We start from the raw sequence: 72,089 nt of genomic DNA on the forward strand, positions 1-72,089 counted from the left end.
AATAACTGCTGGAAAATGAATACACTCACAAACAACACTTACTAAGAAAACGCACATTTCCTATGCAAAATAGTGAAATTAGAAGAAAAAAATCCCATAAATATTGATGATCTCATTCTCTAGTTCTCTGGTAATTAGTATTTGGCTTTTATTGCTACAAAAGTTGTTCTACAAAAATTATAACATCTTATCCTTAAAAAATCAGGAAACAAAACCTTTTATGAATTATGTATTTCCTTTTAGAAATGTTACATAATAAGGCATAGTGTTAGTGTATTATTACATTTGGTTCCTGCTGCTGGCCTAATATTGAAATGGGATAGAGTAGGTGAAATATGGAAGATAATAAAAGGAATTAAGCATGAATGACTGGACAAGTCGAACTGAAAGAAAAGTCTAATAACCTTAAACAGATACATATGCTCAGGAGACCCCTGAGACTCAGAATCTCAGTCCTGGGTTCACTTTCTGTCTCCATATTTGATATTAGCCATTCTATTCTAAGTCTCAATTTCCCTAGATATAAATGAATTACAATGGCAGAATATGTCGACTGTTGATTAGTGAACCTGTGTGTGTGTGTGTGTGTGTGTGTGTGTTTTAGTGAACAAATGTTCTTAAAATTTTTTAGATCCCAGAGGAAAACAGGCTTAAGAAGTCCAAAGCATTATTATTTCCCTTTTACAAGAAGTTCCTGTTAGGCCCAATCCAGAGGAAATTCAGGGATATCAAGAGAAAAGATGTGATAAGAATGACCAGTTCTATTGTTCTTAGTGAATAAGGCACCTACTTCTACTTAATGCTAAAATTAGAAATCTCCTTTGTAGTTTGGAGGTCTAATAGACCTCTGGGTTTGGTGGGTGGGTCTCTATTTTTAATCTCTAAAGCGAAAGGCAAGTGGATCATTATTCCTTTGGAGACCATACCGCTGTGCTGCTGAGGGTGTAGTCACACGCCACATGGGGCTCTCGAGCACTTGTAATGACGCTAGTCTAGATGGAGATGTGCTGTTAAGTGTAAAATACACGCTGAATTTTGAAAATTTAGTATGCAAAAGAGTGTAAGGTATCTCATTAATAACTTTAAAGACATTGGTCAGTTGTTGAAATGAGGCTACTACTAGTTTAAAATGACATCTTTGGCCTATGCTGTATTTCTACTGGACAGCATTGCTATCGAGTGCTATTTCTGAAGTATTATGAAAGCTGTTAAGAATTTAGGGGATGTGACATAATTTTCTACCATTTTGAGTGATTGTGAAAACCTACACTGTTTAGCTGAAACCTGTTGCTAGATACACGGGGGTTGTGCATGAAAGTACTTCTTTCCAATTTGATCATAGAGAAACCTCAGGTTCTAGGACTCCCTTTTCCAAGAGTGAAAGAGGAAACTGAAATAATTGTTCTTGTAATTCAGGAAAAAAGAGTTTTGTCTGAAAAATTCAGAAAAAGCAAATATCAAAATCCTTTAAATACATGTTTTACTTATTTTTTACTCTAAAATAAAGTAGCTCACAAAAGAATATATAAAAATATATGTGTACAGTTAAAAAAAATATAAAATGGATTCCTTTGTATCTAGCACCCAGGCTAAGAAATAGAACCTTCCCATATCCCAGAAATCCCCTTTGTATTCTTCTCCTTCTCCTCTGGGAGTGTCTGCAGTTCTGAACTTTGTTAATCCATTCCTTGCTTTTCCTGGTGGTCATCACTGCCTATTTATATGTTCCTTAAACATTGTACTGTTTAGTTTTTTGTTTTTTAAAGGTTTTATTTATTTGACAGATCACAAGTAGGCAGAGAGGCAGGCAGAGAGAGAGGAGGAAGCAGGCTCCCCGTTGAGCAGAGAGCCCGATGCAGGGCTCGATCCCAGGACCTGGAGATCATGACCCGAGCCGAAGGCAGAGGCTTTAACCCACTGAGCCACCCAGGCGCCCCTGTACTGTTTAGTTTTAAAACTTTATATGAGTGAAAACATACATATGTATTCTTATATGCATACACCGTACATATTCTTTTTTTTTTTTTTAAGATTTTTATTTATTTATTTGAGAGAGAGAGAGCAAGTGAGAGCTTGAGAGGGAGAAGCAGACTCCCCATGGAGCCGGGAGCCAGATGTGGGACTTGATCCCTGGACGCTGGGATCATGACCTGAGCCCAAGGTAGTCGCCCAACCAAGTGAGCCACCCAGGTGCCCCCGTACATATTCTTCGGTGACTTGTTTCCTTTAACATTTTATTGATTTTTGAGCTCCATTCATGTGGGCTTGCAGCTGTAGTAAACTAATTTTTATTGCTGTGTGGTGTTCGATTATGAAAGTGTATCACAACTTACTGGACTAGTCTGTCGAATGCATCAAGGTTGTTTTCTGGTTTTCACCACAGGAAACAATGCTGTTTTCCATGTCCTTCTGCATGTCTCCTGGGCACATCCACAGATTTCTCTAGGATACATCACTTGAGAGTGGGAACATGAGATCACAGAGAACATACGCATGCTTAATTTTACTAGGTAATGCCAAGTTGTTTTCTGGAAGTGTACCAATTTCCTCTCTCACCAGCAGAACATTCTCGTGCCTCTTCAGTCTTGTGAAAGGCCCTATCACACTTCGTAAGCCTGGCAGCTTTGGAATGGTCTCTCATGGTTTGAAATTCCATGATTTGCCAGGAAGCTGAACATCTTTTCTTGTGTTTATGGGCTATTTCTGCTCCATTTTTCTATTTGGATAGTGATCATTCCTGCTGATTTGCAGAAGTTTTCATATATATTTGTATTCTGATGCTTGATGTGCTACAATTATCTTCTCTCAGTTTGGGCTTGTCTTTTCACCTCTTAAAATGTTTTTCAAAAGACAGAAGACATTAATTTCAATATAATAAATATTTTCCTTTGTAATTTGAATTTCTTGTGTCTGGTTTAAAGACCTCTCCCTAGGGGCATCTGGGTTTCTCAGTCATTAAGCAGCTGCCCTCTGCTCGGGTCATGATCCCAGGGTCCTGGGCTCGAGCCCCGCAACAGGCTCCCTGCTCAGCAGGAAGCCTGCTTCTCCTTCTCCCACTCCCCCTGCTTGTGTTCCCTGTCTTGTTGTCTCTTTCTTTGTCCAAAAAAAAAAAATCTTCCCTAATTTGAGACCATAAAGATGCTTGACTTATGGTCTTCTAGAAATATTATAGAGTTACCTTTCACATGTAAGTTTTTAGTTGACCTGGAACTAATGTTTGTTTATTGTATGAAGTAAGAGTTTAATTTTTTCACATTGAAAACAAATTGCTGGGGCGCCTGGGTGGCTCAGTGGGTTAAGCCTCTGCCTTTGGCCCAGGTCATGGTCTCAGGGTCCTGGGATTGAGCCCCGCATCGGGCTCTCTGCTCAGTGGGGAGCCTGCTCCCCCCCCCCAACTTTTGATCTCTCTCTGTCAAATAAATAAAAACATTTTTTAAAACAGAAAAAATAAAAAAAAGAAAGCAAATCGCTCCACCACTATATATTGAAAACAATCCATCATTTCCCCATTGATCTGCCTTAGCACCTCTGTCATGTGTTAAATGGCAATTTATGTGTGGTTTTTTTCTGGACTCTATGCTGTTCCATTGGTCCAAGTTTCTATACCCCCTCCCTGCTTAAAAATCATGTGTCATATTGTATAGCTCTTCACTCATTAAAGTCTTCTCTAATATCTGTCAATAAAGATTTATACTTTTTCCTTTAAAGATCTTGCATATCCTTTGTTAGATTTATTCCTAAACAAATCATATTTTTGATGCTGTAAGAAATGACATCTTTAAAATTTTTTTTCTGCTTATTACTGGTATATAGAAATACGATAGATTTTGCATAATGATTTTATATTTAGCATGTTTACTGAACTTTTTATTTTTATAGTTTATATTTGTAGGCAATTATATCATTTTAAAATAATGAGAGGTTTTTGTTTTTCCTTTCTAAATTCTTTTTTTTTTTAAAGATTTTATTTTGTTTATTTGACAGATCACAAGTAGGCAGAGAGGCAGGCAGAGAGAGAGGGGGAAGCAGGCTCCCTGCTGAGCAGAGAGCCCGATGTAGGGCTCGATTCCAGGATCCTGGGATCATGACCTGAGCTGAAGGCAGAGGTTTTAACCTACTGAGCCACGCAGGCGCCCCTCTTTCTAAATTCTTATACCTTATTTCTTTTTCTTACTTTATTGGTCTGGTCTGGATCTCCAGTTTAATTTTGTGTAGAAGTGGGGATAGTGGGTAAACTTACATTGTTCCTGATCTTTAAATGGAATGCTTTGAGAATTTCAAAATTGAATATGTTTTTTGCTATAACTTTTGGGGTAGATATCCTGCAACAGATTAAAGAAGTTCATTTTAATCCATAATTTACTAAGAAATTTTACTATTAAAGAATAATGAATTTATCATGTGCATTTGTTGATATAGTCGCAATTTTCTCCTTCAGTACATGAATGTAGCCAATAACATTATTAATTTTTCCTTCTTTAACTTATTTTTATTCCTGAATAAGCCCATTTGTTCGTGTGTGTGTGTGTGTGTGTGTGTGTGTGTGTGTATTTTTAATACTTGGAGATATTTGATTTGCTAGTGTTTTGTCTGGGACTTTTGCATTTATATTCCCAAGTAAAATTGGTCTATAAATTCCTCTTTTTGAATATCATTGTTGGATTTTGTATCAAGGTTATACTAGCATCAAAAAATGAGTGGAGTAATGTCTTTTTCCCCCTCCATAATCTGAAATAGTTTGTGTAAAATGAATTTTTTTTTTGAATGATTAGTACCAGCAATGATTAGATTAGACCAGTCTCCTGAGTCATAAGATTTTAAACTGATAACCTAAATCTCTTTAATAGTTAAAGGACCAGGGAGGTCTGGGTGGCTCAGTTGGTCAGCTCAGGTAATGATCCCAGGGTCCTGGAATTGAGTCCCACATTGGGCTCCTTGCTCAGCAGGGAACCTGCTCCTCCCTCTGCCTGCCACTCCCCCTGCTTGAGTTTTCTCTCTCTCTAACAAATAAATAAATACAATCTTTAGAAAAAATATAAAAAAAAATAGTCACAGAACCATTCAGGTTTTTGCTTTCTTCTCGAGTCAGTTTTGATAAGTTATATTTTATGAGTCATTTGGTACATTTTCAAGTTTATTGGAATAATGCTTATATATCTCCTACTTATTTAATGTCTGTTGCATCCTAATATATGTCCCCCTTTTATTTAATCTGTTTATATAATATTTTCATGTTATATGTACTATTTAAATTTAATTTTAATTTTGGGGTCTGCTCTCTTGTTTCTTAATATTATCACAGGTTTTTAAATTTTACTATCTTTTTCAGAGAACCAACTTTTGATTATTAAATCTTTTGTTTTCTACTTAATTATTTTCTCCTAACTTTATTATTTCCTTTCTTATCTTTGTTTTTTTTTTTTCCTATCCTTTTGTTAACTTTTTAAGATAGACATAGGTTTCATTTTTTTTTTAAGATTTAAAAAAAATTTAATCTTTATAGCCAACATAGAAGGTTTCATTTCTTTTTTAAGATTTAAAAAAAATTTAATCTTTATAGCCAACATAGAGCTTGAACTTAAAACCCTGAGATCAAGAGTCACATGCTCTACTGAGCCAGTCAGGTACCTGGTTTTCATTATTTTTTTAGCTTTTCTTATTTTCTATTTTAAAATTAAAGCTGCATATTTTCCTGTAAGTTCTTTAGCCCTCATAATGTAATATTTTATACGTTACATATGTTTTGATGTGTACTATTTTGTTCTGAATGTTTTCTGATGTCCATTATAATTTCTTCTTTGATCCTTGAGTAATTTAAAAGGGTATTTCTTAATTTCCAAACATATAGGAATTTTTTTTATTTATGTGTTTTTGGTTGCAAATCCATTGTTATTGGAGAACTTCGTCTGTATAATACTTTTTGGGGTAGGGCTACCCCAAATTTCAAATTTCTTTGAAAACACCATTTGATTAAAAATTTTTTTTTAAGATTTTATTTATTTATTTATTTGACAGGCAGAGATCACAAATAGGCAGAGAGGCAGGCAGAGAGAGAGAGAGGGAAGCAGGCTCCCCACTGAGCAGAGAACCCGTTGCGGGACTTGATCCTAGGACCCCGAGATCATGACCTGAGCCAAAGGCAGCAGCTTATCCCACTGAGCCACCCAGGCGTCCCTGATTAAAATATTTTAAGCATGTTTGGAAAGAATATACATTTTAAGCCATTAAGTGCAGTAAGCAATATATGTTCATTAGTTTAAATTTACCCAGTGTGTTGTTTAAGTTTTCCATAAAACTATGATTTTTATGTTATCCTAACAGTCAATTGCTGGGAAAATGTGTTGAAATCTTTCAGTATGATGGAGATTTGTCAATTTTCCTTGCTTTGTGTATTTCAGGGCTTTAACTAGGTATTGGTAACTTCAAGTTGATATCTTCCAAATGAATTGAATTTCTAATCATTATGTAATGATTGTTTTTGTGTCTAATAAAGTTCATCTATAAATGTATATATCTATTGGAACTGGTTACACCAGGCGTCTTCCTTCCTTCCTTCCTTCCTTCCTTCCTTCCTTCCTTCCTTTCTTTCTCTTTCTTTTAAAGATTTTATTTATTTGAGAGAGAGAGCATGAGCATGAGTGGGAGGTGGGGAGGACAGAGGAAGAGGGAGAGAGACAAGCAGACTCCCCACTGGGTTCCGAGCCCAGTGCAACCTGAGTCAAAGGCAGATGCTTAACCCACTGAGCTACCCAGGTGCCCCTCCATGGTATGTACATTGTATATCTTTCTCTATCTTTTTACTTATACATTCTCAGTCTGTGTTTTTAAGCTTTAGACATATCTCTTATAAATAACATAAAAAAATTAAAAACCTCCTCAGTTTAGCATGTTTGTCTTTTAACTGAAGCAGTTAATCTGCTTATATTTGTTGTAACTGCAGACATACTTAGGTTTATTTTTATTGTCCTCTCTGTTTTCCATTTGTCCCACCTTTCTTATACTAATATTCTATATCTGATAATTTAAGTATTTGAAGTATTTTGGGTCTGATTGCATTAACTTTTGTTTCTGCTGGCTCTTACTCATAGCTTTGATTCCTTCGTTAGTAATCTTGACTCTTACATTGTTTAATTTTCCTTGGAAAAGTATCCATTGATATTCTTTGTATCCTAGAGTGAAAGAGACTATTTCCTACAAAGGATTTGCATTTGCTTTTGTTAGACACTTGGGGCATTACCAGTCCAGGACCACTTTAAATAAATTTGACTTTAGGTTTTATTTAGGCTGCTTCAAAAGTGGAAATTTGTTGTGCTAACTTGTGGAAGGGTAGTTTCTGGTTATAAATACTCAAGGTATAATTTTCTCCCACTCTACTCACTGCCAAGTTTTGAGACTGCTAGTTTTCTATGCAATCTTTTGGTGGTGGTCGTTTGGCGGGGGGGGGGGGGGGGATGTTGGAAATGGGTAGTTTATTTTAGTCCCCTCTTTCACTGAGCTTCTGTGTTTGGCCCCCAGTTTTATGAGGGTTCTAATACAAGACACCAATGTGGGTGGTCCTGGGGTTTTGTTTTGTGTTCCCCAGAGCCAAAAAATTTGTGTTCAAGTTCCCTGGGTTCAGCAAATGCTCTAAGGGTAGAGCAGCTGCATTTCTAGGTATTCCTTATTCCTTTGTTTTCATTTGGATGCATTCAAGATGTTCCTATGTTATATCCAGCATTTTTAGTCATTTCCAGGGAAAAATATATCATACATCACCTGATATATTTCTAGAATTCAATTATCCAAATAAATCCTCACTTTTGGTAAAGGTTTGCTTATCAAGTATAGATTTATGGAGGGTCTTGTTGGTAGGTAGAATTTATGTAATCATTGACTCCCTTCATTCCTTGAACTTCCAGGTATAGCTGGCAAGGGAAGGAAAGGCAAGGGTAATTTTAAAAAGATGATATCTAATTCCATAGAGTTTGAGAGCAAAATGTGGAAAAGAAACTATGTATCAACCCTCTACTTAATGAATATTGAATCATTATGCTAGTCTTTCACCTATGTTACCTCACTACAATACTCTTGTAAAGCAGACCTAATTATGGATTATTTTATAGATGATATAGGAGCTAATATTAATGTTTACTGCATGTTAGGTCATTGCCAAGTAATTTACATGCATTTTTTTTTTCAATTAACACCATTTTATAGATGAGGAGACAGAGGTTTAGATAGTTACTTTCTCCATGTCACTCAGCCATGAACCAAATCCCTGGAGAGTGCTTTTAGATAATGGTATGTCTTCTTCAAAATCTTGCCAGTTTTGCCTCCTCCTGTCTTCAACAGAATAGTTCTAAAGTATTAGGAACAACTAATGCCTATTATGTACCCGATACTCTCCTAACAGCTGTATGTGTGTTACTCATTTAATCCTAACAACAAACCTATAAGGAAGGTCTTATTATCATCATCATCTTCAGTCTAAAAATAAGGAAATTGGAGTTTAGAAAGTTTGAGTAACTTGCTCAAGGTCATTCAACTCATAAGTGAGGAAGCAGGATTTGAGCGTGGATGATTTGCCCCTATTGTCTGTGCTTGACTACCATGCTATGCTGTGTCTCAAAACAGGAATCAAGACTTTGAGAATGGAAAGGAGAGTCTGCTTTGGAATAGAACAAGTAACCTAAACAAATTCATCAGAATCATGGGGTGATTAAATAAGTGAGAGGATAAAGAGAAGGACAGTGTTATGTTTTAGAACTCTTGAACTTAAAGTGAGCCATGGAATGGAAAGGCCCTCTGCCCTTGTCAAGGTTGATAACCAGTGAGAAGACTATTGTTTTGGAGAGAACCAGTACACAGAAGTGAAGAGATCAGCAGAGAAAAACAGTTCTCCTGAGACCTACTGTCAATTTCTTCTTGTACTTGCATTTAGCCAGGTGAAAATTATCCAGTGAAACAGTGGAGAGTTACTGGAACTCTTGAGTATGTTACTAATTTTAGAAGTAGCACTCATAAGCTACTCTTTCATTTCTTGAGAGTAATGGCCCAAAGGATTACCAATAGGTTAAAATATTTTGCAATCCATTTATGACACTGTTAAATATAAGTGGCTCTGTTTGCCAGGCTTAAATACTCATTTACTCTGTGAGAGTGGGCAAATGGGAATTTGAGGGTTCAAGCTTTAAATTATTTTGGTGAAATTTTATACCAAATGAAGAAATATAGTGACTTGCTCTAAATAAAAAATTTATTTATCCCCAAATAATAAACCTCAAAGTTGAACCACAGAGTCCTTCCCTAGAGGAAATTGAAAGAGTATTTTTTCTTCCAAAGTTGGCACTTTCATTTAGCCTTCCGGTAGGTGTGATTAATATATAGGGGGATCTCAGCTTCAGCTTGAGCTGGGGTTTGACTATGTGTGGGTATGCATGGGATGGAACCTTAAGGATATATGAAAGGGGGGCTGGGGAGATTCCAAGGGGAGAACTCATTTTACTTGTTTTCTTGTTTGTTTATCAGAGAGAGAGAGGAGGAGCAGGCAGAGTGAGAAGCAGGCTCTCTGCTGAGCAAAGAGGCTGATGCAGGACTTGATCCCAGTACCCTGAGATCATGCCTGAGCTGAAGGCAGATGTTTAAGCGACTGAGCCACCCAGGTGTCCCAGGGGAGAATTCATTTTAAAGAAGGAAGGTGTCAAGGTGCACGCCTGACCCAGTGTTAGAGATCTGGTTACTGTGGGGAGCAGGTTGCCTTATAAAAGTCAAACCACAAACAAAACCTAAAATTCTTTTTTTCCCCCAATTTCTCTTTATTTATTTAGGTTAATAAGTTTTTATTTTGATTTCAGTATAGTTAACCTACAGTGTTATAATAGCTTCAGGTGGACAACTGAGTGAAAAGCCCCAAATCCTGATGGTTCAGTCACACAAACCTCACTATGTTGGAACCTTTGAACATGTTGTAACGTCAGCTCTCGTCAGCATCAGGCAGAAGTTGGGTGTCATCCCCATCCCACGGCACATCTCTCTGTGGCCGACGGCAGCACTGGTCTGGCAGAGCGCGAAAGCCCGGCGACATGGAAGTGCCCAGCGATGTCAGAGAAGCCACAGCAGATGCTTGGATTCTTCATGAGCACATCTGAATTCTAGAAGCACCTGACTTCAGAGAGCACTCGTGCTCTGGAAGCATTGAGAAATTTTGTAAGTTGTTGAGGTCCTGCCAGGTGGATGCAAGGACCAACAGAATTTGCGTTCTAATTATTAGTGTGATTCTGTTTATATTCACAGGTTGAGGAGGCCTGGGGAAACTCAGGTTGGGGTCCTATTTCACAAGAAAATTTTCAGCACAACTAGAAGCCACCACAGATATAATCATGCTGCTGAGCATACAGACATCCTAGGATCTGGTATCCTTAAAGAACTTTCTAAAATGGGCAAAGGTGATCAAAAAGTACAGACTTTCAGTTAAAAGATAGATAAGTTCTGGGATGTAATGTTTAGCATGGGGACTCTAGCTAACAATAGGTATCGTATATTTGAAAACTGCTGTTTACTTAGAAGAAGAAGACACTTGGCTGCTCAGTTGTAGCATACAGCTCTTGATCTTGGGGTTATGAGTTTGAGCCCAATGTTGGGCATAGAGATCTCTTAAAAAAAAAAAAAAAAGGAAAGTTGCTAAGAGAGTAGATCTTAAAAGTTCTCATAATAAAAAAATATTTGTAACTGTGTGGTGATAGATGTTAACTAAATTTATTGGGATAATTATTTTGCTATATATATAAAATCATATGTTGCATACCTAAAATTAACACGTTATATGTCATATAACATGTTATATGTCAATTATATCTCAGTAAAACTGGAAAAAAAAGCTTTCTAAGCATGCATTATTGACATCACTGTTTTGATGTTTAGTATTGCTATATATATTTTTGGGGTTTGAACTTGAAAATTAAATCAGACTATATGAGTAAATTAAAGACTTATGTTAATGATCCTTTAGCATTTGGATTGTATTACTTTTCATCTCATATTGGGCAGAGAAGGCTTTGAGGAAGAATGGTTAATGGTCAACAGTCAGGAAAAGAATTAGTAGTTTTAAAATTTGCACCAGTGAAATAGTTATTTTCTAATACCTATTTACTTAATAGTGCATTTCACAGAGCAATTGGCTAATAAGTATTTGTTAAATAAATCTTAACAAATTTATTTTCCAATAAGGCCAATGGGCCTCAGGAAGCTTAATTTACCAGTTTTGGTTCAACTAACAATGCCAAGGCTTAAAAATAAATTAAGAAGTCTAAGTGTGAGATCAGAATAAAACCATGAGTGTGTCAGAGCCTGCAAAAACATACCATGCAAATTTTTTTTGTTAACTTCTGTCCATATTCTTACTGTGCATCCATTGCTACTAAGAAACAAATGTATAGATGGTGTAAACTTTTCTTAGTTATTTTTTATTAGTGAAATTAGAGTATTCTGATTTCTATTTAATTTTATTTGATTTTATTTGAGCTTTACATAATTACCCAGGGAAATTCTCTTTAGAGTGGATAGGAAGCTCTGGGTGGTCTAGAGGTGTCTATTTCTCCTCGGGGAGGTTAAGGTCAGGGAGGAAGTGCACAGTCAATTTTAATGAAGACTGTGGGCAGGATTGGGTTAATGCTGGTCCCATCAGGCACTGTAAATTTTTATTTCATTACCATTTGGTTTAATGCCTGAAATAATAGAAATAGACATTTTATGGCAAAATGGAATTTACTTGTTGACTATTTTGGTGGAAACTAGAGCATAGACTGCTAATTTAGGAGTCTCTCTTCATTATTATAAATCATTATAGTAACTTTATAGTCCTATTAGCATTTATGAAGTAGTTACAGCGTGAGGATCTATAGGATGAAGATTTGAGAACTTGTTTAAGTAAAGGATGGGTCTGAACTCAGTGCCTTTCAAAAATGTCACAGCAATACTGTGTAATTTTCCTCTTTTTATTGTTTTGCTTGTTTTGGACAAATAATTGAAATTTTGAAATGTTCTTGTATTACGACACTGATAGTGTTGATGGAAAGCTATCTTGGCAGTTTGGGAGAAAGATTTGGTAGAGAGAAGGTACTGTTTCACTTTTCCGCTTTATTCCATACAGATTCTTTGGGAAAAGCCGAAGAAAATTACCTACTTGAGTTTGTTTTTTTTTTAAATGTCTAAAGTGTCTATAATCCTCTTTCTTTGAAAAGTCAATGAAATGTGCATGCAATGCTAAACTGTATTTTATCAAGCCTTTATATCCTGAATTAGAAAGTACTGCTGGATCTTTTTTGGTTACTCTGTTCCTGCATTTCATAGTCTTAAGCACTTGCTCCTTTATTTAAACAAATAAACCCAGCTAAACAAACAAAAATTTCCCCTAATTTTCAAAGTGATAAATGCTTATTAGCATAACAGTGAAACACATCGTCCATAGTGGCATTTCCAGCGATAACTATGGCTTTTGCTTTCTTTCTTTCTAGATGAGTGTGGATTTATAATTTTTGGGTTTCTTTTTGAATATTGGCATTATAAGAGGTCCGGGAGCCGGCGCTGTCTCCCCACGGGTTCAGTGTTATTATATTAAAAGTGAGTCTTACCTTCCATTGGCTTATTTACTTCTAAGTCCTGCTCAGAGAAGTGGAGTCTAATTATTTTTAGCTGGTCTCCTTCTTATGCTTAGAAGATAAACCTGAACTGATAATAGGAATCGAAACAGTCCTTTTAGCCAAGTCATGCTGATACATAAAAGTTTTCTCTAATTTATTTACTGAAAGCAGAGCATTATAAACTAAAATGTGTTCATTATGACTAATGGTCTTTTCCTAAGGCAAGATAATCACAACAGTATTCTTAAGGAAATTCTCTATATAATTGGGGTCAAGCTCATATATAGTTTTGTGTCAGTGTGTTCACTCAACATTGCATTACCAGCATTTTTCATGTCACGAAGTGTTTTGCAAAAACATTATTTTTAATGGCTTCGTGAAATCTCATTGAATTGGGGATGCCACCATTTACTTTACTACTTTCCTATTTTTGGCTATTTTGGTTGTTTCCTTGTTTAGAAACTTTTTTGCTTTTATAATACTGTGGTGAAAATACTTGTATATAAATCTTTGACCTTACTGAAGACTATTTCCTTGAGAATTTATGCTTTAAGGATCTACTAATTTATTAATTGATCTCCATAACTTCAGAGTCCATGTTCTGCCTATTGCTACAAGATGTATTTTCCTGAAACATCAATCACATCATCCATGCCATGCTCATCAGCCCTCAATGACTTCTTACTGCTTCCAGAAAAAAAAAAAAAAAAACAGTAGATTCTTTAGCTTGGGGGCTGGAGTACTAGACAGTCTTATTCCTTCCAATTTATATAATCTGTGTACCCTAAGTAACTAGGCTCTTTGGGATGGCTCTGCTCTCACCCAACAGCCACCCTTGAGGACTTCCAATAATAATTTTTTAAATGATTTATTTATTTGACAGAGAGATCAAAAGTAGAGAGGAAGGCAGGGGGTGGGGAGCAGGCTCCCCGCTGAGCAGAGAGCCCGATGTGGGGCTCCATCCCAGGACCCTGAGATCATGACCTGAGCCAAAGGCAGAGGCTTAACCCACTGAGCCACACAGGCGCCCCCCAGTAATTATTTTTAACTCTCTCTCTCTCTCCCCCTCCCTGTCCCAAACCAAACATAAACTCCAGCTCCAACACTTGAATGATGTATGGGTTACAATGCCTGTCATAAAATATTTTAGTTCATCCTGAAACATCTCAGTTCTTTCCTCAAAGTTTCTTTTCTTCCGGTTAATCTCCTGCTTTCATCTCTAGCTTTTCTGAATATTTTAGGACTTGTGTGTGTGTGTGTGTGTAAAGGTGTTGTGAAGGGGCTGAAAGGATACATGCCAAACTTTGCCTGTGAGAAAGGGCTCTGGATAGAATTTGTAGAAAGGATTAAGGGAAATTTTCACTTTTTATTCTATTTTCTTATTCTTTTTTTATTCTTATTTTTTATTCTATTTTTATTTCTATTTTTATTCTATTTTCTGTTTTTATTCTATATACTTCTGTATTGTTTTGAACATTTTTACAAGTATTCATTGATTTTTAACTTAAAAACAACTAAATTGTATTTGTTAAAAAAAAAACACAGAAAACAAAAAACTGGGCTGCCTGGTGGCTCAGTGGGTTAAAGCCTCTGCCTTTTGCTCAGGTCAGATCCCAGGGTGCTGGGATTGAGCCCCGCATTGGGCTCTCTGCTCAGCAGAGAGCCTGCCCCCCCTCCCCCACCGCCTGCCTCTCTGCCTACTTGTGATCTCTGTCTGTCAAATAAATAAATAAATAAATAAATAAATCTTAAAAAAAAACCTCACAGGGTTGTAAGATATAATGGATGTAAGGTTTATGAAATTACTTTTTTTTTAAGATTTAAAAAAAAATATTTGAGACAGATAGAAAGACAGCATGAGCAGGGGAGAGAGGCAGAGGGAGAAGCAGGCTCCCCGCTGAGCAGGGAGCCCAATGTGGGTTCAATCCCAGGACCCAAAGATCATGACCTGAGCCAAAGGCAGACGCTTACCCATCTGAGCCACCAGGTGCCCTTGAAATTGCTTTCTAAAATTTCAAAGCTCAGGGTAAATGCTAATATGGTTCCATCCATGGATTTGTTCTGATCATCTAGAAAGCACTCTGTGCTGCATCCAACTCCTATCCATCTTTCAAAGCCCAGTTCAGTTTCTGTAGCTCAATAGAATCTGCCTTGATTACTGAAACCCGCATTGTTTGTACTAACCTAAAGTCATATGAAGTTGTTTTACTTGACCTTCAGTTTGGGGGCATATGATGATGGATAAAGGAAGGTACATTTAGCAACAATCCAAACCATGAAAAATGGTTCAGAATAACTCTCTATTCATGTTACTCTCTTCTACTGTTTTTTTTTTCAATGTTTCATATATAAAGATTATTTATTTTTGCTTTTTTGTGTTTAGTGAAGGGCAGTGATTGTATGTATACTGCTCTCTATGTGATATTGTAAATATCACAAATCCTTTTGGGATTTCTTCATCCAGAATATGAAAGGATTAAAGATTTGGTGTCTTCAATGGAATACTATGCAGCCATCAAAAGACATGAAATCTTGCCATTTGCAACGACGTGGATGGAACTAGAGGGTATCATGCTTAGCGAAATAAGTCAATCGGAGAAATATAACTATCATATGATCTCTTTGATATGAGGAAGTGGAGATGCAAGGTGGGGGGGTTTGGGGGGAGGTAGGAAAAGAAAAAATGAAAAGATGGGATTGGGAGGGAGACAAACCATAAAAGACTCAATCTCAAGAAACAGACTGAGGGTTGCGGGGGGGAAGGGGGATGGGAGAGGGTGGTGGGGAAATGGACATTGGGGAGGGTATGTGCTATGATGAGTGCTGTGAAATGTGTAAACCAGACGATTCACAGACCTGTACCCCTGGGGATAAAAATACATTATATGTTTATTAAAATAAAAAAAATTAAATTAAAAAAAAAAAAAAAAAAAAAAAAGATTTGGTGTCTTCTAATGTACTTCTGCCTCCAAAAGTTTGTGATTCTATTGGATGATATGATTTTACCTGATAACTGGCTTAATTTGAAAATGGCCAATTTCTCTTGAAAAAAGTCACTTCAAGTCTTTTTATCTAAAGAGATTAAATAGGACAATTCAATGTAAATAATCTATTTGCTGTAGAGGAAAGAACATTGACTTTGAAATCCAAAGCACCTGGATTAGAGAATTCTACCTCACCATTACTAAATTTACTTGACCTCTTTAGTCTCAGTTTCCTTCTATATAAAAGTAAGGATAATAATCTTTGTCTCCCTGGATTAGCCACGTGGATATACCAAAGACAATTCCTGATACATAGTATGGTCTCAGTAAACATTTTTTTCCTTTCTTTCTTCATTAGTAACTTTGATTTGTGAGAGGTGCACTTTAAAAGCAGCAAATACTTGTTTATATATTTATATATCTACAGAGGGAATTCAGAGAGAATAAAGTATGTGCTTCAAAATTGAGATGTGTAAGAGCACTTGGCTGGCTCAATCAGAGAAAAGCATGCAACTTTTGCTCTCGGTGTTGTGAATTCAAGCCCTATCATGGGTGTAGAGATCACTAAAAAAACAAAACAAAACAAAAAACTTAAGAAAATCCCTGAGATGTGGTAAGTATGAATATATGAATATGTGCAAAGAGTTTATGTAATCCTTTCTCTAACTGTGTGCTGGAATGTAAAGTCCCAATAGGTCTGTATATATTTTTTTCTTTTTTTTTTTAAGATTTTATTTATTTATTTGACAGAGAGAGATCACAAGTAGGCAGAGAGGCAGGCAGAGAAAGAGAGAGAGGGAAGCAGGCTCCCTGCTGAGCAGAGAGCCCAATGCGGGACTTGATCCCAGGACCCTGGGATCATGACATGAGCCAAAGGCAGAGGCTTTAACCCACTGAGGCACCCAGGCATCCCTGTTATTTTCTTTCTTATAGAACTTTAGTAAAGAAGGGTTATGGAAGTCAAAGTCCTTTTTGATGTTGGAAAATGAATCTGTTAAAGTAGTCAGCAGCTAGGGGCACCTGAGTCACAGTCTCAGGGTCCTGGGATTGAGCCCCACATCGGGCTCTCTGCTGCTCAGTGGGGGGCCTGCTTTCCTTTCTCCCTCTGTCTGTCTCTCTGCCTGCTTGTGATCTCTCTCTCTCTCTGTGTCAAAGAAATAAGTAAAATCTTTAAAAAAAAAAAGGTAGTCAGCAGCTAAAAACCTTGCATCAAATACTCTAGTGCCTCAGAGAGTTTTCAGACTGACATCTGCTGGGCACAGTAAACAGAGTGCCTAGGACCGAAATAGTTCTGAGGACCCATGATGTCTTTTAATTTCTTTTAAAATCAGAAGAATAAAATGAGCCTTTAGGTCAAAGAAAATATTTTAATATATTTTTATATTAACATTTATATTAATTATATTAACATTTTATATTAACATAAAAATATATTTAATATATATTTATGCCTATCAGCTAAAAAATGTAGTATATATGTATGTATTTACCTAGCTATCTATCTACTTATTTATTTATTTATAATGAAGAAAGGAAACCACAAAAATCATAACATCATCCTGGATGCTCTAATGAAGTTTTAGACTTCCTCCCAGGAAACACATCTTCTGAACATGTTGGGTTGAGAAGTGTTTGTCTATACCATTGTCACCCAGGAGAGGAGGTTCATTGGTGTGCTCAGAGACCCACTTCACTGCGGAGGTCTTTCTGTTTTATTCCCAGCTTCATAAAAAGGTAGGGATAAACCAAACATGAAATTAACACAGTAAAAACAGGTACTTATAACAAGTCTCAGATTCTCCTTACATAAGGTTAGAATCTTGAGAGCAGAGACTTTCCTCTTATCCCAGACTTTTGTAAATTTAACATATCAACTCTATGAATATTAATACATTTGCAAGGTCTTGGGAACAAAATTTAACAACAACCACACACATGTACACAAAGATTGGCTACCTCATTACCATATGAACTGCTTAACATAGGATATGTAGAGGGGCGCCTGGGTGGCTCAGTCAGTTAAGTGTCTGACTCTCGGTTTTGGCTCAGTAAGAGCCCTGTACCGGGCTCTGAGCTGTGTGGAGACTATTTAAGATTCTCTCTCTCAGACCCCTGGGTGGCTCAGTCAGTGAAGCATCTGCCTCTGGCTCAGGTCATGAACCGGTGTCCTGGGGTTGAGTTCTAAGTCAGTCTCCTTGCTCAGTGGGGAGTCTGCTTCTCCCTGTGCCCCTCCTCTTGCTTGTGTGTTCTCTCTCTCAAACACACACACACAAAATAAAAAAATCTTAAAAAAAAAAATTCTCTCTTTTCCTCTCCCTCTCTCTCCCACCTCTCCCTCAGAAAAATAGGTTATGTAGAGTAGGACTGACTTTCTGAGATACAGGAAAGCAGATACTGTGAGAAGAAGCTGTGTGGCGTAGTATCTCCTGCAGAAGACTCATGTGAAGTAGGACATTTGGTCAGTCAACTGACCTCAACTCTTTGATCAGTCAGACTTTGGTCAGTCAGACCTCAACTCTGCCTCTTAAGAAATCTTGTGGCAATAGTCAATGGCGTTATAATAGTATTATTATAGGGTGACAGATGGTAGCTACACTTGTGAGCAGAGCATCACATATACAGTTGTTGAATCTCTATGTTACAGCATCACATATACAGTTGTTGAATCTCTATGTTACAGCTGGAACTAATGTTGTAATATTGCGTGTTGTGTCATTAAAGGGTGGGACACGGTGGAGACCAGGCACTGTAATTCTAAGCCAACTGTTCCTGATAGCGTGGCCCTGGGAGCCTATCTTAATTTGAAAGGCAGTCTTATGTAAAGGGGACTGTAAGCTGTTAGGAGAGGAAAAGTAAAAATTGTCTTCTCTACCTTTGGGTTTACAAGCTTCACTTTTCAGTTTAGACTGGTCATTTTAGGTTAATAATAATTCATGCTAATAATAAATAATGTATCAGGAACACTGACTATGTGCCAGACACATGGATTGACTGTTTAATCCTCACGGTCATCCCGTGGAGTAGTTACTATTACCATTCCCATTTTACAGATGAAGAAAAGGAGCTTAAGGAGGTTGAGTGACTTATTTGAGCTCTCACAGCCAACTGAGGGCTCTGACTGGACACTGGAGACTGCCTTCTAACTTCTGCCACTACCACCATGGAGCCCATCTTTGCAGACCATATAATCAAGACGCAAGAGTGTTAGGGAGTTACAGGTGGAATGGTGTTCCTGTCCAAATTCACATGTCGAAGTGGTGTGGCTAGTACTTCAGAATGTGACTTTACTTGGGAATAGTATCTTTTAAAAGTATGTTTTAAAAGACTTTATGTATTTATTTGAGAGCGAGAGAGCGATCGAGCATGCACAAGCAGGGGGAGTGGCAGGCAGAGGAGAGGGAGAAGCAGGCCCCCCCATGGAGCAGAGAGTCCAATTCCATGTGGGGCTTGATCCCAGGACCCTGGGATTATGACCTGAGCTGAAGGCAGACACTTAACTGACTAAGCCACCCAGGTGCCCCTAGAAATAGCATCTTTTAGAGATAATCAAGTTACAATGAAACCATTGGGTGGACCCTAATCCAGTTTGACTGTTTCCTTATCAAGAGAGGAAATTCGGGTGCAGAGACTTGCATAGAGGCAAGATGCTGTGAAGGGATGGAGACATCGGATGAAAACAGCCATCTGTTCCCCCGAGGAAGAGATGCCCCAAACGGATCTTTCCTACACAGCCCTGAGAAGGAAACAACCCTGCTATCCCCTTGATTTTGAACTTCCAGTCTCCAGAAAATGATGAAACTAATTTCTGTTGTATAAGCTGCTCAGAATTTGTGTGGTGCTTTATTCTGGTGACCCTGGCAAACTGGTACAGGGGTTAAGGCACTTTTGGGTGGACTAGTCCTACAAGATAAGGTCCTCAGTACTATTTTGGAGGGCCTGAGCAGACTCCTTATTTTCCTTGTAGGCAGAGAGTACTCAAATGTAAGTAACAGAGCTTGGTTTTCAAGAGTTTTGGACAAACTGAAAATAAAGGTAGTCTAAGGATTTGGGGTTCATGGTGTAAGCACCTTGAACTGCTAATTCATGCCAAGGACTTGGTACATAGTAGAATTAAATTGTCTTCTGTGCCTTTCAAATAAATGACTTCTCTAACATAAGGCATTATTATCCAAAATGAATTTTCAACTCAATCCAAATACTTAATGATGGTGGTGACGATGGTAGAATCATTTGTCCTTAAGGACAGTTGGACACCCTTGGGGCAGAAAGAAATTACACTGAGCTGAAGTGTTTTAATCACAATTAAAGATGTATCCAATGATACTTGATTCAGATTGCATTAGATGGAGAGTTATTTTGGCCTAAATAATTTAGTGGGAAATTTGGTAGGATAATAAAAAAAAAAAGCTTTTTTAATTTTTTCAGCAGACATATAAAAAATTTCTTTATAAGATAGACTTTGTGTATTACAACTCGCTTGCTCATGTTATTTGCATATAAATAATTTATTTGCATACTAACAAAGGGAGTAATTTATTCTTCCTCTATTTCTCACTCCTTCTCCCGCAGCAGTGGATGTCATGCTCACACTACTCTGTTGAGAAAGTCAGGGTCATCTGTGTAACCACCTTCCTAACAAGGTGGCTGCCTAGACAGCTCACGTGATCTCTTAGTGTTTCCTTAGAAGTCTTTACTTGGTATTTATTTGATTCTGCTAATCTAGAGGGGCTTCAGCAAGCAAAAATTATCCAGATCAGCTGTTTTTTTCTTTGATGAAAGCTTATTGTTCGGAAATACCTTAAATGAAATTCATAGGTAAAAACAATTTCTGCAAAAAATTATATGCTATTATTACATATGTCTTCTTCAAAGGAAACCAGTGATTGGGAAGTATTTTTGTCCTTGGTTGTGACTTGAAAACACAGGTAGGATGTATCTGATTGTATTTTTGATAATTATATTTGACCAGGAAGTAGTATACAAGACATTTTGTTGCATGTGGTAAGTGTATCAGACAACTCTTCTGTGCCACCTCGGATTCTCTGGCCTTTTCCTGTCTTTCTAGAGCTCTGGAAGTCTTCCACTGAGGTTGCTGGGTGGTAACTGACTTAGTATGGCTCCAGGATCTGATAGACGTGAGGGGGCAGATAGATAATTTGTCTCTCTTTTCCCCCGTTGAGGGACTGTTCTGAGAGACAGCTTTCTGATTAGGTTATCCCAAGAGACTTCTTTTTGTGAAGGGACTAATTTTGTAACATAGCATCTTGTATGTGCTCCCCAGTCTTACCTGACTCTGTTCTCTTCTCCTTCATCACAGTGCCCTGGGATTACATATCCTAATGAAGCTTAGAATGTAAACCTCAACCCAGCCTCAATTTTCAAGGGAATTTGTTCCAGGACTATAAAAGTTCTATAAATGTTTAGTATGTTGGAATGAATAAAAGAGTCTGGGCTAAACAGGGGTTTTTGTTCAATCATTTTTATCTTTCTCTGCTTCGGAAAAACTTGATCTGTACCTCCTGCCCCAGTCATCTTGTGGCTGCTCCTAGAGTGGTAGGGGTGGTATGTGGGAAGAAAGTAACCAACAAATCAGATTATATCTCACTGATAGTAAGGGGTCTACTAGATGAATCGAAGAGAAGATACATTTCTAGAAGGCTACTCACTCTGTGACCTCAGCCACAGCAACTTCTTACTAGACACATCTCCAAAGGCAAGGGAAACAAAAGCAAAAATGAACTATTGGGATTTCACCAAGATAAAAGATTTCTGCATGGCAAAGGAAACAGTCAACAAAACTAAAAGCAACCTATAGAATGGGAGAAGATATTTGCAAATGACATACCAGATAAAGGGCTAGTATCCAAGATCTATAAAGAACTTATGAAACTCAACACCCAAAAAACAAAGAATCTAGTCAAGAAATGGGCAGAAGACATGAACAGACACAGTTCTCCAAAGAAGACATCCAAATGGCCAATAGGCACATGAAAAATTGCTCCACATCACCTGGAGTCAGGGAAATACAAATCAAAACCCCAGTGAGGTATCACCTCACACCAGTCAGAATGGCTAAAATTAACAAGACAGGAAACAACAAATGTTGGAGAGGATGCAGAGAAAGGGGGACCCTCTTACACTGTTGGTGGGAATGCAAGCTGGTGCAGCCACACTGGAAAACAGTACGGAGGTTCCTCAAAAAGTTAAAAATAGAGCTACCCTATGACAATTGCACTGCTAGGGATTTACCTGAAAGATACAAATGTAGTGAGATCTGAAGGGCCACCTGCACCCCAATGTTCATAGCAGTAATGTCCACAATAGCCAAACTGCAAAAAGAGCTGAGATGTTCATTGACAGATGAATGGATAAAGAAGATGTAGCATATATATACGATGGAGTATTACTCAGCCATCAGAAAAGATGAATATGTACCATATACATCGACGTGGCTGGAACTGGAGGGTATTATGCTGAGTAAAATAAGTCAATCAAAGAAAGACAATTATCATATGATTTCACTCATATGTGGAACATAAAAAACAGGACAGAGGACTGTAGGGGAAAGGAGGGAAAACAGAATGGGAAGTCATCACAGAGGGAGAAAAAGCAAGAGAGACTCTTAATTCTAGCAAACCAACTGAGGGTTGCCGGAGGGGAAGTGGTGGGAGGATGGGTAACTAACTGGGTGATGAGCATTAGGGAGGGCACCTGATGTGATGAGCACTGGGTGTTATATGAAACTGATGAATTATTGAACACTACCTCTGAAACTAATGATGGACTATACGTTGGCTAATTGAATTTAAATTAAAACAAAACAAAACAAAATGCTGGTTCAATAAGGGAAGAGTGAATGATTCAGGGTGAGAAGAGAATAGTCCAGACTGGGGGCCTGAAACCCATCTTTCCTGAGAGAGACAGCATACTTCTAGATAAGTCATGGCCATCTTCTCTTCTCTTGGTGCCTGAGAAAGTCCCCTATGTCAGTTCTGGCCTTCATTCTTCCTCGAGAAGAAAGCAGAAGTGTTTCTCTAATGTCTGTTCAACTTCAATGAATTTGTGATGTGTATATGAGACTTGAAAGACTGAAAATGTGAAGCCACTCTGTTAAAAGGACAAAGGAAAGAAGGACATTAATATATATATATATTTTTACCACTCTCTTGCCTTTAGTAACTGGGAATAGTAACTAAAGGAAGATAGTTTAAGACATTCAAGATGTTAAAAAAAAAAAAGATTCACAGCATCTGTTGTATATTTTAGTGCATGTTGGTACCCAGGGCCAAGACCTTTGTGCTCTTGGGAAGAAATGTAGACACTATTATTGCTTTTATTGCCTTAACTGTTATTAATAATAAAGAAGATTGTTACAGAAATGAAAGTAAGGAGGCACCAGCTATGCTGACCTGTATGAAACCTTTTACAATTTAATGAAAAAAAGACAAGAAGAGACAACATTTAGAGAATTACCTAATTTTTGCGTGTGTGTATATGAAATTGGGGTCAAGTTTCTGCATTTGTAGGTAACATTTTTTTTTTAGGACTATGTAATCAATGAAATCCATAGCAAATGAGGAAAATTCTAATTTTGTATATAATCCGGCAACTGGAAAGTATGAAATGGAAAGCCTTGGTAGGGGACTGGAAAAAAATCCTGAAAGGTCTGCTTTTATCAAGATACATGGGAAGGTTTATTATAAATCAACTGATCAGACTATGACTCATCTTCAGGGATGTTACTGGAAGTGGCTATTTGGATCTTACCATCACTGGAGGTAATGCTTGATCTTTTCACTGACCATAAAGATGTTTCAAAAACAGTGACATAAGCTGCACTCAGAGAGTCCACCAGGGCCACTGCAGCAGCAATGGATTTAAGTGTTTAGTCCAGCACAGACATGATATTCATCTTGCCTTTACTTCTGCTGTAAGGGCAGACGTGAAGAAACATTCATTTTGGCTAACATGAAGCCATTACAAATGAGGCAAGAGAGCAGTAGAGAGTAAAGCAAGTCATCAGTCTCTATCAGTGGGAAAAGTAAGAGAAGTTTTGCGTGCTTCACTTTGGTGGATGTGGAAAGAGCGGGATTCACACGCACACCCACTGCTGCGACTTTTAGACTGGCAGGAGTCCTGGACTGACACAGCTGATCTGGGGCGGGGAAGGGGATTGGGCTCCCAAGCCACATGGGTGAGTGGAGCTCTAAAAGCCACACATAGGGTAGAGATGGAGTGTAGACAATAGATAACACTAACAGTTTTCAGGTTCAGGTAGGGGAGAAAAAAAAAAAGGAAAATATAAAGGCTGATCATTCAACCCAGACTCCTCTTCAGTGAGGAAATCCCTTCTGTTGTGTCCTGGAGGAAAGTATAGTGTAGCTCAGTGGGACTCTGATGCCAGTCTGTGGATTGGCTGCATCAGAGTCTCCTGGAGAGCTTTAGATATACATGTTCCGGAAGTTCTGTTTCACTAATCTGAAGTAGGACTTGGGATTCCATATTTCAAAAAAAATCTCTCTCCAAGGGATCCTTCTGGCCAATCGCATTCAGGAATTCCTAAACTCTGCATAAGCACCAACAGCAACACTGAGCTCTTTGCTATTTTGTTCCTGGTTAGCTGATGTGATTACAAGTTGTTATCTCATTTCAAATCACCACGTACATCTTTAAGACATCCAGCCATTTTTGTTTTGATTCTTTCTGGAAAGTGTAGAGTAATTTAAAAGTCTTAGGTCAAGTTGGAGAATTTGAATTTGTGGCGGATCTCATCATCAGAGTTTTAGGATCTTAACCAGCAACAAGGTAATCTGGGAGCAGAGAAAGTGAATGATGAGGGGCCCAGATCTGGGGATTGGAATATCAGTGAGCTGAAGACCTTTAGGATGCAGGGGAGAGTAAAGTTGAAACAGTTGAGGCCTTCAGAGCAGGTGTGGACTGGGGTATGGGGAGCTACTAAAGGACTAAGAGGTCAACACATGGGCTCGGCTTGGGGGGAGGTTCAGGCTGGGCTGGGCTGGTGGTTGGCTAATCTTCCACTGATTTCCCAGGCCCAGGTACAGTAGGTTCTCAATAGGTATTTTTTGACTGACCGACAACGGCAAGTGGCAGGTTGAGTAGGTAAGTGGGGATGGAAGCAGAAAGTGAGGACATTTTGTCAGCAAGTAAGAACCAACTAGAAATCTTAGAGGTGAACCGTTCTTAGTGGTGGGAAAACCCAAGTTGGAACTAAAGAGTGATGGAGCTGAAAGTGAGAGCAGTTGAGAAATTTTGTGGTCCTCATCATGGGTGATTCTGTTATTGAGAATTATGCCCAAAGAATGGGGAGAGTAACTGTGACTCAAGTATCTGAGCAAACCAAGTGTTTGGAGGCGACACAGACACAAAAGAGAAATGGAGAAGAGGATGTAGGGAGCATGAAACGTCAGGTCCTGGCTCTGTCCTAGGGGCACATTTGGGCAAGTCCCATATCCATTCTGGACGTCTGTATTCTTTTGAGTTAATAACATCTTTTCTACTTCCTTTTCAGAGTTGCTGGAAGTTTATATGAGATACAGTGATATGTATGTAAAAATCACTTGGAAAGGTTAGATAAAGTCTAAGAGCTGTCCTAGTTTTGAGATCATGCAACATAAATATTATAGTTATTACAACATATCAATGTTGAGATGTCATAAAATATGTATGTATGATAAAGCTACAATTTCACTGGAAAGAAAAATATCTGAAACCAGCACTCTAGCACAAGTAGCTAAGCAAACATTAAGCTAGGTGACTTCTATCTCTGAAATGAATATTCAAGTTTGGGGAACGTAATTCTAATATTTTTTTCTTTCATAGAGCACATGTTGGTAGCTTTTGAAAGAAATGTACATGTTAAACATGAGTCTCGGACACTATTGCTGTAAATGCACCTTCTACAACTTGATTTTCTGTAATATTCATTTCTCAGGTAAAAATATGTTGCAACTAGGAGTGCCTGGGTAGCTCAGTGGGTTAGAGCCTCTGCCTTCGGCTCAGGTCATGATCCCAGGGTCCTGGGATCAAGCCCCGAATCTGGCTGTCTCCTCAGCAGGGAGCCTGCTTCCCCTCCTCTCTCTGCCTGCCTCTCACTTGTGATCTCTGTCTGTCAAATAAATGTGATCTCTGTCTGTCTGGCAATTAAATCCTTCTTTGATGCTGTTATTTCATTTTTAAGTTCATTACAATTATTTATAATTCTGTAAATCTAACTTACAACTTCGAGTGCACAGGCAATTTAATGTTTCTTTACGTCTCTCTCTCTCTTTTTTAAAAGTAAGCTCTATGCCCAACATGGGAATTGAACTCATGACCCCAAGATCAAGAGTCATATGCTCTACTGACTGAGCCAGCCAGGCACCCCCACATAACTCTTGAACCATGGGTGCTCTTTTTACTTTGGAATATTCAAAACTCAGCATCCAATCTGGGATGCAGTTGCAAAAATGAGTCTGCCCATCTCTTACAGTGGCTTTCCTTTCTACCTCATTGCTTCTACCATGGAGCACAGTCTCAAAGTTGGATTCAGATATGATTTCTATGAATTGGTCTCTTGTCTCTCATTTCTAATACAGCATTTGTATGTAGCTAGTCCTTTAGGAGGTTCGAAGCTTAAAATATGTTCTTTTGGTAAAGGAAGGAGATATTCCCAGATTCATAGTGTTCTTCTTTGAAGTGTACTTGAGAGAAACTGAAAGTCCATTTCCAGGAGCCTGGTCTTTGGCAGAGGCATGATTTATGGCCTAAGAACATCATAAATACTGTAGGTTCTTTATTTAAACCGTTCCTGAATGTGTTGGTTCTAAGAAGCTGGAGGCCAGAGGTGGAGAGGGGGAAAAACATTCTTCTGAGAAAGATGAGGTCAGTATTCTAATGTTTGGAAGGATTTTTGTCAATTTACAACTAATTCAGGTCTAATGATAATTACCATGCACGTGTATTACTCTTAGAAAATAAGATACAAAGCAATTGACTGTGAGTTAGTCCAAGCTCTCTTGCTAAGGAGATAACAAATACAGAAAACTCCAGGGAAACTTATACCTAACACATGAACCTATTTGGGAACTTGGTTTCCTAGACCAGATCTGGGGGGAAAGGTATCAAGTTGTTCTCTTTGCTTTGAATTACAGGGATTGAAAGTGGAATGACATGAATGCTAGCTTGCAGGAAAGGAGACTAAACAATGGAGAAGTGGTTTTAGAACACTAGAATGGGAATCTTTTCTATTACTTTGGCATTTTCCTTTGTCCACATTGCTGTATATGACTGTACAGTTTCCTTGCTCTGTTTTGCTCAGTGTTGCCTACTGTATGTTATGGGTTACATAGTGTCTCCCAAAACAGATCTGTTGCAATCCCAACCCTTGGTACTTCAGAATAGGACTTTATCTAGAAGTCGTGTCTTTACAGAGGAGATTGAGTTAAAATGAAATAATTAGAATGGGCCCTAATCCAATATGACAAATGTCTCTATGTAAAAGAAATTTGGACAGCAAGATAGATATGCATGGAGGGAAGATGATGTAAACCCACACCAGGAAAAAAATGGCCATGTAGAGATGGAGGCAGAAACTGGAGTTATGAAGCCATAAGCCAAAGAACCCTGGAGCCATGAGAAACTAGGAGAGCCATGGATTAGATTCTTTCTCATAGCTCTTAGGAGGAACCAATCCTGCTGACACTTTGATTTTGGACTTCTAGCCTCCAGAACAATGAGATGATAAGCCACCCAGTTTATGGTACCTCATGATGGCAGCCCTCGGTAATTAAGACACTGTACTTACACCAAACCCAGGAACATTCAATGTTTCCTCCAGTCCTTTGTTGCCTATTAAGAAGTAGAATTTCAGACCCTTATTAAAAAGTCCTTAACTCTATCGTCCACCCAGGTTCGTCTGCACAGCTGGAGATGAATGGCAGGTAGAGTCCTTGTTGGGAGGATTCTTGCTTGTTTCAGAAAGGTTGAACTGTGTAAGTGACATGAATTGTGATGCAGATTACTTCATGTCAGGACCTGTAAAACCTTGGGCCTTGAGCGTCTCCCAGATAAAGGGATATTGACAGATCTTAACTATGGAGAGGGTGTTGTGATAATAACCAATTCAAAGTAGAATATTGCTTTTTTTCCAAGGAAGATTCAAACAGGGAATCAATAACATGAACCTTCACATCAGCTAGTCCAAGATGAAATACTAGCATGGACATCGACTAATCAAGATTGTCTTGTCCCTCGTGTTCTTGTGTTGGGAAATAACTTTGTTCAGTATCTTTAAGATTTATTCACCTTGTATTTGCACTGATCACATTCATTGAACTGCGGACTGGAGCCAAGAACTATAATTTGAAGCTGAGCTGGTGATAGGCAGACTGTCTCAGTCCTTGGAGTAAATCCAGCCATCTTAAATATTGAAGTGATACTTTATGATGCTCTGGAGACGTTTTCATCATGCTATATTCTTTGTGGTCTGCTGAGCCCAACCACTGCATTTGAATACTTTTCTAAGACAGGGAGATTCTCTTAGCAAAAATCCCTTAAAATGCTGATGTGAATGACTGACAGAAAAATATCCATGTGGACATTTAAGAAACATAAATAAAATATATCTGGTAAAAAGAAAAAAAAGATTTGGCTTGACATCTGTGTATGTATGTCCATACCCTTCCTTGTACACAGATTTTCTTTGAGTCCAGTTTATGTAGCTAGAGAGAAAGGACTGGAGCTTTAAAAACTCATTTGCATGTTCATGAGTACTTTAATTTATGTCATCATGGTTCTTTACCAGCTAGGTATTGTTAACCACCACTGCTACTACTAGTAGTGCTGCTATTATTACTACCCTTAGCACCTAGTGGGTGTTTACTGAGTATCAGGCAATGTGATAATTGCTCTGTCTACATAGTCCCTTTTAATCCCTTTGACAATCCTATGAAGTATATCTCTTTTTCTCCATTTTACAGACTAGGAAACAGGCTTTGTGATATTAAGGAGCTCGGACAAGATCTCGCAGTAAGTGAGGGAGCAGGGATTGGAGATCCGGATCTTTCTGACCCCAGGGCTTGTACTCTTATCCATTTTGCACTTCAGTCTCAAGTGTACTGTTGGGAGCACAAAGTGTCCTATTAAGAGAGGTAAAGGTCTGACTCTGGGAGTTTACTTTCAATTGGCAGAGATCAGAGCAGAGCTGAGAGAGGTACAAGGAAGGAGAAGGATGCCTCAGGGACATAGCAAAGCAAAAGGAGTGCCGCTGGAAAAAGAAGCCATTCCTGGCACCAAACAGCCAGCAGCAGCTCCTTTAAATAAAAGCATTGAAGACTCAGTCCCTTGTGTATACCTCATGCAGCCATAGACAATGACGGAGAACCGGGTGTCTTGAGAGCCCTGATTCAGGAGGAGAGCATCCAACAACACACTGCAGGGGACAGGAACCTGCAGAGTGTGCAGAACCGGTAGAAGAGGGCCCGCAAACTGGGGCGGCTAGAGAAGAGGAAATGGGTGGGATGGGGAGAGAAACCACTCTTGGCCAAGAAAAGGAATTATAAGAAACCCGTATGTAATTGTTTTAAAACATGGCCCTGACTCCTTCGATGCTCTTTTCATGGAGATGCAGGCGTCTATGTCTTCTCTGTTGAATCTGGGCAGGCTTGTGGCTGCTTCAGCCAAAAGAATATTATGAAAGCGATGTGATGTCACTTCTGAGGCTGGGTCACAAAAGCCATGCAGCTTCTACCTCATCGCTCTGGAGCCCTGAGACTCCAGATAAGAAGTCCAGATTACCCTGAGGCTACCATACTGGAAGGGTCACGTTCAGGGGCTCTGGCTCATAGTCCCAGTGTTAAAGCCATTTGCCTCCTCTTTAAGGTGTCAGACATGTGACAGAGGCCATCTGCCCACTGATTACAGTGGATGACCGCCGTCAACATCACATGGAATAGGGGAATCACCCAGTCCAAATTCCTGATGGACAAAATCATGAGATACAATGAAATAGTTGCTTTAAACCATTGGGTTTCAGAATAATTTGTTACATAAGAAAAGGTAATGGGAATCCTTAAGTATGGAATTCATAGTTTGTTAGCCATTTCTGCTTACTGACCTGGTAGAATGATTGCATGTGGAATTTTGGGGGTGAGATGGAGAACGGCAGGGCTTGTGTCAAGAATCCTGAGTGGGGGGGCACCTGGGTGGCTCAGTGGGTTAAGCCTCTGCCTTCAGCTCAGGTCATGATTCAGGGTCCTGGGATGGAGTCCCACATCGGGCTCTCTGCTCAGCAGGGAGCCTGCTTCCTCATCTCTCTCTCTCTGCTTGCCTCTCTGCCTACTTGTGATCTCTCTCTGTCAAATAAATAAAATCTTAAAAAAAAAAAAAGAATCCTGAGTGGGCTTGTGAGATCCAGAATAGACGCATGGTTTTATTGAATGACACTGGTTATATGGGAGGGCAGTAGGCCTGGGAAAGGAATGGGTTATGAAAGTGCTATCTCAAGTACTGGGCTAGATTTTTGTGGTTTTGATTCTTGCTTTAGTTCTACTGACACACTGTCAGAACTTGGGCCAGTCTTGCAACCTTGTTAATACTTGGTAATAATACCCGTTCTACCTACCACCTAGGCAAGGAAGTGTGGCCTTGAGAAACACATGAGCTGGTATGTGTGAAATAATTTAAAAACTAGGAAGCATGACAAAAATGTATAACTTGTTCATTCATTCATAGATCTTTGTTAATACTGCTGCTAAACACTTACTCACACTGTATCCCCTACTCCTTGCACTTAGAATAGTACAAAGCTCAGAATAAATAAGTGCTTAATGAATACCTTTTTTTGGGAATTTTATTTTATTTTATTTTATTTCTTTTCAGTGTTCCAGAGTTCATTGTTTATGCATCACACCCAGTGCTCCATGTAATATGTGCCCTCCATAATACACACCACCAGTCTCACCCAACCGCCCAACCCCCTCCCCTCCAAAACCCTCAGTTTGTTTCTCAGAGTCCACAGTCTCTCATGGTTTGTCTCTCCCTCTGATTTCCCCCAACTCCTTCTCCTAATGTCCTCCGTGTTATTCCTTATGCTCCACAAGTAAGGGAAACCATATGATAATTGACTGTCTCTGCTTGACTTATTTTACTCAGCAAAATCTCTTCCAGTCCCATCCATGTTTATACAAAAGTTGGGTATTTATCCTTTCTGATGGAGGCATAATACTCCATTGTATATATGGACCATATCTTCTTTATCCAATCGTCCGTTGAAGGGCATCTTGGTTCTTTCCACAGTTTGGCGACTGTGACCATTTCCGCTATGAACATTGGGGTACAGATGGCCCTTCTTTTCACTCCATCTGTATCTTTGGTGTAAATACCCAGTAGTGCAATTGCAGGGTCCTAGGGTAGCTCTATTTTTAATTTCTTAAGGAGTCTCCACACTGTTTTCCAAAGTGGCTGCACCAACTTGCATTCCCACCAACAGTGTAAGAGGGTTCCCCTTTCTCCACATCCTCTCCATTGTTTCCTCTCCTGTTAATTCTGGCCATTCTAACTGGTGTAGGGTGGTGTCTCAATCTGGTTTTGATTTGAATCTCTCTGATGGCTAATGATGAATAACATTTTTTCATATGTCTGTTAGCCATTTGCATGTTTTCTTTGAAGAAGTGTCTGTTCATGTCTTCTGCCCATTTTTTTTTTTTACATGATTATCTGTGTGTGTTGAGTTTGTGGAGTTCTTTATAGATCTTGGATATCAGCTCTTTGTCTGTAGTGTCACTTGCAAATATCTTCTCCCATTCCGTGGGTTGCCTCTTTATTTTGTTGACTGTTTCCTTTGCTGTGCAGAAGCTTTTGATCTTGATGAAGTCCCAAAAGTTCATTTTCACTTTTGTTTCCATTGCCTTTGGAGACATACCCTGAGAGAAGTTGCTGTGGCCAATGTCGAAGAGGTCTATGTTCTCCTCTAGAATTTTGATAGATTTCTGCCTCACATTGAGGTCATTTATCCATTTCAAGTTTATCTTTGTGTATGGTGTAAAAGAATGGTCAAGTTTTGTTCTTCTACACATAGCTGTCCAACTTTCCCAGCACCATTTATCGAAGAGACTGTCTTTTTTACACTGAATATTGTTTCCTGCTTTGTTGAAGATTATTTGACCATAGAGTTGCGGGTCCATATCTGGGCTCTTAATGAACATTTCTTGAAAAGCTTCTTAGAGTTAACACTGGACGAGGAAGACTGGAGAAAATTTAGTTGGACATGAGTGCAAATTTTTTAAATAATGTTTGTAGTATGAAAGACACTAGGGATAAGCCATTCCCGTCTATCTTAATTTTCTAATGTACTCAATAGAACACCATGTATTTGAGTGTGGCAAATATTAGTAAAAAGCCAGATGAGATCTGTCATCCAGTCATCCAGAGGTTGAAGTAGGTATAATACTTCCCAGTTCTGCCTTAAAGTAGAAATAAGCTTGGTAGGAGAGAAGGAGAAAAGGAAGACAGAGAGGTATGCATCATTTCAATGATGAATAAAGACAGCATTATCCAGATGTTTATGGTGCAGAAACCAACCTGCTAGAAACACTGAGTGCCCTCAACTGATGGAGAAATGCCTGGAGGCCCTGAAGAGGTACAGAGGAAGTTCTCAGGCCCGAGCTGCCTTAGTTCAGTTAAATAATCAGATCCTGCTCTGGAGCACAGAGATGCCAAAGACACGATCGCTTCCCTTGGAGGGTTTACAGTCTGATGGGAGGACGCTACCTTCAAGTTGTTTGCAAAAGTAGTATGTGAAACAGTGGTTCAGATGCTCTCTTTCCTCTACCCAACACTTTCATCCTTTTGGGATGTGGGAAATAGGGGCACCTGGGTGGCTCAGATGGTTAAGCCTCTGCCTTCAGCTCAGGTCACGATCCCAGGTTGTGACCCTGGGGTCCTGGGATCAAGCCCCACATTGAGCCCTCGCATGGGGCTCCCTGCTCAGTGGGGAGCCTGCATCTCTCTTTCCTTCTGCTGTTCCCCTTGCTTGTGCTTTCTCACTCTCTTTGTCAAATAAATACATAAAATCTTAAAAAAAAAAAAAAAAGGATGTGGGAAATCTACTTGTAACCACAGAAAGCCATTGTCAAGTTACACAGATGAGGAAAGCTTTCCAGGTCATTTTCTTCATCATTTTTGGCACTCAGTTCTTCCTCTATAATGTTTCTTTACATGTTTGGAGTAATTAAAAAATAAAAACAAAAACCCCAAAACACCCGGAAACTAGGCAGCTAGAACACTGCCTGCAATGGCAGCCAGGTGAAAAAGATCCTTCTTATAAACTCTCCTTGGGGTGCCAGGGTGGCTCAGTCATTAAGCCTCTGCCTTTGGCTCAGGTCTCCAACCCAGGGGGCCTGGGATCAAGCCCCATGTGGGGCTTCATGCTCAGCAGGAAACCTCTTTCTCCCTCTCACACTCTCCCTGCTTGTGTTCCTGCTCTTGCTCTTTCTCTCTCTCTCTCTGTCAAATAAATAAATAAACAAAATCTTTAAAAAAAAAAGATATGGGACCTAGCATCAATAAGCCCAGAGTTTAGAATAAAATAAACTCTCTTTGTCTTTCAAAAGTATTGAAGGCTTCTGTCTGCCCACACGTTCTGTAATTTGTGCAGCCCTCCCAGGGTTTGGGGATAGATTTCTGTGGTTTGACTCAGTTCCTTACCTATCTTCAGATGCGGGGCAGTGAGTGAGAATTGTCACTGGTATCATAAGATTTAGAGGGTATCTAAAAACTCCAAGTAGTCTCCAAGTAGCTCTATGATTATATCTATGATTATATCTAAAATTCCATTATTTCTTGGAGGCATTTGGTTTTCAGACTCCTGATTAGGATGCAACATTTCTCTAAGCTGAAAGGAGGCAGTATAATGTACTGGAAATGGGAACAAGCTTTAAGACATACAGACCTGAGTGTAAATATCAATCTTCCATTTTGTTGCCTTGGTCACTTGTGTAACCTCTCTGAGCTTCAGGTGTTATATTCATAACAGATCTTAGACAGTTGTTACAAGACATACAAATAATGCATGCGAAATTGTAGAAGGTCCACGAATGGTGGTTGCTATTTATGAGCCGTTACATGAGCTAATCCAAACTACCCTAGGGTAGGTGCTTGGGGAAGGCCTATCTTCCCTTTTTGCTCCCTCTTTGCTATTCTGAAGAGTCAACCAGAATAGCAAAGAGGGAGCAAAAAAGAGAAGATAGGCCTTCAAAATATCACCTGAGTCACGGTTTATTTAGAGTAGGGTATCCTTGAATTTGAATGGGAAAAAACAGATGTGTGTACTTTCACTAAGCTCTAACTAAAATGTAACATTTCCTTTTATTAGATGCATAGCCAACAAACTCCAATAACATTGGCAGTATCTGTGAATTTGTCACCAAATTACAGGTATTTTTATAACATTCTACAGTGGTTGTAGGTATTTCAAAATATCATTTATACTACTTACTACTTCAAAATTTTGATAGATACTATTCCTGAATAAAATGCTGACCTTGCTATTTAATATGTTAATAAAAAACACATATAATACTATGCCACAAAATTGCTTTTAAAGATCTTTTGATAACAGTATTTTAAGATAATTACCTCCTTTTGCAATCTTATTCATTTGTTTTATGTATTCTGAGAAGGGGTCCCTATAATCCCACCTCCCAAAGAATTGAAATCAGGATCCTAAAGGGATACTTGCATTCCCTTGTTCAGTGCAGCACTATTCAAGTAGCCAAGATATGGAAATAACCAAATGTCTATCGGTGGATGAATGGATAAAGAAAATGAGTCTACATACACAGTGGGATGTCATCCAGCCTTAAAAAAGAAGGAAATTCCACCATTTGGATTGAAGTGATGGATGGATCAGGAGGGCATTATGCTAAGTGAAGTAAGCCAGACACAGAAAGACAAACACTCTGTGACCTCACTTACCTGAGGAATCTGAAATAGTCAGGCTCTCAGGAACAGAGGGCAGAATGTTGGTTAACAGGGGTTGGTGGTGGAGGAGATGGAAATGGGGAGGTAGTGGTCAAAGGGCACCAAGTTTCGGTTAGGTGAGATGAAAAAGTCCTTAAGATCTCCGGAACACCACAGTTCCTGTGGTTGTAACATATGTCAAAGTTCATTGAGAAGGTAGACCTTTATGTTACATGTTCTTTTTAAGTGTATTGTACACTTAAAAATTTGTTTAAAGGGTATATCTCATGTTAAGTGTTGCCACAATAAACAAAAAAAGTGTCCAGCCTCTCTTCTCTGGCAAAAAAAAAAAAAAAAAAATTCTCTAGGTTTTACCAGATGACTAAATAGGGGCATGGCATGAAAAATTTTATGAATTTTTTTTAGAGTAAGAACGAGCTCACTAGCTGGCTAATCGGAGTCATGGAGTTTATCTCCTTTTCTGAGGTTTGTTGGTAATGACAGAGATTCTCAGTACTCTGGCTTTCTATCAACCAAGCAAAGGGAATGGGGGATATCTCTACTTTTCCCTCTACATCTCTCTCTATCTCTACATCTCAGGATTTTTTTCTCCTTATTTTCACATCCAGCAGCGGTTATTGTGGACAAAAGAAGAGAACATTGTCAATGGAGACATTAAAAAGAGAAAGTTAAAAGAAAAGTTTGCGCTTGGGAAAACAGTGTGGACCTTTCTCAACAGACTAAAAATAGTAGCACCATACAGTCCATTAATTCCATTTCTGGGCATTTCCTCAAAGAAACTGAAACACCAATTTGAAAAGGTACATGTACCCCTGTGTTCATTGCTGTGTTATTCACAATATGTGAATAACACAAGTCAAGATATGAAAGCAACCTAAGTGTCCACTGATAGATAAATGGACAAAGAAGATGGGATGTGTTTCCCTGATGAAATATTACTCAGCCATAAAGTAAATAATGAAATCTTGCCATTTAGGACAACATGGTTACACCCAGAGGTACTATGCTAAGTGAAATAAGTCAGACAAAGGCAAATACTGCATCATCTCACTTATATCGGGACTTTAAAAAACAAAACAAATGGGTAAACAAATAACAAACAAAAGCAGACTCATACATACAGAGAACAAATTGGTGGTTGCCAGAGGGAAAGGGGGTGGGAGGGATGGACAAAATAGATGAAGGGGATTGAGAGGTACAAGCTTCCAGTTATAATAATTAAGTCATGAGGATGACAAGTACAGCATAGGGAATATTGTCTATAAACGTTTCATGGCCACAAATAGTGGCTAGACTTATGATGATCATTTTGAGATGTATATAAATGTTGAACCACTATGTTGTATACCTAAAACCAATATTAAATGTCAACTGAACTAATGTAAAAAAAAAAAAAGACTAAAAGGAAAAGTTGCTACTTTGTTTGGCCTTGAGTATCATCTATTTCTCATGATTAGGAAGGAAATATAAAATTAGCCCAGTGGGGGAACTGGGAGCAGAATGAATGAATTTATTATTTTTTCTGAAATAGCTGAGATATTCAAGCTGTTCATCCTGAACCCCTTATCTGTAAGACAGTCAAAGTATTTGGGAAGTGCTTTGGGGACATTGTGCCTGGTTTCCACAGCTTCTTCCTCTACTTTTCTGGGTTTTTCAGGTGTGCTTTAATTTGTGGAAGCTGAAAGGGATACTGAACACTGGTAACCAAGGTCAGGAGAGTGAGGTACAGAGCCAGGTGCATAGAGAGGGAGAAACAGAAGATACCAAGAAATTTTATGAGCACTCTGACCTGGAAAGAATTGGCTCGACTAGTGGCTTCAGTCTTTTTTTAGCTCATGTACTCCACAAAAGAATTCTGAAAGATGCTTTTGAGTTGATGTCTAAAATTTTTTTATCATAAATTTAAGTAGTTGCAAAGTATGTATTAGATGAGGGACTGAATATCATATCCGTGATTAAAATATATTTTCATCAAAACTTTGGAGCTGCAGATTTAGCTCATTAAATTTATGGAGAGTGTCCATCATATAAATTAATTGGCAAAGCTAGTCCTTATCGTCAAACCGGTCTGCCAAATTGGACTTGCTTCATGTCAGGAAAAAAAAGAAAAAAATCTCACTTCACTTTTTAATTCAAAGAAGTGTATTAGCATGCAACCCTTTGAAATCTTCTTGCTCCTGACTTCCGACTCATAAGAAGTGAAGGAAGAGGATCTCACATTCATTACATCCTAAATAAGCCAGACAGCATATAAACTTAAAAAAAAAAAAAAGTGGGGGGGGGGCGGAGGAAGAAAAGAAAGAAGTGAGGGGAAGGAAGAAGGAACAAAAGGGGCTCACCATGAGTTTTTCACCTTCCTTATTTCTGAAGCTTGCTGCCTCTTCTCTCAAAGGACTGTCCTTCAAGAAGAAGCCATGAAAGATTTGGCTCCCCAGAATAATGCACCTGAGTAGGACCACGGTGGGTGAAGGATACACTTTTCTTGCAAAGCTGGTAAAGCACCACTGGAGATAGGAAGAGTCCCGTAGCATGGTCTTAGACAAATTCACCTCAGGAAAGAGGACATGCAGAAGCTGTTTTAGCGGTTGATTCCTCAAAGATATCCATTCCCTTGAAAAGCCCTTGGGAAGTCGTCATGCACTAGGGCACGTGTAACTGTACCCTAACTTAAAGACCTCCCAAATAGTTCAGCAACATCACGTTTATCGCAAATTGCCCCATTCATCTTGATACTACTGGTGGTGACCAGAACAATCTATGGCTCCTGAACTCTTTCCACCACTGCATCCGCCGCTGCCCCAGCATGGCTCTCAGAGTCGTGGTGGGGGGCTTGCAGTGCTGTCACCCTCTGGCATTAACCAAGCTTAGGGGAGTGTTACTATTATTTTTCTTTGTAAACTCCACATGGTTAACTAGCCTTTTGGGTTTCACAAAACACGAACATCCTGACTTTCTGTCTTTCTGAAAACAAAACAAAACACTGCCTTTGTTCTCGGGGGCCCCCTGAGAAGGAGGGGAACATGACTTCTCATTTCCATGCAGTCCCTGTCGTTGAGCAACAGTGTAGAGCAAACACCCACTTTGGAACACAGGAGTCATTTATGTTCGGCACACTCAGAGGGAGAAAAGCTGAACAGATAGATCTCTTCCTTCAAGCCGTGCCTCCACACCCCACTGGAGAGGGAAGAGGGTGTCCCATCAGTACCATTGTTGGGCCAATTGCATTTTTCCCCCACGGGCATGCATTTGCATGGAAATTGCTGCTTTGTGTTGGCAGGACTCTTCTAAACATTTCACCCAAAGAATTATGCCCAACATGGGAGTTTGCCCTCGGGGCTGTATCTCTGTTGGACCAGGAAAAGTGAAATCCCTCCATGAGAAAGGGCTCGCCTCAGTCTTCAGTGGCAGGAATTAGCAGCCTCACTGTCCAGTGGATTTCATCTGTCTCCTGCGTTGTCTCTGTCAATGGCCCCAACGTTGGGGGTGAGGTGCGGGAGTTCTGGCGTGGAAGGGGAGTGAGGACTATCATCTTGCCTTAATGACTGGAGGAAGGATTCAGGTCTTTCCCCAAATTCTCCCCTACATGTGGGCAAATGCCCTGACTGTGTGCTCCAGGGTTGGCTGAGGAGCAAAGTGGAAACGAGCTAGGGAAGAAATCTAGACAAAATAGTGCAGTGACTATCGGACCTCTCATCTCAGGTTCCTCGCCCTCTCCTGGGGCTCCCCTCCCATGGACTTCATGTGCCAACATCTTCCCTAGCTCCCCCCTTTGCTTTTCCAGGAAAATGCCTGACACCTGGTATCTCCCCCTCAGGGTGGACAGAAGTTTGCTGAAGCTTTATTCCAGGTCACAGTCTCCCACACTTCCTGGAAGCCTGAAAAACTTGGCCTGAGGTTTCAGCTTCGTGAACAGTGGGGAAGTTTTTAGTTTTTATTGTCTTTTTGACTAAATCTCAGTATCTAGGTAATTGCCTACTTTCTGTAGAGGCAAGATGGACCCTGTTTATGGCATCTTAGTTCTGGCAAATGACCAGAAATTGGGAGGAATCCAGGAATGGTGGGATGAACATGCCCCTGGGTTGGCAGAGAGTCTGGTTGCTGAGGTGCTAGACGAATATCTTCAGAATTCCCTCAGAGAGCTCCCAGTCATGGCCACGGGTCCTCAGGCAGGTCAGAACCCCCAGGAGGCCTAAGGGGCTCCCAGCACCGCTTCAGCTAACTCCAAAGACGGAGGTTTGGAATGTTAGCATGTTTACATTTGTAGAAATGAGCTGGGGGCCTTCGGGAAGCTGACGTGGCTCTTCAAGAATTTTAAGAGAAAAGAAAGTGTATGTATGAGGCAATATCAAACAGGAATAAAAAATAAATTCAAGTATGAGCTTTTGAAATATTAATACATCTAAAGTGCCCTCAGGAGACGGAGGAGTCTACTAGGTGGTTTTTAATGCCAAGCTTAGAAGTTTTGCTCAATTTGACTTTTCATAAATTGCTGTGTTTGACTTGGGGAGTTGGGTCTTGTTATATAATTGTGAAATGGAGTTTTGATAAGAGGACGGCATGAGCGAAGGGAACAAGGGTTTGGACTGAAGGATTTGGATGACGTGAGCCAACGCAGAGGAGGAGAAGGCAGAGGAAAAGCCAAGGGGAAGGGGCGGATGCTACCGTGAGAGCACAATTTAAAGAAACCATCTAATGAAAAGGAAGAAAGAAACTGACCTTAACTCTTGGATATCAGGCAGGGGTTACAAATTGCCTGTCTTTAGGTCACATCTGTGGTCCATAGTCAAGGGCACACACAGTTTAAAGATGTGTTAAAATTGCCAGTAATGTTTTTTTTTTTAAATATTTATTTATTTATTTGGGGGAGGGTGGGGAGGGGCAGAGGGGGGGAAGAGAGAGAATCCCATGCAGACTCCCCGCTGAGAACAGAGCCTGACTTGGGGCTTGATCCCACAACCCTGCGATCATGACCTGGGCTGAAATCAAGAGCCAGATGCCTAACCAACTGAGTCCCCCAGACACCCCGGCCAATAATGTTTAAAAACTGGGAGAATTCACATAAAAATCTGGGTTTCTGAGTTCTTGGGGAAAATCAGAGGAGCTGGCACCACTGACCACAGACCAATGTGGTAATAAAGGGGTAAACTGAGACATGGCTGGCTCCTTCTGTTCATGTAGGAACTCTACAGTCTGCATGTCCACTCCTGATTGTTGTACTCTGGGTCCCCTTGCCCATTTACATCACCTGCTCTGCCTGGGTGTCACTTAGTTTGAAAGCTCTAGACTCAGCTTGTCCTTGGCCCCCATTGCCTGGCTTCCCAAGGGAATTGCTGGTCTCTGCTGATGCTCCCATTGACTCCTCTGGTCAAGGTCATCAGTGCAGAGGACATTGGTTCTCGCTGTTCCTCCTTGCTCTCTTTACTACCTTTCAGGCCAGGCTACATTTCCTGAGCATAGCTCTATGGTATAGAACCTTGGACTGGAGTCTCTGGAAGGCTGAGCCTTAAATAAGGTGGGGCACAGGCATGGGTTGTATGGCCGGACAGTATAGAAGCCAACTTTGGAGTCAGCCTCTAGGGCCCTCGACTGCCTGTGTCAACAGCTCTTATTTTAACTCCCCAAGTACCCTCCTCTGCTCGACACCCATTGCTACCTTCTTTACATCTTCTAGATAGCCCTGTAATGTTGATTTCCTTTCCACGTTTAGCCAATTCAATAACCATTATTAGGGCAAAAGCTTATAAAATGCTAATGGGTACAAAGGAATAAGCAAATGGTATGTAATATCAGAGAAAACAGTGAACAGTAATGGAATATAATGTCAGGGGTGCTCTCTGGATGGGTAGGAGAGGAAAGGTAGGAAAGGTGTTCTAGTGAGCATTAAAGGGATAGAGGTGTAGACATTCAGGAAAAGTCTTCAGAAGAGAGGTCCTCCTACAATTGAGTTGGTCGAGGACTGCTGCTGATGTCTGCGGATCTTAGAGGGGGAAGAGGACGCGTCATAGTGGGGTGTTGGGAAGCGAGGAACGTGTCATGACATCAGGGAGGGTCCATATGGACAGTGGTCACAAGCTCTAGTTGGACCCGCTTAAGTTCAGCAACTGGAAATGGCATTTTAGGGAAAGGAGTTTACCTTTCAAATAATTTTTATAATTAATGTGTTAAGGAAGCTGTGAGAAGAATGATTTTTCTGAGCTTTTATTTTTTTATTTTTTAAAAAGATTTTATTTATTTGACACAGAGAAAGTGAGAGAGGGAGTACAAGCAGGGGGAGTGGGAGAGGGAGAGGCAGGCTTCCCGCCACACAGGGAGCCTGCCGGATGTGGGACTCGATCCCAGGACCCCCAGATCATGGCCTGAGCTGAAGAAAGATGCTGAGCCACCCAGGGTCCCCTAATTTTTCTGAACTTTAAAATAGTTCCAGAAGTGTTCCGAAAAGCAAATATGTAAGTTATGCAGTATCCTAAGAATGTAATGCGTCTGAGAACTGGGTCAGAGAAAGCACAGGTACGAGTGAGGTGAAAGCTCGGACCCACATGTCATGTTTACTGAGACATTTTCTTCTCACATTTGTGATGCTACGGATTCTGTGCTTTGGATTCCATTTGGAATTGTTATCTGTTTATTGAGGTATGGTTGACACAAATGTTACATTAGTTTCAGGACATTGTTATTGTTTTAAAGGAACATATTCCCATTCCTCTGCCTGGTGCTTCCTTACTGCAGAGGCTCAGAATGGGTCTGGAAGCCTGGCACGTGCTAAGATTAGCCTGTCTAGGACCCCCGAGTTCAAATCCTGTCTTTGCAATTTACGAGCTGTTCATCTTGGGGGATATTATCTAAATACTCTAAGCTAATTTCTAAAATGAAGGTAATAATCCATAATCCATGGGGCTGCTGCGGAGATTAAAGATAAGTATATAAATCACACCGTTTAATGCATGGGACCGAGTTAGTCTCAATAAATGCTGACTTTCATTATAATCGTGACGATTTGTGCTGCTGTTCTGCTATTCTAGAAACTGCTTCTGGAAAGTCCCAGATTCTCTGGGTCAAACTAATTATGAGCCTTGCAAACTGTGTAGCATCCGAGGAATGAGACTACAGGCAACATACTCACAGACAGGATTGCTGTCACTATTTTGTTCTCTTTTAATATCGTCTCACCTTGGCAAAGCATTCGTAAAACTTCTGTTTCCTGAAGAACCCTAGCGGGTAAAAGTAGGGGAGGGAAAGGCTGAAATAGATAGTTAGCACCAGGTCTGTGATATCAAACAAGAGAGAAGAGAGAGGCTCTTTGCAGCTCCCAGAGTGTGCCTGGTGGAGAAGGAAAGCAGGGGAGAGCTGGGGTGCTGGGACCCCGCTGGGATATTTGTGCTAGGGGAGCGGCTGGCATGAATGCTTTGCTGTGCTCTGATCTGCTACAGCCTAGAAGCCAATGAGCCTCATTAAACAAGCAAGCAAAGGACCACTGCACCTGGGGGAGCCGTAAGGGAATCAGCTGGGTATGGAGCTTTAAAACAAAGAGACCAGGGCGCCTGGGTGGCTCAGTTGGTTAAGTGACTGCCTTCGGCTCAGGTCATGATCCCAGAGTCCTGGGATCAAGTCCCATGTCAGGCTCCTTGCTCAGCGGGGAGGCTGCTTCTCCCTCTCCCTCTATCTTGTACTCTCTCGCTCTCTGTCAAATAAATGGGAAAAAAAAAAAAGAGAGAGAGACCAGGGAAGTAGCAGTGGCCTTGGCCTTGCCCAGCCTGTTTACTTCATGTTCTCTTCTCCAGCATCAGCGGTGACTGGTGTAGGGCAGCAGAAGGGAACACAGCCCAGTCAGTGGCACCATGCCTTGCCCCTGCCTCCAGCCCTCCCAGCAGCTCCAGTCCAGAGGGAGAGAGGGAGGGAGATGTGGAGATGTGGTCTGTGCTGATGAGGGAGACTTCCCTGGGCTCCTCTGAACAGAAATTTCTTCTAACAGTAGTGGATTCTCTTCTAATCAAACTTCTTTGTGATTCATATGGCCAATATACTTGCAGGTGGGAGAGTGGGTGGGGGGGCACAGCTTATAGAGCTAAATTTCCTCAGGTTTCTGAATGGTGCTTAGAACATGAATATTGACCTGACCCACTAAACAAGGGACCTTGAGAATCAAGTACAAGTAGCAGAGTGGACGTGCTTTTGAGATTTGTGGGGTACAGAGAGCTGTATTGGCGGGTCATCCCCATCTCGCTTTCTCAGTCTCTATCTCCTCTCCTCCCCTATATGTGCAATGATGGCTCCCACCCATGACTTCAGACTGGTTTCAGGACCTGGGTCCAGCTGGGGGAAAAAAAGAGAATAGAAGCTAAATCACTAGGATACTCCCTCCCATGTCTTTGTCTCTGTGTGGATTTGGAAGCAGGTTTACTTCCGCAGACTCACGTTTAGGGCTGCAAATTGTGACTTCTGGGCTTGCATAGCCCTCCTCCCCAGGGTCCTCGCTGTGCTGTATTTTTTTAGTTTGTCCCAGCAAACTCACTCTCCATGCTTGGGCCTCCTGCCCTGGGCTCAGAGGGGCTGTCTTGTTTCTCCTGCACCAGTCGCCCTCCTCCTGTCCCCTCTGTTGCATCTGACCAGGGAAGAGAAGGCAAGAGAATGTGTGTGTCCCTGCCTGGGCTCCCTCCCTGCCTGGCCTGTGTTGTCAATGGCCGTGCTCCTCCTTAAGGGGGTACAGCTTCTGTTTGGTGGGCCTGTCTTGCAGCCATGCCCAACAACTCTCTAGGTCAAAACCCCTGAGAGAGAGTTCCAACAGGCTCCTTCCCCTTAACCCACCAGGCAGGCCTCTGGTGGTAACTCCTCCCCTTACCAGCACTTGGGAGCGCAGTGGATCCCCTGTTGGTTGGTTTTCTTTAACCCCACCCCCTCCGTTGAAAACAGTCCCTTCATGAACTTCTCCCTTTCCCTTTCTTGTGTGCATCTCTTTCCTTCCAGAACCATGGTTGATCCTTCACCCAGCCCCTCCCCTAGCAGCAAGGGTTATCTGTCTCTGCCATCCCAGCCAGTCCAGGGACCACCATCTTGGGCTACCTGGTTGCTTTTCTCTAAACCCAAGTCAGTTTGCCTGACCCCTGGGCAGTCTCCTCCTCCCCCCATCCAGAGGTCCTGGCTGCTTGTGCCGGACTATACAGAGAGATCTCCTACAACTGCTATGGCAGCCCTCAGACCCCTAACCCTTGATTTCCTTCTGCTTCCCTAGAGGCTCCCTGCCCCACAGATCTAATCGGGTCCTCTCATACCCACCTCAGTGCTGAGGCCCCTGCTCCCGTCCTCTGCTGCACAGTCCTTCCAGCCGCGTCTTGCTCCCAGTCTGTCTGTTTCCATCCAGCCATTTCTCCTGCCCCTGACCTCCCTTGTCTTAGTGAGCGCACGTCACCAATGGAATGAACTCCCCTTCACTGTGTTGGCCAGAGCTGTGACGCACAGCTGTCTGTCTTCCAGAGGCTTCCAGCTGAATAACTCAGGCAGAATAAGAGCTCTCATGCAGGAAAAGTGACCTCTGAAACTACGCTTGAGTCTGGAATGAAAATTTAAGAGGCAGTGCTGAAGAGTTAAACTATCATTCTCAAGGATCTGAAGCATTTGCCAGGGAGAACAAGCATATCATGTTTTTCATCACCTTGATGGGATATAATCCCATTTGCTTCTGAAATATTTTCCTAAAATGTGTAGAACCAAAAAATGATTTATATTAAATATAAATGTATGAATGTGTATATATGGCATATGTGTGTGTGTGTGTGTGTGTGTATATATATATACACACTATATAATACATATATACATATATACTCTGCTAGAGTACACTGTTAATGTATATTTTCTCCTTATCCAGGTGGGATTGTGTGCTCTTAGTCAAGGAAAGCTCTCAGGGCCAACTCTACTGTAGCTTCTCCGCTAAAGAACGTTAGCTTACCACACTGCATAGGTGGTCAGCAACGAAACCCCCACTTCTGTACCTGGAGTGGGGTGTATTCAGCAATGACCATGTTTCCTTTCTGCCACTTAATCTAAAGGACAGTTTTAATCCCTCATTGATGATGTAAAACCACTCAGGGGTAGTTCTACAGTTGGTACAAAGAAACACAAGGAAAATAACAACCTGGATGTTTGTGATTGGGGGAAATTTCAAGGAAGGGGTGAGGGAAGAGCAGTCCACTAGGGGTGGCTGAGAGGCCTTTGGCATCTTGTGGAACCTCAGAAATGTTCCTGTAGCCAGGGAGGGTCATCTAAAAATGGTAGGCATGGTAGCTGGAAGAAACAAGGTAGGAGGCTTCTCCTGACTTGAAGGGAGTTGAAGAGAACCGAGGGAGGGTCTGTCTGTGGATAGTGACTTCTATATGTAACTCATCATTCTGTGAAGAGTCAATGCTCTAAGCCATCCCGCCCATTCCCAGCACTGTACCCAACCTCCATGCTGAAAGGACTCCAGGAGACATTTCCTTTCTGCTCCCTATAACAGTTACCCTGAATATGTTCTGATAAATGAAACAAAGGGAAGAAATAGAATTTCTATGTAGAGTTAGCTATGGCTATGCAAAAGAGGCCAAACATGCTAGCTACAGCTTTGCAAAAGGGGCCAAAATAAGCAGCTGTCATGCATTTATCAAATTCAGGACTCTCTCAAGTATTAAATCAATCTCATCAAAGCAGTTTTACTGCTGATGGATGAATGGATTGAAGTAGATGTATAGCTTTAGAAGGGCTTGCCATTTGGAGCAGAAAAGGTTCTGGGAGGCTTAGGGGCCTGGTGCCATTCTTTTAGAGCCCAGCAGTATTTACTGAGTAGGTTCCAGTTCTGTTGCTCCTGGGCTTACTTTGCTGAATTGTGCTATTTTAAGAGTATTCTATTTTCCAAGAACTTCAGATCAAATTCAGAACAATTCCATTATTCCAGTGGGTTATAAAGAGCCGTGGTCATTCACTCAAAATTATTTAATGTCTAGGCCAGTGGTAGGCCCAGTTGAGTTCTTTGGTGACTGCAGCAGAAGAAGTAGTGTCTCGGTCTAGCTCTATTATAATAAATTATCTTATTGTTTCTCTAATTAGCAAGCTGACTCTTTAAACATGGGTGACACATTGGAGCCTCTCATCTTAATTATTTGTTGCTGAAATAACAAAACAGACTCTGCTTTATGATAAAAACTAGCAACCCAGAAGTCGTGTTTATTTCTAGGAAGCAATGATGAGTTTACATTGATCTATTCATTTTTTTTCACCTGTTGTCATGCTTTGCAGTTAGTGGCTGGGATTTGTGAATTCATCCAGGGCCCCGTAGCTCAACAAAGTCCAGCAGCTTCAAAGAGCTGTGCTCTGTTCCCTTGGTTTCTTGTGTCTCTAGGAGTACTTGTGTTTCCTCGGGACTGGCAAATGAAGTAGAGGGGAGCAACAAGAAACCAACTGTTACCCTTCTTTATGGCACAACTTCTCTTTAGACCACTGCAACTTTATTATCTTTAAAATGACATTCAATGTACTTCTCCAAGGATTTTTAACGTGGGGCCGTTTGTGGGAATGAGCAGAATTCTTCAGTATGAGAAGTTCTCATTGCATGTTTGCCTTTTACGGACGTGTTTCTTCTATTAGCTCAAAGAAACCAAAAGATTTGACTTCTCTGCATATGCTAACCACAGAAGCATAAGTTATTCAGAGCTGAGAATATTAGAAGGTACTTGCCAGCTGCCTGAAGAGAGCTAGAAGTGAGTGAGTTTAAATGGAAAAAGACAAGGGAAAGGGTTTTCTCATTGGAGAAATTGGTGGACACTGACATGAGCTGCTTTGGAAGACTATGGAGTATTTGGTTCTAAAGACTTTTAAAAGTAAGGATCGATACCTATTGTTCTGTGGTGTATTTGACATAATTATAGACATAAAGGAATGGACTAGAGAGGGACTTTTGAATCTGTGCTCAGTGGGAGTTTTCTCAGAGTTGGGTGGGGGAGAGGCACGTGGAGGCTGGGGTGCCCTGGCTAGAGACACATGCCCCTTCTGTGAGGTGTGTGCTGCTAAACCCAGAAAAGAGATATTATCTTCATCTAGTTATTTAGTTCCAAATTTTAAATTCAGGCAAGAGAAGATCAGGAAGCAAATACTAATGACTAGAAAGCATTGACAATTCACTTTGAAATGAGGGCATTTTTTCTTTAAATATCATTTTTAAGAGAACTCTGATTCAATGAGTTTCAGTGCATGTGCATTAGAGCTCTCATATAAAAAGGTCACTGTGTGTGGCTCATAGGAGGCACTCAGTAATTGTCAAATGAATGGATGCAGAGGAGAGCAGAAGTAGCAAAATACATTTCACTTATTTATTATTTGAATGTTATTGGAGGAAGAAACACTGAAAATATCTGTGAAGAGGTCAGCATTTTTTTTTTCTGGAAAGGACCAGGTAATAAATACTGTTTTGTGGATCACATTATCAATGTTACAACTAATCAACCCTGCCACTGTAGCATGAAAACAGCCATAGGGAATATGAATTGAATAGACAGGACTGTGTTCCAATAAAACTTTATTTGCAAAAATGGGCACCATGCCAGGTTTGGGGGGCCATATTGCATTGACCACTAGTGTGGAGCACAGGTAGGATCAAACCTCTGAGCTTCACAGAATATTGAGGGTAACGAATAAGAATATTAGGTGTGAGTATCATTACTAATAGTGGCTTATTGTTGGATTAACATTTTGTATAAAGAGGGTTCTAGACTTTAATTTCGGAATAGCTGAATAGAAATCAACTGCATATACATGCCAACAAATGTTCATTTCATTTTGCTGTCATTTCAGCAAACTATTCCTTTCTCTTCTTTAAACTCCCGTAAGGTGCTTCTACATAACAAAACATTAGGAAAAATATATATTTATCTTTCAGGATGAGATGTCTTGTTTATGAAACGCTTTGTGTGCCACAGATGCAGACTTTTTAATCTATGGGATTAATTCCCTTCCCTTCTTAATGCAGATAAAGCCTTCTTTCTTTATGAAGGACTCAGCAATTAAGGAACCAGATAAAGTCAGTCTGTTACCGGTAGGCAATCCAAAGTGACCAAATACAGGCTGTTGAACACATTACTGGCTGAAACAAAAATGGCTGACTCAGAAATCAGCATGGATTTTGTAAATGTCTCATACTACAAAACCACTCTCTTTATGAAAACCCTGACATATTCATTCTCATCCTCTCTCTCTCTCTGTATCTCTGTCTGTCTTACTCTTAGACAGAGATAGAGACATAGAGAGGCTGAGAATAAGTATGATTTAGAATTTTGAATACTTACTGGTTTAAAATACATAATTTTATTATTATGGCATCTCAATACTTACATTGATTGCAATAACCGCATTAGTTCCAATCATTCCAAATTTGAGCTACTTCATGAGAAGATTAGGACATTAATTGTTTTGGAATTAGAACAGTGAAAGGAAACAATCTTTAAGCAGGGTGGATTTATGATATAATACTAATTATGTCATTAACTTTACCTACAGAACCATTAGCACGGTCCAAAAAAAAAAGCCAAAAACCCAAAAACAAAAACCCAGGACAGTATAGTATTTCAGTGCACAACATTTGTTAGAAAAGCAATTTTATAGCTAAGTTGGAACAAATTTCATTATGCAAATTCCTTTTTAAAAAAAAGGTCTGTTAAGTAGCAAGTAACTAATTAATACAAACTTTAATGGTTGCATCTAGAAAGTATCAGGAGATGTAGCATATTTTGTCCTGGGATTTTTGTGTGGCCCCAAGTAAATCTTTTAGCCTTTATAAAGCTCAGTTTTTCCACTTGTAATTCATGGTGTCATTTTTAGAATCACAAATTTAAGATCATGAGAAATGGTCAGATGAATTTATTGGACAATATGCCTTTATATTTATTTTATGTAATTCTATTTTTACTAATGATGTTTCTGGACCTCAGATGGAGTGACTGGTTTGTGGTCTCATAGCTCATTGGAGCTTTAGGGGTGAAGAGGGTCCTTCTCGACACCAGTTTGGCTGGCTTTCACAAGAACCGGGATTTCTCGGTGAAGGTGGGTGGTCCAGGCTGGGGTGGTGAGATTATTTACTCAATAGTCTCATCAGCACCGCCCCCCCCAACCCGGGCTTCACCATCTCCACAATTGTCTCTAGATTCAGACTTCTCTGGCGGAGCCCGAGTGACAGTGGGGAGGTTCTGTCCTGGCTGTTCCCGTGGGGCGGGTGCCCTGAGGTTCCTTGCTGGGCTTTCTCACCGCCTCAGTCACCCCGGAGAAAGAGAAGCCATTTCTTGCTGCTATTCTGTAAAACAAGATGAAGGTAAAGAGGACATTCTGGGAAACTGACCGTTCTGTTTCTCCCATGTGCTGGGCCCTGTGCGGCTGCTCTGGGTTCTCACCGTTGATACAGGCGCTACAAGTGTCTATAGGGTTAGCTGAGAGCATATCTAAGTATATTCTGCTCTCTCCCTCTCTCTTTTTAAAAGATTTTATTTATTTATTTGACAGACACAGCGAGAGAAGAGAACACAAGCAGGGGGAGTGGGAGAACAGGCTTTCCACGGAGCAGGGAGCGGATCCCAGGACCCTGGGATCATGACCTGAGCAGAAGGCAGGTCTGAGCCATGACTGAGCCACCCAGGCACCCCGATGCTGCATTCTCTTGGAGTAAACTCACCACATTTTATGTGAAGAGACCCAGTCCCAGTTGTGGTTATTCTATTCCCAGATCTGCTATTATTTGCAGCCTTGGGCTTATCAGCTGACCACCGAGCCTCCCCTGTAAGGAGGAGGGGATACTCCTATCTAGCTTAGGGCTACAGTGATCAGGAAAGAGACATCCCAGCTCCATTATCTCTTGGTGGCATATGACCAAGGGGAAGTTACTCCATGTACTCATCTATGAAATGAAGATAATAAAATGATATCTACCCCATACAGTTGTTAGGAAGATTGATCACACGTGAAACACTTAGAGCAACTCCTTGCACACAGTTACACATACATGTTAACTATTATAATTATAATTTGTGTAATGTATAACTGTTATAATACAAATATAATATTATATTATGACATATATATATAGTTATAACATAAAATTGCTTTGAAAAAAAGAACTAAATTATGGTAAATAATTATGTATTAGTACCTAAATAAGAATTGGATTTAAATGCATTTCTCATGGTGTGGGAATCCATCGATACTCGGTAGAAAGGACTTGTTCCAAATTTTACATCCTTTCCCTTTTCCTTTTTGTTTCTTTTTATTGTCGCTGTTTTTTTCTTCCCCTTATCTTCTATTTCTCTTCCATTCCCTGGAAAATGAAAAGTGATCCTGGAGGGGGAGGATGAAATTCTTTCTACTCCTCTGAAAGGAGAAGCTATAAAATGGCAATATAGTAATGCTACCAATAAAAATAATATGTAGTCAAATCTGCAAACAGCAAAAACCAACTTAGCTCAGTGCAGTTTTTGGTGGGACCAATGAATGCCTACAAGTTTTTCAGTGATTTGTGGAATTCAGAGCACAGTTCAGGTTGTACAGCAGTTTGGAAAAATTGTTGAGTGTGAGTGGGGAAGGTATTTCAAATGTTTCTCTGCCATGTATTTGTAAGATTGAAATGACAAGGTGTATTAGGTAAATAGATTAAAAGTGTATTTAGCTGTGAATGAGATATTGGCTGGGATGAATGCTCTGTACACGGACTATTGGGACCCTCATTTGAAGAGTGGGTATCATAAAGGTGTACATTGGTGAAGCTCCTGCGGGGGGTGGGGTGTGACCAGGAGGCATTTGGATGGCTACCCCACCAGTACCTCATGTGTGGCTTCTGTCTCATTCACACAGCAGACTCCTTGGTGGAGGACTCAGAAGGACACTGCCCACTGTCTGTAATTAATGAATGGTTCTGTAGAGAGAAGAGGACTCTGAGATGACCAGGTGGTAGTTGATATCCATGGCCACCTCCACCCCAATCTGTCTAGCTGTCTATTTCTCTCTCTGTCTCATCTGTCTATCCATTATCTATCCATCTGTCCATCATCGGTTATCTGTCTATCCATCCATCTTTCCATCTATGATCTCAGAATAAATTGAGTTCGAGGAGACTATTGCAGGAATTGTCAAGAATCCACACTAAGTGAGGGGATACTAAGTGCCTTAATACACATTAAGGACAGACTGTGAAATGGGTTTGGACGGTTATTCTTAATAGACTGTAATATCCCTAACTTAGTGGAGAAATCACTTATTTGCAATTGAGAAAGTCCTCATTAAAGCGATGTGACTTAACTGATAAGAACAAGTTCAGAAATTATACTAAGTTTGAGCAATAGTATACATATTTAAATTCCCCCAAGAATGTGTTTATGCAGAGAAGAGCAGCAATGGCCTATTGTACACATAACCTGTGCATTAAAGAGCCCCACAGAGCCCATTTACACAGCAGACCGTGGCCTGACTTCAGTGGCAATGAGCTGTGGACTGAACACTCACAGAGAACTACCAGCATATTCCCTTACTTGGTAGTAATAGCTCCAGAGGAACCCTTGCATGTACTTAGGAACCTGGTGTAACAAGCAGGGTGAAATGAATGCATTTCTGCCTTTACGTCTACAAAGTTGTTGTTTTCCTTAAAGGGCTCATTTCTACTGGCATTAACTAAATGCACAAATTCCCAGAAACCTAACTTGAAAATGAGAGTTAAAATCTATCCTAACAATGTTATTCAGAATTGAGTCATGTTATAATATACTATATATCATATATTGTCAAATATTGCTTTGGTCTGCAGACATAATTAATATAAGCTAGCCATTAATAGTATGATATATGATCCAGGGACCTTAAATATAACAAAATGCAACTAATATTTATCTCTAATGTGCTATAATCTTTATTCACATCACAAAACATTAACAAAGGGTATATTCTTTAATGCTACACTCCCAAGGGTTTATTTGAACTTTTTTCTGGTTTAATTAGCTTATTCATTTTAATTAGAGTACAGTGCAACATTTACATGGTGTTTAATCTGAAAGCTAATCCTGTTTTCTTAAAAGATTAAGTACAGTAATAAATATAAAATAATAGTGGCTGTATCTCATAGGACTGGTACTTTGGCTACATGAACAACTTCTGCTGGAAATAGCAGAAACATAGATTTTCTCTAGTATTCTTTTGTTAAGACATAAATGCCACAAGAATGGTTTTCTGACTAATTAGGAACTTCCACAAGAGCCAGATTCCTGCCCTGTCCCCTGACACTCATGGATGGTCATATCTTTTGGATATGAGGAGGAAGTCCAAACTTGCTCCAGTCATCCTACAGGCTATATTCATGTGTTTATGCATCCCCTCTCCTCCCCCCACCCCACCCCGCTCCGCTGGAATTCTCCCTGCTCAAGCCCAGTTCGTCCTAACGAGGGAGTCTGACCTTTTGCTAGAGACCAACCTGTTTGGCACCAGTGTTCTTAGCTCTTGCTAAGAGCTTGCTCAGTAGCCCAGCTCTTGCCTTTGCCTTTGGCAAATCCATTGCCTATGTGGACAACCTGCCCAGCAAGTCCCCTATCTCTCAGTTCCTTGACCTCTACATCTCTTCCACTCTGACATAGTCGCTCACTTCTGTGGTCAGTCTCTAGACTTGTCATTGCCAGAGACGGCACTGCTTGGAAGTCATTTATTCAAACATGCTACTCTTCAACCCCCACTTTCTCTCCTTCCTGCCTCCACCACAGCAGAACTTCCCTAAGACTTCTGGCCCACCCTCCTCTCCATCTTCTCCTCTCATTACTTTCTCCCCAATTTGCTTAAATTGCACAGCCATTTCAACCACTTTCTTGCAAATACCCTTGGTCCCCTTGCCCAATTCATTCCATAATAAAACTCCTATATTGGACAAACCCTATCTTATGCATTCACCTTCCCTGTGTCCATTCCCAGATGGAATCTTTTCCATCATTTTTCAAACATGCTTCTTCTCCTTTTTTTAGAGAGAGAGAGACAGAAAGTGTGAGCACATGGGGGAGAGACAGAGGGAGAGAGAGAGAATCCTAAGCAGGCTCCTTGCCCAGTGTGGAGCCCAATGTGGGGCTCGGTCTTACACCCCCAAGATCATGACCTGAGCCGAAATCAAGAGTCAGACACTCAACTGACTGAGCCACCCAGGATCCCCTCGTACTGAAAAGAGTTCTCCCTTAGCGTCATCTTCTCATCAATTGCCTCTTTCATACTTAAAATTCTAAGACTTGTACATACATAATTACTTCACTTTCTCATTTATTTGCTCTTTGTCCAGTTCCAATTTGGTTTTCACCTTTACCTCCCCACCAAAATTCCTCTTACGAAGGTTGTCAATCACTTTCATGTTATCAGATTTAATTGACGCTTTTTAGTGACATTCCACCCTACCTCACAGCAGCATTTGTCAAAACTGTCAATTACTGCCACTTGGAAATACTTTTTCTCTTGGCTTTAACAATACCACATTTAACTGGTTTTCTTCTATTTCTCTCTCCTTTCTTATCAACTCTGCCTGTGGGCTTCTCCTCTTCTGTCCAGACTTTAGATGGAATAACTCAGAACTTGGTCCTGGGCTCTCTTATTTTCTCAAATTCTTGAGAAGATTCATTCAAAAGTTCTAAAGATAAAAAATCCATTTATATGGAAAACACAAGTCCACATAAAGACTTGTACAGAAATGTTCATAGCAGCTTCATTCACAGTAGCCCCAAACTGGAAACAACCCAAAGTCCATCAATGGGTAAATGGATAAACAAAATGTGTTATCTATACAATAATACTATGCAGCAACAAAAAAGAATGAAAAACTGCTATATACAACCATGGGTGAATCTCAAATGCATTGTGCTAAGTGAGAGAAGACTGACATAAAGCATATGTACTAGATGATTCCATTCATTTATAATTCTAGAAAATGCAAGCTAATCTATAGTGATAAAAAGCCAATCAACGGGGCGCCTGGGTGGCTCAGTGGGTTAAAGCTTCTGCCTTCGGCTCAGGTCATGATCCCAGGGTCCTGGCATCGAGCCCCGCATCGGGCTCTCTGCTCGGCGGGGAGCCTGCTTCCCCCTCTCTCTCTGCCTGCCTCTCTGCTTACTTGTGATCTCCGTCTGTCAAATAAATAAATAAAATATTTTAAAAAAAAGCCAATCAACATCATAGGGGAAGAGAAGGAAAAAAGGAAAAAGATGAAACCAGAGTCTCATAAGAGACTCTTAATCTTGGGAAACAAACTGAGGGTTGCTGGAGGGGTGGGGGAGATGGGGTAACTGGGTAATAGACATTGGGGAGGGTATGTGTTGTAAGGAGCACTGGGTATTATATAAGACTGATGAATCACAGACCTGTACCCCGGAAACAAATAATATATTATATGTTAATTAATTGAATTTAAATGAAAAAAAAAAAAGCCAATCAGCATTGCCTGAGGCCAGGGGCAGAGGGACAGACTGCAAAAGAGCACAGGGAAACCTTTCAGGATGGACTAACATATCGTAATTTAAAAATATATAAAAATAAATAAATAAAGATACTTTTATTTTATTTTATTTTATTTATTTATTTACTGTATCTTTATTTATTTATTTTTATATATTTTTTATTATGTTATGTTAGTCACCATACAGTATGTCATTAGTTTTTGATGGAGTGTTGCATGATTCGTTGTTTGCATATAACACCCAGTGCTCCCTGCAATCTGCCCCTTCTTAATATCCATAACCAGGCTCACCCATACCCCCACCCCCTCCCTTCTAAAACCCTCAGTTTGTTTCCCAGTGCAGTGGTTTCTTAAGGGGTATACAACAGTCAAAACTCAGGAAATCGAGTACTTGAACTAGGTGCAATTTATTATAAGTTGTACCTCAATAAGGTTGATTAAAATCTATATGCTGCCAAGGCTTGAATTTATATCTTTAACATAGATCTCTCTTGTGAGCTTCAGACTGTGGATACAACTATTTATGTGATATCACCGTTTTGATATTTCATAGGAATTTCAAACTGAAGTGTAAAACTGAATCTTGGATTTATTCTCCTGCAGGCTCCATGCGCTGGCTCCCCCTAAGGAAATTGGTATCTCAAGGAGACCTCAGAGTACAGGGGCTTAAATAAACCAGGATCTTATTTCTGTCTCACAGGACCAGTAGAGATGGGAGAACCAGGGCTGGTACTGTGACTCTGCCGTCCTAATCCCAGGATTCCCTTTCTGGTTGTAGGAATGCTTCAGTTCTCATCATATCCCAGCCAGCAGGGGGCAGGGAGAGGGTCAAGGAAGGGCCTGCACATTTTTTTTTCAAGAGGCATAACCCAGAAGTGTCAAATGGCCATACCTTATAACAAAGGAGGCTGGAAAATACTATATGTGATCATGTGTTCAGCTAAAATGTTATTTCTATGGTAGAGGGGAGAATTGCTGTCAAGAGACAGGGCTTCTGCGTTTCTTGAGGGTGTGTAGAGACTTGGGCAAATATGTTTTTGTGGGACTCCATATCCTTATGCAATTCGATTAAAAATGTGCTACAAAATCCATGGGCCTGTGTGAAATAAAATGATTTGTCGATGAAGATTACGTAATGGGTGTAGAAGAGGGACTTGTGTATGTGTCTATTATCTAGTCAGTGCACGTGTCCAGGCATCTCTTCCTGTTCTTTATCATTAATTGCATTGTTTCTGGCTGATTTCTTATTTCTCATGCAATAAAGAAGTAGCAATACTGTTATTACAATGACGTGGCTCTTCAGAACTTTTTGCATTGAAACAGTGTACATCTTCTTGCTGCTGGGGCACTTTAATACCATTCATGTTAGTGCTGGTTATATCATTACTCATGATATGGCATCATCCCCCTTGGCACAGTTGAATACTGGCTTCCAATGCCTCTCAGACTGTACTGAGACTGCAGTGTGTTTCCCTGATGACCACAAATGCAAGTCTTACCCAGAGTACATGGGGGAAATGCAAACAATTATTTTCTTGTAGCTTTACATTTTTTCATTCTTAAATTTATGGCATGAATGTAGAACAACACATCTTCCAACCATGTCTTTTCTTGAACTCTTCAAGTCGGAATCATTATGTTCATTAGAATGTGATCTCTTACAATGTTGACTGCTCTCTGCAGGGCATGGGGGTGAAGGATCTATGGGCAGAGAGGAACAGTCCACTTGCAAAAGGAATGTCCATTCTTCATCCAGCACAACTAAAGATTGACCTGAGATAGTATGGCCTCACCACATTCACTGAGGGCAAGAGAAGACATTGCTTGGAAGGGTGTGTTATCATTGGGAACAATGGTCTTGAAGGCCCTTAGAGGGGACAGACAGTCTTCTGGCCCAGTGGGCTTGAGATGTCCTTTTTTCCCCATTCTTGGTGCAGGCCCTGGGATGCAGTGTGCTTTCCTCTAATTGAAAAAGCAGCTACCAGCCACCTCTTGCCCTGCTGCTCTTTTCTCCAGAAGATAGATACAGTGTTCTCAATCAACTGGACTCCCAGCTGACTTTGAAGATAAACATCCAGTTCCCTTAAAGGGAAAGGTAAGGGATAACAAGAGGAAGCTGTAAGTTTCCAGAAAAGAGTGGCTGGAAGTTCTCATGGTCATGATTCCTAGGCTGGATACTGTTTCTTTAGAGTATCGTAACTGGAAGTACTTTTGGACTCTTAACTCTTTTTTTTTTTTTTTTAAGATTTTTATTTATTTATTTGACAGAGAGAGATTACAAGTAGGCAGAGAGGCAGGCAGAGAGAGAGGGGGAAGTAGGCTCACCGCTGAGCAGAAAGCCTGATGCGGGGCTCGATCCCAGGACCCTGAGATCATGACCTGAGCCGAAGGCAGAGGCTTAACCCACTGAGCCATCCAGGCGCCCCTGGACTCTAAACTCTTAATTTTAATTTCTAAAATTACTTACTCTTGATTTCTAAGGGTGAAATTTCTCAAACCATTCTAAGCACAGAAACCTTTGTTAGCTCCTTAGGGAAGTGCTCTCCAGGCTTGGCCAATAAGTCTTGGCAGAATCAAAGTTGTCGTCTTATCTCTTGTGAACAAGGTGTAGTTCTGAGGCCCATCACACCACCTCCCACCACTTTCCACTGGATGGTGGCCTCATATGGTTTCTTTTTAATTTTTTTAAATTTTTAAAATTTTAATTCCAGTATAGTTAACATGCAGTGTTATCTTAGTTTTAGGTGTAAAATACAGTGATTCAACAATTCCATATATCACCCAGTGCTCATCACAAGTGCCCTCCTTAGTCCCCATCATCTATTTCACCAATCCTCCCCCTCCACTTCCCCTCTGGTAGGTGTCAATGCAACAAGACTGATAAAATCTATCATCTGTTACATCTTATAGTCATTATCACATGGTACCTCACAGCATCATCATGGGACAATGATGATTTTCTCCACTTTAAAGACGAGCAAAAGGAGATGCAGAAAGATTAAATAATTTCCCAAAGTGTGTTCGACTCCAAAGAGCTCAGTGTTTCTAGCTCAGTGGTTCTCTCCAGGGGAAGGAATAAAACACAGTTATGGGCACCTGGGTGGTTCGGTCATTAAGTGTCTGCCTTTGGCTCAGGTCATGACCCTGGGGTCCTAGGATCGAATTAGGATCCCTGCTTAGCAGGAAGCCTGCTTTTCCCTCTCCCACTCCCCCTGCTTGTGTTCCCTCTCTCACTGTCTGTGAAATAAATGAATAAAATCTTAAAAAAAAAACAAAAACAAAAACACAGTTATGCATCTTATTCTGATGCCACCAGAGACACTGGTTTAGAGAAATTTGATGATCCAGTGCCAAGTTTCTGTCTCATAGGCTACTTGTTCATGGAGGTTGTGAGCTGCAAGAGGAAATATACCTCCTTAGGAGATTAAGCTGGACACAGCCTGGCCATCTGCTCTCTTGGCAGGGGCTCACATAGGCTGCCTTTATGGATAAGGGAGATGGAGCAGGGCATGTCACTGGCCAACAGTGCCGCCGGCAGTGAGGCGTGGAGGCAGACAGACTGCTAGGGCCCTGACTGCTGTCAACATCTTAGAGTCCATGGAGTAGACCTAATGTCTTGAAGGAAAGGGAAGGAGAGAAGTCTTGATAGCAGTATAGCTCCAGTGGTGGAAAGAGACCCCATTTTGGCCAAACAACTCTGCTAGGTATCATGCTAGGTGCTGTGGCTAGAGCAATAAAGAAGAGAGGATGGGGGGACAGAAAGACATTACGTATAAATTCATGCACATGATTATTTAATTACAATTGTGATAAATTCGATGATGAAAAAGTAGAGTGCTTTTTAAAATATTTATTTTAGAGAAAGAGAGTGAGTGAGCATGAGCAGGAGGGGCAGAAGAAGAGGGAGAGACAATCCCAAGCCACTTCTCACTGAGTGTAGAGCTCCCCATGGGGTTCAATCCCACAATACTGAGATCACGACCTGAGTCGAAACCAAGAGTCAGGTGTTTAACTGACTACGCCACCTAGGTGCCCCAGGAGAGTGTTCTTTGATAGCTTGTAGTGGGGAGGTCTAAGTCTGGGTGTGGAGTAGGTTTCAGGGAAGTCTTTCCTTGAGAAAATGACATCTGTAACAAACCCTAAGTGTTGTTCATCACACACCCTAGAGATTGTTTCCCAAACACCCAATTTCCCTTTCCTCTTCTTTCCTTTGAGGACTCCCATCCTCCATTTTAATTTTTACGTTCCAACTTCCTCTATCTAGCCACGTTCATCAGGGAAGATGGCTCCAGAATATAGGTCTTGATTGATCTGAGGTAATAAGGATAGTTTTCATGGGTTTGCCATTGACGGGTTTAGGTATGTGGTAAGTTAGAGCATGTGATTAGTTAACACATGTGTTGTAATTCTGGCTATTGAGACCAAAGAGAAGTGCTAGAGGACTTTCGGGAATGGTCTCCTTACTTTTTACAAAGAATAGGTGATTCTGCCTCTGGATATTGTCATGTCGGGTGACCTTGAGTGGAATTCCCTTGAGGACAAAGCCCACTCGCTAAAGGCAGATCAAGAAGATGGAAAAATTCTTGGTTCTTGTTAGCTTTCTTAAGTTGATAAACCAATTGTGGAGCATCCCTCGCTTTGGATTTCTTGATGTGTTTCTTACTATGTGAGCCAGCCGAGTTTGCGTTCCTGTTATTTCCACCTCAAAAGTTAACAGAGTTATTCAGACAATGAGTGTGAGTGAAGAGGACCACTCCAGACAAAAAAACAACGCATGTGCAGCTGTGAGGTGGAATTAGAAGGTAGTTCAATGTGGCTGAAGAGCAGCGAGTGAGGAGGAGTGGAGTAAGATGAAGCTGGAGAGTTGGCACAGGCCAGAAAGCACCATTGCCATCCTTGGGCATTAGCCAATGAAATTTATTTATTTATAAATAAATTGCTCTGCTGAGCAGAGAGCCTGATGCAGGGCTCGATCCCAGGACCTTGAGATGGTGACCTGAGCCGAAGGCAGAGGCTTAACCCATTGAGTCACCCAGGAGCCCCTAGCTAATACTAATTTATATTTGGACTCCTTATAGGCATATCCAGGTTTATAATTCTTTTTTTTTTTTTTTCTTTTTGGATGACTCCAACAGAATGCTGGATGAATCTTACTTTTACTTCCAGATAGTGGAGAATGGGAATACTTATGTGTCTTAGTGGTCTACAATATGAATGAAATTCACTAGTAATTACTCAGTTCTCTAACTCACTTGGCTTATGTAACTATAGCCTGAAGTGGTTTCTATATTGTTTCTCCTGGGCTTGCTGTCTAGTGGGACTGCTTGAAGTTTACCCACTCGTGGTGGGCTTGAATTGGGTCCTCAGCACATAAGCATTTTGGGCAATACTTCAGAGAGTAGTTACTCTGGTTGTGTTTGTTATTATGAAGCTGGAGATCTTCAAATTCTTTGATCTAGAATATGGGCATTCTATAAGGGAATGAGGAGGAAGTTCATTGGCTCTCACAGAACAGTTCCCTTGTGGTCTCCGCATGTGGACGAGGCCCAGGGGAGTAGCAGGGCCAAATGTATCCGCTGGGGGCGTGGCCTCTAACAAGCTGAATTAACTGACACAAGCAACTTGTCTGCTCAGATCAACCTTGCCCATTGTCTTTGGCTCTTCTTTGCACTTGTAGGCTCTTTGTTTATTTCTTACCAGGCTCCTGTGGCTGTCTGTGTCTGCGGGCAGGGCAGCCTCCTCTGGATGTTAGCCTATAAGATTTGGACCCTAAATTCCAAGAGCTCAGGTTTTGGAAGCAGATGCCACCTGACAGCTGGACGAACTTGAGCACATTATGTTTACTCATCTCTAAGTTGACAGCAATGATGGTACGTAACTCATAGAAATGTTATAAAGATCAAAGGAAGTAACCTACTGTGCTCGGTACAGTGCAGATTCTAGTCTATGGTAGTAATTATTTAAAATCATTCTCGCTCATCCTCTCTTCCATCAGTATCTGTGGGTTGGGTCCTGATCTCCTGTGAATGCAGCACGGAGGACCTTCTCACCTTAGCCATTGTCTTGGTTAATACAGCACCACAACACAACTGTTTACTGAGCTATGTCCCAGGCCCTGTAAAGCAGCAACAACAGTAACAAATGCCACAGCTTTCAGAGATCGCAGACCAGAAGGAACACCTTGGCTTCACCATTTATTTCTCACAGTCAGATTTAACCCAAGAATATGATTGTGATCGTTAGTCTGAATTTTAAAAATGATGACTCTAAAGATCTTTTTAAAAGTTTCCTTGCAAAAATATTTAATATTTTGAATTGTGCTGTTTGATAGATATGTGGAACCACTTAAATCTACAGAGTCATGACGAGTGCCACTTCGTATTCAGAAGCAGTGATTTTTTCCCCCCATATGTGGACCTTTTGGGATGTTTCCAGCGTAAGTACAGCTCTGAGCAAACCATGCTTTGCAAAGCCAGTTACTTGTTTTACTTCTGCCAGAATATTGAAAGTTTGCCTGGTGAACATTCCCTGAAATCAAAATGACTTATTATCAGGCTTCCTCTGCTTTTGATCCTGTTGCAGGATGGTGTGTTTTCCTAATGAGGCAGAATCTCTCGTTAAGTTCAGGAAACAGGATATAAGGATAAGTCAATTGACTCAATTTATGGACATAATAAAACGGTCCCTATTACCTTCAGCAGTCAAGGCAAGACAAGGTGAAACACAGTGTTGTAAAGTTATTATGACAAAATAGTTTAGTATTTACCTGACCAAATAAAGTGAAAATACTGCATTTATTTTTGAAGCGGCATTTCAGACATTATGACCTAAAATTAATAGTGGTAGACGACCATTTATCCTGTCGCACTGGGATATTGCAGAGTTCACTCAAAGCCAGGAATATCTGCTACTAAATCATGGCAAACTAAAAAAAAATTTTGAAGTATTTCCTTGTGTCTGCTCTATGTCTACTGTTGGCCCCACTGAGCCAGTGTTAACAGCTAAGGCATTTCTTTTTCCATCTTGCAATATAATTAGAAACAAATTTAGAAGCAGAATAGATGTTTTGTATGTTAGAGCCCTGTTAGTTTTGGGGAAGGCATTGGCAATGCACACAGCTGTTCCTGACAATTATAAACTCGGAAAAGAAAGAGAGAGGACAGAAACCAAATTGACCAAATATGGTTGCTTTTGTCTTCCAGTGGGAAACAAGTCCTTGGGGTGGCCATAGGAAAAATAGATGTAAATCAAATGTTTTTAATCTGCTGAATTTTAGAAGAGATGGACATAAGGCTTAAGGGGTATAGAAAGTCTCAAGTCATTGGAAGATATCTAAGGGGTACATATAATATTAGCAGCTTAAGAAAATACTTGAGGTTTAGGCTAAATTTCAGTTTATTTCTGTTTTTTGTTGTTGTTGTTGTTGTTAATTTCTAGGCTCTAGATTCTAAAGTCTAAAGTAATTTTATGTTTCTGGATGAAAATGGGACTATGACTCTGAGTAAGGTAAGCAAGACTGTGGACATTGAACAAACATGAAAAAGCCTTAAGTTTTATTTTGAGTATCTAATAATATGTTTGCATATGTTGATTGTGAGTTGCAGAGTGACCAGTAGTAAGAACCTGCAAGTTTTTGCTTGCTATCACCCATATTAGGCCTATCCTTGACAACTCTGAAATTGCATCTGGCCATGCTCCCTTCTCCCACTCCCACTCCAATCTGTCTTACCCTGCATGGCTTTTTTTTTTTTTTTTAAATTTATTGTTCTATCCCCTTTGAACATTCTGCATAACTTACTTTTTATGTTTAGTATTAATTGTTTGCCTCCCCCCACCCCCCTATAAAGCCTGGATCTTTGATTCATTCACCAATTTAAACTTGAGTATCCAGAATAATGCCTGGCACATAGTAGGTGCTCAGTAAATATTTGTTGAATGAATGAATCATATCCTCCTTTTGCATAAAACATGATAATCATATTCATGTTCTGTGATAAAGTGTAACTTCTTTCTTTCTTTTTTTCTTTTGGTGGGGGGAGGGGCAGAAGGCGAGGGAGAAAGAGAATCTTAAGCAGGGTCCACTCCCAGCATGGAACCCAGCATGGCCTTGGTCTCACAATCCTGAGATCATGACCTGAGCCAAAATCAAGAGTTGGAGGCTTAACCAGCTGAGATATCCAGGGGTTCCATAAAGTGTAACTTCTTTATTTGGCATGTATGATCCAGATTCATTTTAAATATCCAATTATATTTCTTTTCATTTTTCTCCTGAATGGTTCCAGCTTTACCAAACTATGGCCTTATTGCTTGTGGGTTTTTACACATGCTGATTCTTTTGCTGGATTTCTCTTTGTCCTCTTTCTTCTTGGATAACTCTAAGATTTTAGAACTCAAGTTTCAATGTTTGTTGTCCCCCCACACCTCCCAAGAAGGCTTGTCTGGGCTTCCAAGTCTGGGTTAGGAGCCCCTCCTGTATATCCTAAAGCATGGTATACTTCCCTTATAGCAAGCTTATATTATGTTGATTACTATGGAATGATCATCTTTCTTTTTCTCCTTTAACTTGTCAACTCTGTGGGGGCGAGAGCCAGGCTGCCTTATTCATAGTTTTCTTCATGTAAAATGTGTTGCTCAGCACCTTGTAGGAGGCTCATTCTATTTGTGTGGAATCAATGAATCAACATGAAAGGAGAGGTGTGTAACTCAGATATTGGCTGTGATCATCCTGCCCAGGAATATCTGGGGAAGACTGGCTCAATACCCTTGTCTAATGCATTTTGACTCTTTCTAGGGTCTTATCACTTCCAGCCCCTATTTCTTTTTGTCCCTTAATTTCGTATGGTACAGTGGTTAAGCATATGGCCCTGGAACTCCATCATCTAAGTTCCTCCTAGATCTTCCTTGAGCTGATCATCCTCTCAAGAACAGAATAGCTCCAGAAATGTATCACATTGAACCAGAGTGAAAGAAATATATGCAAAAGCTTCTCCTCATTTGAAGGAATCCAGGGCATGCTTGGGTTATGTAGGAGGGAATCATGCTTGATACAATTTCCTGAATGTATTTGTGTGTGGCTCCTGTCTACTCCAAACCAAATCTTGTTGACACTAGAGAGGTATAGTCAGGGGTTCCTTTTGTCAATCAAATGAGGGTGTTAAACATAAAACAAAAAATCCTCCATGTTACACCTGAACTGTGTATAAATGTACCCTGTGTATTTTTTTTTTAAGATTTTATTTGTTTATTTGACAGAGAGAGAGAGAGAGAGAGTGAGAGAGAGAAGGAGCCAGATGGGGGTCTGGATCCCAGGACCCAAAGATCATGACCTGAGCCAAAGGCCAAAGGCAGACATTTAACACCTGGGCCACCCAGGCAGGCCCCCTCCCCCCATGTATCTTTTTAAAAATAAAATTCATTGAAATTATGTTGTGTTTCTTTGTATTGTTAACAATGCATCAGAATTGGATTTTTTTCTTCATCTGAACATACTATACACTTTAAAGAGTATTGTGATATCAAGCACTTTAACAAAAGTCTCAGAGAAACTGCTGTGGGTGGGTTTTTCAGGTTTTGGAGTACATTCAATAATGTCTTTTCATGTTTTGTTCTCTACAAATAAAACTGTGGAGTTGATAAAACAACAACAACGAATCCCACCCTTGCCATGTATAGGCCTGTTGACTTCTCTCTGTCTCCTCAACTGTAAAGTGGGAATGATTATGATAATAATAGCCCCTACCTTATGATACCTTGGAAGGATTCATTTTGTACTTGTAACCTACAGTTTAAGACACAGTAGGTCTCAGTAAGGTTTTTTTTTTTTTTTTTTTTTAAGACTTATTTGTTTTAGAGAGGGAGAGAGGAGGGAGGAAGAGGGAGAAGGGAGAGAGAGAGAGACAGAGACAACGAATGAGTAGGAGGGGCGGAGGGCGGAGGAGAGAATCACAAGTGGACTCCTGTTGAGCGCTGAGACACTCGCGAGGGGCTGGATTTCGCGAGAACAGAACTCACAGCCCGATCTCGCGGGGCTGAGATCACGACCCGAGCAGAAAGAAGTCAAGAGCCCGACCGCACTATGCGGGCGTCCCAGGTCTTCGTAAGTTTTTGTTTTGTTTTTGTTTTTTTTTAATTGGACAGAGAGAGATCACAAGTAGGCAGAGAGGCAGGCAGAGAGAAAGGAGGAAGCAGGCTCCCCGCTGAGCAGAGAGCCCGATGCGGGGCTCGATCCCAGGATCCCGGGATCATGACCTGAGCCGAAGGCAGCGGCTTTAACCCACTGAGCCACCCAGGCGCCCCAAGTCTTCGTAAGTTTTAACTTTCTCGATCAACTTCGTAAACAAGACTCTTGCATTTAGCAGAATTTGCAGTGAAGGTTTGCGGGTCCCAAGGTTATAGCAGAGCGGATAAATGAAGGCATCCCTGTTGGGCCAAGTCCGCTGGTCCTTCGCACCATTAGGATTTCTCCCCAGCTGAGCGCTCTGGCCGAGGCTCTCTTGCCAGCCCCGCCTTCCGCTCCTGTGCCTGTGCTTTTCCACAGCCCACACCCTCTGCACTTCTCGGCACCATGGCAGCTGGAAATGCCCAATTCCTCCCTCTGTCTCTTTGCAGCACACTTAAGCTCTCCGGCTTCAGGCGGACTTCCAGACTCGGTCTGCACCTGTCTTTATATACAGAAAGCGCAGTCCAGCAACTCGGCGGGCCGTCTCCAGCTTTAGCAGATGCTCCTCCTCCCTTTGACACGGCCATTTTCCTGAGGAGGTGGCTGTGGTTTTAAATGGCAAATTGCTTTTCTTCATTATAAGTAGCAGGAAAAAATAACGATAAATACCTTAACAGGTGTGTGTGTGTGTGTGAGAGAGAGAGAGAGAGAGAGAGAGAAGCAATCCCACTGTTTGTGAAGCAGCAAATGCTAGACTTACCAATCCCAAGCTTTTGCTTTTCAGACATTGCAGTTGCCCTTTGTGTGAACAGGACTGGTGGAGGCCCCCTACTTTAGAGAAGCATCCGTCTGCTTTCCTTTCAGAAGTCCTTGCCTAAGTGCTGTGTTGGAAGCAGCCACATTAGTAGGGCTGAGCTGCTGCAACATTGTAAATGCCAGCAAATAAAAGTGTCAGCAGCCTGGCTGTGGGAGGCTGGCAGGGCCCAGAGTTTAGTGTCCTTCTGTCCATATCGGCTGTTCTAAGGGGGCTGGTTCATATCCAGCCCACATGGGTAGTGATTCAAAGTTATTTCCTACTGATGGCTCTTCCTGACCCCAGGAAAAGGTGTTTGGAGTACTCCAGCCGCAGCCCACCAGGAAGGAGGAGTGCCTACTCAACTCGAACTGCCCTCTCTCTGCAACAGATGGCCCCATCCTAGTTAATAGATGGCATTTTGAGTGGTTGGTGGAAGCTTCCCCCCACCCCCACCTATACTGATAACAGAATTTTTGTATTACTTCTGATGGGACCCGTAATCACAGGAAGAATATAAGCATATTTGTTTTCTTTTCACCCCTGGATGTATGTATTTATAAAGAGGGACTTTAAACGGCCAGAGATGCATACACTTACGGATAGTAAAACTCTACCCTGTGATTCACAGATTGCTCAGGCTGTGCTTCCCGCAGCATCGAGGTTTTGTAATATCACAGTCCTCAGAAGGCAGCTTCAGCCATGTCTGTCTTGGGCCACTGCACAGATGATTCCCGCATTTGGTGAGTTGGCAAAAGCAAATAGCGTTTTAGGCCTAAGGGTACATTTTACATTTGCATTTGAGAGGAAAATGCAGCTTTGGGCCTTGAAATTGACTGTGTAGAAGAAAATGCTTGTTGTGTGTGGTGAATATTCAGTAGGATGGCTTGCAAAGCCTGTCTGTCCACCGACAGCAGGATCCCAGCTGTGTAGCCAGTAAGGTTTCTGCAAGGTGAGGTCTTAGGAGAGGAGGGAAACAGAGCCCCCTGTTGCAGAACGTTCTTGGTAATGGGCATGTTAAAGGCTTGGAAATCGTAGACAGCCATTTTCATTATGTTTTCAAAGAGTTCCGAAGGCATGGAAAAATGCTACAGATCATTTGTAGATGAAGGAAACAAGTAGGATGTCAGTTAAATACCGTGTGACCTAAACTCTGTCAAATAGTGGGTTTTAAGGACATAAACCAAAATGCCCATGATTGGTGGCAAGCTTAGGAGTCTGTTTTAGTCCTTTGTCTGTTAATAATGTCCAGTGATTTCCAGGCTTCCCATAGTGAGCATGTATCACTTTTTAAATCTGCATAAACTAGGTGTTTATTTAAAAAATAAAGTGAAACAATCTACTTCCATTAGTGATGATTTTAAAGGGTTTAATTTTTTACAATGAGGCAAAATCTGTTACTCCCTTTCATTATTCTCTGTTAGGAGGTAAAATGGTCCCACACTACTTTATCCAACTCTTGTGATTTGCTCTGTATATTTTCGCCTTGAAATAATGATGTTTTACATTTGCCCTGGGTTAGCACATTTGCGACAGATGCCAACCTTCTGGGGGCAAGTCAGGACCACTTGGTTTTAGCTTTGATGCTAAAGCTTTCCTGTTTTCATCTTAGAGCAGTTTGATAAAATTCCGTGACCAAAAATTGCAGCGTACACATATACAGCATATATATTTAGATATGAAAGTTTGCCAGTGTTATTACTGTTATCATAAAATCTTATTTTAAAAAGTAATCAGATAATTAGATATCCTAAGTTGCCAAACCTTCTTTTCATTTCATTTCATTTATTTTTCTACCAAGCTTTGATTTTTGATGTTTGACTGTTATAGGGAAAAAAAAGCAAATTCCTTTATTGGATAACTCCAATCTCCTTCCTCCCTTTATTAAAGTGACAGTGGTATATACATTTTTAATGGGCAGTTTATAAGGTATATCCTAAGGTCCTATCTGTTCTGCCTATTCTTGTGCACCTTTCATATTTACATTTATGTTCTCAAATACAAATCCTAGGAGTGTATTTTGTGGTTTAAATAGTTCCATGACATGTTTGTGGAAAAAAAATCTGATTCTCTGCCCAAAATGTTTTGGAAATACTATGTACTATGTCACTGTCCAACTCTGTTCTCCATTCAGATACTCAAACTAAATGTCGTGAAATGTTCTGTAGCAAAGAAATCCCTTTTTCCCGTTTAAACCCCTATTTCCCAAACTTATCCAACCAGGATATTCATAAGTACTTCTTCCAAGAGTGCTGCGAGAGCCCACACCATCAAAGAAACATTAACTGACTTTCCTTTGCTGTACTGAAAAAGAAGCAGGAGACGAGACAAATAAAATGAGCAGAATTTTCTATAAAAATAACTCAAGAAGGGTTTTACGCTTAAGTCCTAATCCTCTGCCCCAAGACCTTTGATTGACTGTAGAATCCCTCAACTTCTCAAGGGACTGCAGTCACCATTGCTTAAATTCAGGTCATAGAAACACTGGAGAGCGGACCGCAGTTCTCCTCCATCTCCAATAATTTCGATTTATTCCCTAACTTCAGGGTAATGCTTGCAGTAGCTGCGCGTGGATCTGTTTGGCATAGAATGTTAGCACAACCACTGCCCTGTCCTTTCTTTCAGTTTCTTGATCCCAGAGTGACTGTATGAGTGCCGGAAGTTTCCCCTTGACACCTTTTTGCTCTCCTAGCTCTATCACTTGTGAGGGTTGGCCTCACAATAGACTTACATTTCCGGTCTGACAGGTGCATGCTTGGCCTGCAAAAGAATGGCTTGTAGGCTTTTTAGCAGCAAAAGTTGGAGGGTAATGTGCCTTTGAGTTAGTGCATGAAGTCTTCTGGGCCTACTTTGTGATATTTACATTTTTTTTTTTTGATATTTACATTTTTTCAAGGGCTGTGGCTATGTTTGTTTGTGCAGCGCCTCATGTATCAGAATCTTCCATTATTATCTCTTGGTGCTTTTGAAATGAATTTTTGCACTTACTGAAGGGTGGGCAAATCCATAAGCAAAGGCAAGTGGCTGGGATGTCATAGTTGCTTTATAAAAGGTATCCATGACAAGGCTAATTGATTCAGGGGACTTCGTTTTCAATAAAGGAACAGAGATTAGTTTACTGTCGATCTTAATTATTCCATCCATCAACCATTTGTTGCCCCCGGCAACTGGCATCATCTTTGCTGCTTGCTAATTTTAGCTCATTTTACTTAGTGAGGCGCATTTCTTTTGTTTCATTTTTGTCTATTTGGATGAGGGAAGAAAGACCTGACATTTCTATGGGTGAAATTCCAAGCTGTGCTATGCTGAATTCACTAATAGAAAACATTTCTTTTTTTAAAGTGTTTGATTGAAATTCATAAACCATAGGTGTTTGTGGGTGTAGGTGTAGATGTACAGATGAACTCGTAAATAAGCATGAATAACATGAGCCTGTAAATGAACATAATCTGGTCTACTTGCAAACAAGCCAAAATGAGTAAAAAGAAAATATAATTACCATGGCCAGAGGATATTTGGTCAAGGTCTCAAAAGAGCATTGAAGTTCTGGCTCTTGGAATTCAAATATGCCCAGTGTCTTTTAGTTATATTGCTTTTAAATTAGTTTTTGGTTTTGTTTTGCTGAACCTCAAGTAACTTCCTCCTTCCTGCACGTCTCCCCAGTGCATTCTGTTCCTTTATGTGCCCTTGCTCTGTCTGCCTCTGCAGAGCCCTCTCTTTTTGGACCACTTTGAATATATAAGATTTGGACAGAAGTGTGTTTTAACTGGAGCCATACTGGCAGGAGGAGAGGCCAAAGACAGGGAGCTGCACAGATAAAACACAATAAAATACTTTTAGAAAAAGTATTTTTATTTTTATTTTATATTTATTTTTATACACGACTACATGGGTAAAAATGCTGGGCATATGTTTTGTGAATGGAGCATCATAAAACTTGTTTGAATACTGCATTTAGATTATCACTTTCTGGAAGGTAACTTGACTTATTTGGAGCCTTATGTTAGGTACAAGAGCGCAACTGCTTGGCCCCTGCTCTCCCTTCTTGTTGTTTACCATTCTCAGCATATGACTACCCTGGGTAAGTTTGATCATCCATAAGTGGGATTTTCTCTTGCAACTGGATGAAATTCATAACAAGCTAAGCCAACACATTGAATTGATTTCTCTTCCCTTTTTTGCAACATGGCAATTAACATCCCTAGTCTCTAGGTAACATAATCTCTAGGTAACGTAAATGGCTCCTGTCTTTGTCAGATACCCTGTTTATTGCAAGGAACAGAAATTCACTTAACGAAGCTCAAGTCAAAGTAGCGCTGATGAAGACAGTATAGTGTTAATCTCATGGAACCCGGTTATAGGAAATGTAGACTGGGCTTTTTGGGAACTAGAAAGCCATCAGGAAGCTACTTGACCTCCTTGGTTCTCTCTTTGGGCTTAGATATTTTTGTCTCTATGCGTTTCTTCTTTTTATTTATTTATTTATTTATTTATTTTTTTTCTATGCGTTTCTTCTATAGATATACTCCATTCTCTTCTGTGGTAGACAAGCTTTCTTTGCATGATTCTTACATTTGGCTTCTTTGAAATTTACATGGGCATGGGGTCTGGCCACCACCTGCCATGATCTCATGGTTTCCTGCCTATGACCATCTAATGGAATCTCACTGGCTTTTTATTCCTCCCCTTTGAATGAGGGATTGCTGTTGATCTGTCCCAGCAGACTAAAGCTCCATGAAGGCAGGGCATCATAACCGTCTGCTCCTCAGTATATTCTCACTGGCTAGCGCACTTTATGACATGTGGTTGGTGCAGTGGGCTGGTAATAAAGGATGAGTCCAATAGCTGGATCTCCAGGGGTTTGTTTCTGTTGTTACCTATATTTTCATCTCTTGGGGTGCTTCAGTGGTCTCCTATTGAGTGCTGAATGTGGTATGTGAAAAACTGAAGAGATTATTTCAAGTGATATTATCACCGCCCAGAGAGGATATACTTTTGCTGCTGATGCTTGGACAAAGCTATTAAGATAGAGGCTAATTACCTTAATCTAATCTGAGATTGAGCTAATTCAGATTTGTGTTTCAGTCTTTGCAGAGGTTGTTTACTTCTACTTGTTGATTTGCAACCTCCTCGGAAGCTTCCCAGGTGTAATCTGAAACCAGCCCCCTTATGCCGAGGGTGGGGAGAGGTGGAAGGGGCAGACCACTCCCCATGGGTAGGTGGTGGACTTCATAAGTAAGGGAACTTAGGAGGCTTGTCTGAGGTGGCCACAGGAGGAGTGCATCTCCGCACCTGCCTGCCAGATTTGAAAAGGCAGAGGCCTTACCTGGATGCAGTCACATACACCGTCCTCATGGTCTCAACGCTACATCTCTGTCTCAAAGCTGTAGCCTTGCGGCAGTTTCTGGGAATGGGCAAGGCAGCAGAGCACACGTTCCAAGGACGGGGGCTGGGGGGACGGTGGTAAGGAGCCTCTGATTGCCCAGGTCCAGCTCAGGGGACAAGTGGTAGTCATGTTTCCCCAAGGACCTCCCCTGGTGCTAATAAGCCCTTATTCTTAGGGGGTAGCCTTCCAGCAGTTCCAATGGAGAGCTTAGGAGTGTCTCCAGGACTCTTTTTCTTGGTAGGCCCTGAACTCTGATTTATTTATTTATTTATTGTCTCAATAACAGAAAACTGAAAGCAGAAAGCTCTTGTCAGCTTTCTAGTCTGTCAGCCACTCTTTAAAAAACGCCTCAAGGAGAAAAGTACTGCCAAATATCAGGCTAGTCTGTGTGTGCTTTCCTTCTCTCTAGGATCTTAGCTCTTGGGTCTTGCTACCTTGGTAGCTCATTTACTTTAATTTTTTTTGTTTGGTATTTTAACTCATCTGGTTGTTCTTGGCAAGAGGGTTGGTTAGATACAAGTCTGTTCTATCATAGCCACAAGTAGAAAGAAACCATTGAATAAATGAGTAATATATTCTAGAGCAAAAATATGATGGTTCTATCTTGGATTAGATGTTTCTATTTGTTTAATCAACTCTGGCCTGAGGAGAGGGATGACATTTTACTCGATTGCACCAGCAGATCAGCTAACAGAGGGAGGAGTTGGACAGGGCGCTCGTTGTCAAAGCTGTCTGCCTCAGCTATCTTCTTTATCATTATCATCATCATCATCATCCTCACCAGCAGCATCACTCCTATTGATGCCTCACTTTTTTACACTTTATGATTTCTAAAACTCTGCCATCAGGGTTTTCACCGCGGTTCCATTACTCTGGGATCTGTAATGGGTTTCTACGCTAACATTCACTCTAGTACCCTGCACTGTTTATCTTCTCTCATTTTTACCACTGTCATCAACAACCCCCACACTAAAATACACATGTCCCGGATCTTATAATGACCAGTTTCCATTGTTCCCAACACCGTGTCTTTTCTCTTGCCCTACCCCACCCCCAAACTGACCCAGGCCCTAGGGCTGGAGTGGCCTGTGTTTGGTCATTACATGGCTTCTCTCTCTGCACACGTAAGCTCTTTGCACTCCTCATGTGCTTTGTGCTGAACAGCTAATATGTGTTTCTGTGTCTCAAGCCCAGTGTTAGGAAGGACTGGGGAGTTTGGGGACAAAGCGTGGTGACCGAATAGCAGGGCAGGATGAAGGACCAATGACAAAGTGAGTTTCAGTATAAATTTAGTAAGAGGCACCACCAAATACCTCTCTTACATATAATGTATGCCTGGGATTCCCTGAACAGAGGCTCTAAATAAAAATACCTAGGTGAACGTAAGAGTTGAGGAGAACATATCCATTCTTGCTTGGCTCTAAGTTTAGAAAAGCAAGAACTATGGGGAGGAGGTGCTTCATTGGGGAAAAAAGGGAAGAAGGCAGTGAGTGATAAAAAACCAAGGTTTTTCAATTTCGCATCATCTGTTTTGGTTTGGTTTGTCTGAGTCTGGACGAATTGCAGCTATACTCCACAATTCTTTTTGTCCTATTTTTGCCACTTAAATGTAGCAACACCATTATCGTTATCATAAAAACTGATACCTACTGAGTACGTATCATGTTCTCAATATGCATTATCATTTGATTCTTACTAAAACCC

This window comes from Martes martes (assembly GCF_963455335.1).
Source record: "Martes martes genome assembly, chromosome: 3".
Classification (NCBI taxonomy): Eukaryota; Metazoa; Chordata; class Mammalia; order Carnivora; family Mustelidae; genus Martes; species Martes martes.